The 72089-nt window shown below is 33.3% G+C and overlaps 2 protein-coding genes across 3 annotated transcripts; both read left to right on the top strand.

Moving 5' to 3' along the window:
• The first annotated feature begins 17546 nt into the window (after positions 1 to 17546).
• Taz (tafazzin, phospholipid-lysophospholipid transacylase) lies at positions 17547 to 46031 on the top strand. Of its 2 annotated transcripts, XM_085943448.1 has the most exons (6): positions 17547 to 17727; positions 21834 to 21863; positions 38869 to 38997; positions 40509 to 40657; positions 43448 to 43722; positions 44874 to 46031. In XM_085943448.1, exons 1-6 carry the CDS (start codon positions 17613 to 17615, stop codon positions 45013 to 45015), a joined length of 840 nt encoding a protein of 279 aa, XP_085799574.1. In that variant the 5' UTR covers positions 17547 to 17612; the 3' UTR covers positions 45016 to 46031. The 2 variants fall into 2 exon arrangements, with proteins under 2 accessions (XP_085799574.1, XP_085799575.1); XM_085943449.1 differs by lacking the exon at positions 21834 to 21863.
• A 9322-nt stretch (positions 46032 to 55353) lies between these two features.
• Positions 55354 to 62001, top strand: LOC147074502 (dnaJ homolog subfamily C member 2). Its single transcript, XM_085944099.1, has 2 exons — positions 55354 to 56458; positions 60161 to 62001. Exons 1-2 carry the CDS (start codon positions 55586 to 55588, stop codon positions 61217 to 61219), a joined length of 1932 nt encoding a protein of 643 aa, XP_085800225.1. The 5' UTR covers positions 55354 to 55585; the 3' UTR covers positions 61220 to 62001.
• Positions 62002 to 72089: the final 10088 nt, after the last annotated feature.

Here is a 72089-nt window from a genome sequence, read left to right as displayed (position 1 = left end):
ATCCACTTAAATCTCAATTATGATTCAACCATTTTCATCGATCGTATATTAAATATGTTGTTATCACGTTATTATATTCTTAGTCTTTGATCATATTATCCGCAACTCGGATAGAGAAAAGGGATCCACACGGCGCCTTCGAGAATCCCTGTCACTCGCCAGTCTTCTTGCATCTTCAGGCATCCCGGATCTCCGCTGTATACGTTATATTATGTTGGTGGTATTTAATTAAATAAACCACTTATTTTATTCAACGAATAATTCAGAAGGTTTAAGAATGTAACATTCTATATATTGAATATGCATAGCATTAACGCAATGTGAAAAGCATTTCATGTAAGAACTACTAGTGAAAATCGTCGTAATTAAGTAGGATTCCCGTAGCTTAATTGGAAAAGCACACTGGCGCGAATCCTGAGGCTACAGATTCAAGTTCCGTTTGGGTATCGTATTTTTTTCTAAAATGGATTTTTGGTGCGTACCTATATGCATGAGATGTTTTCAATGTATGTACCTATATTTAACTAAAATCTCAACGCGTTTATGTGTAATTGAAACACAATAATTGATTCAAAACACGTTTATTCTAGATAAAAATATAATCACTTCTCCAGAAATGATTGAAGGTGATTATTAGAAGAATTTATGCTCGTGGAAAAACTTGCTTGTTCCAATCGTTTCTATAAATTTTATAAGCAATTGAGAGAGTTCCATAATATTATGTAAGATGTGTGAGGGGATCTGCAAACCTGTCATAGAGGCATATCTAACTTCAAGTGGCTGTGATCTATTTAACTTTACCATCCCATTGTTATTCTTCAACTTATATTAATTGGTTAAGGATGCTGAAGGAGTATGTATTAAATAATAACACTTTTCTTTCGCCACTACAAATAAGCACTACTCAATTTCCCATCCGTCGTGAAGGTGATAACTTTTGGTGTTCTTTAAGGCACTCATTGCACCCATAGTCAAACTATTATCATATTGCGCAAAGAGCCTACTAAGTGAGTATAATATTAACGACGCCTCATTTTAAAACGCAGAATTTCACATTTCCGCTTTCTCTCATTCCTGTGACCATCAGTGAGTGATGAAATACGGATCAATTGCTACAGCGTGGTCACTCAGGTTTTGTCATTGTTAATTTGAAGACGACTTTATGGTTAATAAAATAAATAATTACAAGATAAAAAGAACTTTTTATATACAATGTTTTTAAATTTTCTGTTGAATCATATAAACTTGACTTGACTAACTTACTAGACTAGCTAAGATCAAAAAAATTGTACTTGATAGAAATACTGAATAATGAAATGTCATTTCATACTGATTTCTATTGTAACGCACGTATATATTATTTAATAATTTAGTTGCTAGGACCCCCTAGCAACCAAAAATGGTATCGAAATAACTTTTCATACAAAACAGAATTAGCTAAAAATGAATTCAATTCTACTTAAAGATGACTAAAAGTATTAAAAAATGCACTGGCATCGTGTTCTGATATTTTCTGAAAGTTTCAAATGTCTAGCTAGTCGGGAAGTCAGTTAAAAATCGATTGCAAGATTTGTACCGGACAAGCAACCACCGGACAAATAAGAATACGACCTAATAAAAACGTTCTAATAAAATAGGAATGGACAATGCTTCCCAAATCACATTATTTAACAACTGAACGACCAATAATTTCTATGGGCCTATGGTGCCATCGACCAAAACGATGTATCTATAGTAAACCAAAACGTATTCCACGATCGACGCGTTGGACATACCTACCTGCTTTACAATTTATTTAAGAAATACAATAATGTAATCATTTCACTGGTTTCATTGTTTTATGTACCTACTGATTTTTAATTAACTATTTCATATAACGAAATTTTAAAATACCTATTGTAGTTTGTAGTGTTTTCATTCAACTGTAGAAAGGAAAAGGGACGTAATCCACATAAATCAAATTTTACAGGAGGCACAGAAACGTGTTTGTTATGGTTTTCGGTCAAAGTTAAAATATAAGTAGGTACATAAAAGATAATTATTTTGATGTTTCATTTTCCTAATCTGATATCCTAATAAAAACGATGGTTAAGACCTTTTCCCACTTCAATTCCATCTTTTAAAAAAAATACGCTAAATTTATATAACAATTCGTCATTTTCAACTAACATCCTTTGGACATAGAGTGTATTTACTCGTATTCAATGTTATTATCAAATAAAACATAATACTCTGAGGGTTACTTCCTTTTGCCTTTCTAAGTATGTAAATAAATAAATAAAAGCAAACCAAAAGCTACAAGAAGTTGAGCTATTTATTATGGTTGTGGGTTTAAAATATATATTTAACCATACTTCTGTTCTTAATAAGAAACTAATGCGTCAGAATATTTGCATAACACAATAATGTTTTTCTGTTTTTATTGTGGGGAAATATTAATGACATTACTGATATGATCTGAATTATTTATTAGTTTTATTTAGGTATCAATTATCAGTATTATCACTAATATAATAAAATGCATTCATCGTTTGTATGAATACCCTACTTGTTCTTTGGTCGTTCAATTTTCCCATTTTTTATTACTATTTTTAGTAAATATCTTATATAAAAAAAACGTTATTATTTATAACGGAGACGTTGTCAACAAAGAGCATTTAATATGATCATTGATTATAAACATCGAATCACAAATAGACCTGACCGGTCTCATAATTACATACAGAGTATTCTGTTTCGCATACAGGAAAAACTGGTAATAAAATATTTTTCTTGTAAATACTTGGCTACAATATGTCAATGAATTAATACAGTGTGGTATGATCAATAATACCAAGTATTAAAGACAATCTTTGAACAGGATGTTTGCGTCTGAAATCAGTGTTGTAATACGTTTGAGGAAATTTGCATTGGCAACGATAATTATTGTTTCCGCCGAAATTAATAGATAAGCCTCTCTGTTAATTGTCTATTCTGAAATGAGAAACAATTTTCCATCTAGAAACAGTACATTATATTGATTTTATTTTGAATTGAAACACTAGGTACATGTTTTTAAATTATTAGATATAATAAAGGTACCTACTATAAAAAGCTACATACTCGTTTACTAATGAGCATTAATTCGTTATATTCGAATAATGTAATAGTGATGACTAGGCTTAGGATTTTTAGGTACTAAAAAATGAATAATAGGTACCTAAAATCTGTAGATATAATTATTAAAATTTCATAATTATGTGCTAAAAAACAAAAATAGGTGCTAAAAATTTAAGTAAATAAGTACCTATTACAATAAATCATATATATTTCAACAGTTTAATTTATTATTTATTCACAAGCAGAAAACGCTTTATTATAAAAAATAATAAAATAATGCTTCAAATTTTCGAAAGTGAATCTTTAACGATTTGATCTTAGCAAGTTTTTATACATGGAAAAACTTTTTTCCACTTCTACAGATATTATTATTGCGTATGTAAATGAAACTATTTCTAAAGTAGAAAAAAGTGAAACATCTGAGGCATCTGTTGGATATTCCAAAACAGCAATAATATTCTGCAGCGTTTGAAGTCCAGTATTTTTATTGAAAACACTAGGTATTTAATTTTGTACTTATTTTTGTTCCAATTAGTCCAGGAACATTTCTTATTTTAGCAGAAGTATTGTTTAAAATATTAATTTGCTCCACTAGTGACTTTGTAGATGATTCTAACATTTCAATTTTGTTTACCAGATGACGACCATAATTTGAAATGATGAATGCCTTGGATTTTATGGAACGGTTTCCCATTATTTCTTTTGCTATTGAAATAGAGTTGGAATCTTCCAAATTTCGCAGTACATATCTATAGTAATGTACTGCACTAAGCCAAGTTCCCCATCTAGTTATCACAGGTTGGTATTGATTGAAATTGAAATTTTGTATTTATGTGAAAATATGTGCTTAAACCTAGAATATGTAAAAATATGTAATTATCCAAAAAAAATTAAAAATAAGTGCTAACAAATAGGGCTTAAATGTTTCAAAATTGTCTGAAACAGATAGATATTTTTGATATTTTGTTGTGGGGCCGCTCAAAAAAAATATTTAAATACCTAAGCCTAGTAATGTACTAGTACTAATAATAAACTGCTTTTCTGAACCAAATGCGATCTTCATTAATGGCAATCAAAGCAAGCGGGTCAACAATTACATCTAGCTCAGACAACCAAATAAATGCCAATTAACCATTGATATACTACTAGATGAGGAGTTCCCATACAAGTGTCATTTTAAAAATGTACCACAAAAGATATTACGAATATCGTCTTATAATATTTCCTTGTAGGTATAATGCGTTAAGACCGTTAACATGGATTCCCGAATTTCACCCGTATTGCCCTGGCTGTAAAACTAAATTTGCGTTCTTGGAATAGTGAACCTAAGGGTGGCTGCAACCCAAAGCAGACAGAGCAAGTCGTCATGCGCTGACTATTAGTTAGAGTAAGATGCAAGCTAGATCAGGCTTACTCAGTAAGTTTTAACATTGGCCGAGTCGCTGAAAATCGGGCGTCATTTTAAGAAGCATATGATTCATCCAGTAGTATATCAATGCAATTAACCTAGTAACTGTAATGGAGCGCATTTGTGCGTCTGAATAGTATCTTCAATCGTGACCTCACATTGCGTCTTAAAAGCGTAAATGTTCACCAATGTGACGTATTCATGCGAAACATGGAACCTTAATGTAAAATAAATTCGAAAATTACGAGTAGCGCTGCATACCATTGAAATGTGCATGTGGGTCATAACGTGGAAAGACTACCAAAAGAAACAAATGGATAAGGAGATAGACAATAGTACGCGATATGGTAGAGGTTGCTAAGCAGACGGTAATGAATTAGACACATGGAACACAGAATTAATGGGAACTGAAATACCTAACGGGTATGGAGTAACAGGCAACCGATCTCGAGTGTGGAAGAATATGGGATAAATTTAAACACGTGTCACGAATACGTCATTCTAAGCTTCCTTCGTTCTGAGAATTGTCTCGGTTTATGCACTGACGCTCATTCAATATTGGTGTAGGTATTTTAAGGTTGCAACACACACGATCGCACGTCTATAATGTGTGGTTCATTTTCGTAGGACACTCACACATTCAAAGCCCCGCATCATAATGTAGTGTATTGGGCTATAGCCTATCGGAATTATATTTATCTGTACTGTGGTTAGACAGTATGTCGCTCGGTGAGTGGTCAACTACAGGGACGCAATAAAATCCTCTGGATAGACGAACTCATAAAGGATGTACGTGGCAGCGAATAACTAGGGAAGAAGTTATGGGAGGCCTTCATCCAACAGTGTATTGACTCCCGGCTGATGATGATATAACTATTGATCATTAAAATATGGATTTTATAATACTTACGGAATATTCTACCTGCAATTAACTAAAAATAATTCAATACTTTACCTATACCTAGGTATGGGATACATGAAAGGTGTTTTGGGTAATTAATCACATTACAATAGATAGGTATTAAGAATGTAGTGTTATATTAAAATGATAAATGATTGATATAATATTTTGCGATGACATTGTTTGACGGCCCTGTATTCATTCATTCATTCATGCAGTCAGTCAGTCGGAAGTTTTTCCTGATAACCAAAAATCCCGCACATAAATTAAGTGAGTAATATGTATATTCCCAGCAGTATTAACTGCTAACTATGTATTTTGAAATGCGTATAACTTCCTGCATAAATAAACCGTTTGACAAATATTATCATTCATTCAATACAAGTCCATTGAACAGTCGACAATACGTGTGAAAGTCAGTGAAAATAAAATTATTTAAAATGAAGCTCTCAATTGTGTTATGTATTGTATTTGTGGCGTCTGTGAAAAGTTTGCCAGTGGAAAAATATGGAAAAGATCCAATATCTGCCAGATTACACGAATTCAAGACGGGAAGTGACAGACATCAAATTTTCAAAAAACAAAATCCGCGCTCGACATTGTTGAAGGATAATGAATCTGAAAAATCTGAGCGATACGTCGACCAACCGGAAATTGTAGTGAACTATGATAATTCAAAAAAAGAATCATTCGATATCTCAGATAAATCTAAATATTCCCCGACAACTTATCGTGTGGATTTATCAGTCAACAATAGACAAAAACGAAACGCTGGTGCTAAGTACCATACCACAGACAAAAACATCCTTTTTGAAGATCGTGAATCAGCGAACAAAAATGATAATGATTCGAATGAGTCGAATGAATCTTTTCCTAGATACACATTAATTTCTAAGCCGGTTCTTTTGAAAAGTGTCGATGGGACAACCGCTCTTTTGAGTCCCCGCGTTACCATTCTTACAGATAAGGACCCGAAATGGAGACACGTTCTGGGACCAATCGAGAACGAAGAAACTGTAATGAAGGGCACCAAGAAGATTGGAGGGCAATATGTTAATTTTGCAAACGTCAACGCGCGTTGAAGTGAAAGTTTTTATATTAGTATTTATTACTGATTAATAAGTGGCCAATGTTTGGCACAAATCTGGGTCGCCATTAAAGGGCGGAATGATAGGGTGTTTTTCTCACACTCGCACAAGAAATCAAAGGATAAACTGTATTTTATTATAATTAATTGTAGTTCTTTAAAGCAATGTGTTAAATAGTGTATATTGTACCTACCTACGTAACCACACATTCCAAATAGTGTGTTTTCCGGATGTACCATTTAACCATAATACCTTCATAAACAATGATAATATTGTTAATAGTATAAGCTTCCTACTTCAATATAATAATATGCTAAAAAAATAATTTTAGGTTAAGTCAGTAGTGTAGTGGTGGGAGTGCGTCGGGTCGGTGACCCGGGACTTTTTTCCTGGACGGGATGTGGTCCATGTATTCTTCAGTTTCTAACAATTCTCAGAATATTAGTTGGATTATACACAATAATTCTGAATGAAGTGACTATATTGTATAGAAAATTTGTTGTTATTTTTAACTTGGAAAAAATCGAAAAGTCGAGTCGTAAGCGATTAATCACTCCAATTCCAAGTTCATATGAGAAAAATTAATGTCTTTTTTACTTGTTGCTGGGAATTCGATCCTTTACACCCTATAACTTCGATTACTTGATATTTTTTGTGTTATACAAAATTTTCGGTACCAAACTATGAAATATTGAAAAATTTGCCGTAGAAAAGTTGAGGAAGGGGGGGGGCTTTTTTTAAACAGCGACCCGGCACTTTTTTAATTAACAGTATACCACTAGAGTCTAGACTAAGTATTTTAATTACTTAATTAGAACTGACTGAAAATAATGTTTCTAAGATTAGCTTTAGTTCATACTTAATTTCATTTGTGCACCTTTTATTTAAATATTACAATGTGTGTATTATTTGTGTCAACTTTTCATATTTTGTAATTAATTTTACACCACATTATTTCATCATCACAATATCATACGTCATCAATTAATTACAAATAAGATAATAAAATATATGCAAGATAACAAATTAAGTATAAAATCAAGTTCATAATGGACATGTAGTGACATCAATTGGCGAAAATAATAAAAATGAAAGATCTTTGTTAATTTGTTTTGAAACAAATGAAAATAATAAAAAGTGAAAGCATGACTCTTTGTTTATTAAAACAAATGAAAATGCAGTTAACTGCATTACCGTTCGAGCTTTCATTTATCATTTTCGCCAATTGATGTCACTACAAACGGATGAGTACAAATTATTACAGCCACAATTATTTATTAAAATAAAAGTAAAATGAGGGATAATTATTATCATAATATACAAAATACATGTTTAGGAAATCATGTTTAACTATGTATTTTGTTTATTTATAAAATGTTGAAGAAGAGTTTAATTTATTATAACAATGTGAACCTAGTCATCAGACTATTTAATAAATCATAAAGAAAACGATATTTAGTCTTATATTTTATACAATAATGTTTTCCCTTTTATCTTTCCAATATATTGGAATTATTATAAAATATATAGGTTCCTGCCTATATACACCATTGATATAATATGCCAAGTTAGTGCTACTCATTAAAAATCTTTGGTTTTTTCAATACTCAAAAGTGTTCAAATATATTATAATAATTGTGTATTAAAGAAACATTTTGATATTTAATACTTTTGTAAAGTCGATCAAAGTAATCTTAGATACATCATAATATTTTAGTAAATAATTGAAAACTTCTCTAGAAAGTTAGACATCTTAGACATACTTACTTAAATTCAAGAAGTTGCAAAAGTTGTTATTCGTTCGCCCAACCCGTTGGGTGCATTGAATTAAACACACATTAAAAATAACATTTTTGTCTTAATATAATACTTACAATAGTAATTGTTTGAATCGTGTGTACGATATTCTCGATTATGTTGACATATTCCACTTGCGTTCCTCAATTCTGCCACAAAAATTCTGTGACCCCTTATTGGGTCTTTGAGATAAATTGGTGACGTTTGTGTTGCCACGCGGTAACAAAATATGGTAACAGCTTAATTTGTATTGTGTTTTCTAAGATAGTAAATAGGTATAATGACTTGAGTCGAGCCTTGTCGTACCGATTTTGTGATGTTGTGAACTTCAGTCAGGCTATTACTTTATACGCCCTTATACAAACTACAGGTGTTAACCTGCATACCTACGTAAATGTGCAATGTTACAATAATAACGTATTAATCCTTGCAACATTGTTTGACATTGACTAACTAATAACAATAACACAATGAATAAAAATGACTTATGAGTCCGATTATTATATAATATGACTCATAGGTCGATTTAAAGATTATCTTGTAGGTATATACTTATGTGCAAAAGTATTGGCTTATTGATTGATTTGATATTGATTTTAGTTGATCTGTCAGTGTGTCATTTGTATGGTGATTAGAATTACTGTTTAATACTTAAAAAGTGTCAAATAGAGGCAGTACACTTCTTCACTTGGTATTAGTTTAGTGAAAGCCTTACTGCATCGCCTCGATATCCTGAATCGGGCTCCCCAACATAATAAAGTTAAGGGCAAACGTAGTGGTCGCGCGGGGGCGCAACTCAAACGTATAACCGTGTGTTAAATGTTCGCAGATAGTGTCTTTTTTTGGGGCATAATACACACGGTTATACGTTTGAGTTTTGCAAGACGTCGCCGCGCCGTTGGCCACTTGTGACTGTGGCCAAGCGCTAAAATGGTCTAGAGTAGTGTTCCCCAAATGATATTCCGCGGAACTCCAGGGTTTTCTTTTCTTTTCTATATTTTTAAAAAAAATCCACTAGAATTATTACGGCACTCGGTATCATATAATAAATTACTGATCGCGACCCCCTTTTGTGACAGTCAAATAACTTTTATTAGTCAGGAAACTTAATTTTTATTAGTCAGGAAACACAATAAAAATGATTGAAAAGGTTATCTGCCAATTAATATTAGAGTAAATTGAAGGTATGTGTTTATCTCACTTAATTGCTGGACATACCACGCCGGACCCAGGCTAGAGCCCTGTCAGCTCCCCCTTGTGGGGGCGATGTCTTGCTTGATTTTGCACAATATATTACTAATAATATAATAATATGCAGTAAATACACCGGCGACTATTTTTGACGCAGATGACGCAATCGATTCGCCAGAAGATTTAAAAGGGGCCTCAAAACAGTCAAACCAATCATACATGTTTTAAAAGATACCTAAATCTTAAAAAGATGTATATTTATTAGTACCTATTCAATATTACCCAAAGCATGACAAAATCCCTGGAACTAATATCAAAGACGCCTATAAAATACGTAGGTACTTAATACCAATGGCAAGGGGTAGAGGTAGGCTGTATATTTGTTTGTTTACTTTGAATTAAAGATACATATTATTAAAGATGGTGTTGGTTAGTTTTTTTTAAATTCATTCAAGCCAAACCATAACCGATAAAAATATTCTTATTATATTCCCATAAAACTATAAGTACTTACATAATTTCAGATATTTTATAGATAAATGAATATTGTTTGACTATTATCTAGTCAGGCTTGGATTAGGCAGGGTTTAATTGAATTTTAAAAACTAACACGCTATCAACACAATGTAGTCTTATTTCAATGAAAACAAATACGTTTGACTGACAAAATTATTTATTATTTATGTCAGATCTCAACAGTCTACCTCCACCCTTCGCCACTATTCAATACGAACACGTATATTAAAAAAAATAACTACTATGATTAAATGTCATCACCGTAATTTTCAATAATAATTATTTTAATCCTCCTAAACCACTGCATTAATACCGCAACTTAAAAATTATTTGAAAAAAAAATCTACCAAGCACCCTCAGACGATAGTATTTAATTTATTTAAAAAAAAAAACATGGTCGCTTATAATCATGAGTTATTGATTAATATTATTATGTATCAAATAAATATTTGCCACAGTGTGGAATAGGTCAAATAATCGGGATTTCCAGTGAACAATGCCAACTTATAGGGAAACATGATATTATAACAATATCAATCTGAAAAAAAAACCGACAACATAAAACAATGATTTTATTGTTAGCGCCGACATAAAATGTATTTTAATAAAAATGTCATTATCATTTACATTATAATATGGTGTGGATCTTGGCCGCCTACTAAAAATACTCAATAGTTTTTTTACGAGGAATAATTATTGTAAACCATTCGCTCCAACTATTGGGACAATGCTCTGGGTACAAGAAAACCGTGTCCGGAACTTGTAAGTATGCAGTTCGTCGTATCACACTTCACCGTGAAATGGTATATGGGAATATAATGGCCATATATCAAAGACCGTCCAACCTCTTTGGGTCGTATAGTACTGACATAAAAGGCATGTCTAAATAAAACACGGTTCTTGTCGGTTTACACTTCATAGGAAGCCTACAGCAAACAATTTTTGAAAATACCTGATATTATACTGGATTATTTTTTAGGTTAGGTTAGGTTTTAATTCTTGATTTCATGAATTTTTCCAAAATGAAAATTGAATTAATGTTCATATTGAATCTAAAAAAATTGGAGACCGCATGGTATACCTACGGATGGTCATCTCTTTCCAATAAGAAAACTCACGGAGTACTGTGCCACGGTGGAATGTTTTACGTACAATTTACATTACAATTGGGGGGTGCCAGGACATGGACTTAATACTTAACTTACACGTTTAATTTAGCGCTACAGACCATTCAGGTTCATGGCCGACTGCACAACCGTCCTCCAGACATCTTTACCACGAGTTATATATCTCTATCAGTCACACTCAGCCTCTCTGCATCCTTCTTGACGTTATCCGTCCATCTCCTCCGGGGGCGTCCCAAATGCCTAGTACCGACAGGGGCTCCTTTATAATGCATAACATAAACCGAAATTTAGCAAAAAAAAATCGTTAAGAAACCTCTCCTTGAAGTAGCCAAGATTCGCGACGGATTGTAGAGGTAATGAGCAAAAATGTTGAGTAATTTGATATATTATTTAGTGTAGGTAATTACTATTATAGTCTTTAGTTTTTTTCAGTAAAATTTATTTTGTACTCATTTTGGGACCACACACTTAGGATCAATCAATCAAACGCCGAAATATGTTCTGCAGTTTTCACATAATAATTGTAAGTAGGTACAATACAATAATATGCTTCTAAAAAGATATTTTATATTATAATGTTTCCAATATTTTACAAAAGCGGCATTTGGTTTAAAAATGGAACGTATGTACTACTGACATAAATATTTTAAATAAATGAACAAATCTGAAATAGTGCTCGTAGAAAATAATGTAGAATATATTTTTTAAACTGAAATAAGTTGCAGTTAAACTGAAATAAGTTAAATAGTGCTCATAGAAAATAATGTAGAATATATTTTTTAAACTGAAATAAGTTGAGAAGATCAGTAATAACGAAATAATTGTATCAACGGGCTGGTTATATCACGACGCATCTCTGGCATGCAAATTGAAGCACGAATTTTTCTATAATACAGAGGAATAACTAGAGATTTTTAAAAAATGCCATTCCAATTTAATTCGTGACTCACCATTTAAAAATATATTACATACGCAAATCAATCAAAAAGATTGAACTACTAGGAAAATTAATATTGTATCACAACACTTAGAGAGATTCCAGAACGTGTTAGTAAGTATGGTTGAATTGGTAGGTGACTAAAGAAGAAATAATATTACTGCATTGAATTTTACCGCCTGCTTATGGCCTGTATGTCTTGCTTAACTTTCATTTATGATATTATTTGATGGTTCGTATATAATAAATAATTTCCCAACGTCCTACCGGACCCCTGAGGGTGGCTGATGGATCTGGAGAACGATTCTGGCAAATATAAAGCAGCTAGTATCTAAACCATTTTCGCACTTATAGGAGGGTATATTATGGATCTCTATAGAGTGGAAGTTATAAGTACACCAAAATAAAATATATAAACTCATTTTTTATAAGAATAAAATATTCTGTGGAAACTTGTTTTTAATTAATGTGACGTAGGTACTTTAGACAGGGGGTAATTGTGACTAACTACTAATTATGACGACGGGGGAATCAAAATTACCGAAAATCGTGTGACGCCATTTATGGATGACCCCTTATTAACATATGATTAAGATGAATACTTATTAGTTATTCAATCAGCCCATTGAGTCATTATATTGAATTAAGCACACATTAAAAAATAATACGCATTTTTGTCTATACAATACTATATTTGCTTGATTGTGTGTTCAAATTGCTTTGTTTTTTTTCTCTACCGTGTTTTTTTCTCTAACTGATTACTTGTGTTGTGAACATTGTGTGCATGTTGTGAACGTCCTGAATTAATAATTTGTTATGTACTCAACGTGTCTTTTTTAAATAAATAAATAAATATACCTACCACTTGCGTTCCTTAATTCGACCGCTATTTAGTGGCGGCGCTACTTATGTACATAATATAATTTTACTTCTCAAAAGTAATGCGTTGTTTTTGTTCTGCGTCATTTAAAATGCTGCACCGCTATTATGGCGTTTGTCTTGCACAGGTATTTGTATATATAAATTATGTAGGTATACATACTACTTTTCAATAAAAAATAACCTTCACCTTGAAAGAACTGCAATAAAGCCGACAATAATTTATATACTTACTTAATTGTATTATTTGATTACGTTTAAAATTAAAATACAATGCAATTTCTGCAAACGGAAAATCGAAGCCTGTGACCATATTATAATGAACTTGATTAGTTTTGCACAACAGATTTTTTATTAATGTAAATTAATTCAGTGATTCTTAACCTATGGGTCAGTTGGCATATAACAGGGTTGCCAAAATATTTTCAGCGGTTACAATATTTATATGATAATAACTTTAGATATCAAGTACTTACGGGATACACCTTTCTATGCAGTATTTGAACACGAAAGTATACTCTCACGTACCGATATGTCAATAAATCAATTCGATTAATTACGCTCTCAATTGGCATCATCAATTGCAGGTTAGTTTTAAACCCAATATACTAAATTTTAATAATAAATATGACCATAAAATATAATGCACTAATAAGATGTGGTCCTGTGACAAATTCACATTTTATAAGTTTGTTTACAATTGTAAGTTTATCTTTGACTTAAAAAAAATATTTTTCTTTTTAATGTTTTCAGAGACATATTTATTAATTAATACAGTTGAAATTGTAAATTATCAAAAAATTGTCTCAAATTGCAAGCTTCGTATTTTTCCGCTAGGTGCCTCTGCTGGTATGCATCTCCCCCTTAAATAAAACACATTAAAATGTATATTATCAAAAAAATATATTAATTTGCATGATTTGTATTTTGTCGCTATTAGACACCACTAGTATCTAATATTACACTCCCCATAATAACGCTAAATATAGATTTCTAGGTGCTTTAGTTTGTATTATTTACTCAATTTGCTGATGCTAAGAGTAAGACGTGGAAAGATTTTGATAGATAATCAATTTTTGCAATTAAAAAAAATAATATTAACCCTACCATGAATAAAAATTAGCTTTTTCCTATGTTCTTCTGCATAGTTTTCAGTTTAAAGGGATAGAGCTCTAAAATACACGTTGCCCCGGGCCTCGTATTTCGTCTGAAATACCCAGTCTGACATAGAGAATTGCGACCTAATTTAATCTCTTATCAAAATAAATTGTCAATTAAGGGAAGTTTGTCATAGAGGCCTTATATAGGTGAAATTTACCTAATTACATAATATGCCATCACCTGGTGTATGTATTTAGTAATAATTGTGTACCTACTAGAATACTAGATAATAATATTATTATCTACTAAATACTTGACTTCGCCGTTGGCGTTAGTGATGGCCATAACTGGTTTCATAATGCATATTTTACTTTTGGTTTTAGACTATATCTCGAGGGGATCATTATAAACTTGTTGTATTACAAAATTTGACAACGATTAACCATTTAATTATGCTTAAATTTTACTATATCTGAAAAAATATTATTCTGTTGGCAGCATTGCTTGTATTTTTTTACAAATGGTGACCTTTTTTACAACTTTGCACTTTTTACCACACTGATACGTTTATTAATTTGCCTGATTACCTTGCGTAAGATTATATAAAATTATATTCACTAGTATTAATATAATATGTACGAAGTAATAAGTAAATAAATAGATAAAATATTTTTAGAATATACCTATTACCTACATAAATTTCATCCTAGAGCCGCAGTACAAAGTTGTGAAGTAGGTATATACTCTAATATTTAATATTTTTCGTAATAAAATCTATATTACGGGGTGCATGTTATTTTATTAAAAAATGTATTTTAGACTTGTAACACATTAAATGCACGATGTTTTATCTCAGGCGGCCATGAAAAATAAATTTCAAAGCATATTTGTGAAGCTTGCTACAAACGAATATGCAATTCGAAATGATGCTACCTGAATATACGTGTTCGTCCACTTTCATATATTTTGGAAACAAATAAATTAAGATTTTCTTCAACATCTGTATATTTTTACTGCAATTATTGTACTACCCGATTCTTTCATACCTATTAACCTTAAGTGCATCTTGTGGGCGGTGCATTTACTTTAAAAGTTGCGGCAGAAATTGGTAAATGTACGTAAAATAATATTTTAATCTAACACTAAAATAATGAATACCACACGTCATACAATTTGGGTAATACATAATAAGTATGTAAGTATATCTTAATAAGTAAGTACTTACTTATTTAAAACGTATCTTTTATTTTTTTTCGTAAAATTTCAATTTAAAAAAGGGGTAGTTCAGTTAGAACTTTTAAAACTAACCACTGATATAATATAATATTATTTATTACAATATAATATAGGTACTCACAATAATAAATTAGGTAGGTACGTTGTAAAGTACAAGCGTAGCTGCTGCTAATATGTAATATTATTACGCAGTCGTTATAAAATTGACAGAAGATAATAATTGAGCCGTTGCCCGGAATAACGTTGTATCCAACAATATTCTTGTTTTGAGAAAAATGGAAAAAACTAAATCAGTTATGTTTTTTTACATTTTATATTTGAAATACAATAAACAAACAATTATTAAGAGTTTTAAAATATAAAGTGTGAAGAAAGACAATTAAATTTGAATTTATTACAAAAAAATATAGTGAATTAATGGAATAATGTTGTATATGAAAATTTCACATACAACATTATTCCACAAAATGCTTTTTATTTATTCTACTTCACTCAATAGTGCCTTATAGAAAGCAGCGTGCTCATCTAGCATGAATTCACACATATCATTGAGGTCTTTGAGCTTAGCAGCCTTGATTGGCAGCGGATTGGAGTACATTGGAGTGAGTTCCAAGCTCCCTAACTGCATGAAATTTCTCCGTACGTTAGCCAATCTTCCCCGTCCTCCACGAAGAGGTGGTAGAAGACTGTATGATGTCCATGATTCCAGTTCATTGTGGGAGGTTCGAGCTCTGATTGTCGTGGGATCATCAGCAGAGAGCTGAAGCCAAATGGCACCAGTGATCTTCATTTTTGTTGGTCTCTGCATTGCATTTTCAACATCTGTGAAATTTTTAAAGTCAATGCGATCCATATTCTGTATATGAAATGGGTTGTTTGGACGGCTTTCTTTAATAACCTGATTCCACTGATCCGGCACCATTACCTTCGAAACCCGTTTCCTTTGCTCTATTAAAGCAAATTCACGGTCACAAAGCATAAGTCAATCGGTGAGTGATTATCATAATTAGCACTATCTTCGTCTGCTCTCTGAATACGGCGTCCGACATTCAATTTCTCGATACATGAGACGAGATAATGACTCTGTCCATTATGATTTAGCAACCTGAATGCTGATTGTATTTCTGTCTTAATGTTAAAATCGAGAACACATCCGCGATTCAAACATTTTTCGGCACAAACGCGACCCTGCGAAAAATAGAAAGAAACGATTAAAAAATTTGAAAAGGTATTATATTAAGTAACAATATAAAGAGTAATATAATGCAAGCATTATTATCAAATAACAATATGGATAAATCATTTGAATACAATCGATTAACGTTCGACGAGGAATAATATGTCGAACATTGTAATTTTATTCGTGACATCAATAGAACTGTCAAATCGTATACAACATTATTCCACAAACCTGTTTCGGTGGCTCAATTGCAGGTTTAATAATATTTTTTCTGGATAAATATTCTTTTCCTGCATCCTTCAACTTCTTGGCTTTATTATCTCTCCAGTTTAAAACATTGGATGTCCGTTTTCTTCCTTTATTTACATGAATTAAGCCACGCTCCGTGATATTGACGGACGGCGACGCCATTTTGACAACTGCATAGACAACGTTCTTCCATAAACCAATAACTTTAAAATGCTGCCACAAGCTTAAATATTGTTTCCCGACCATAATACTTACCTTAAAAGATGCATAATAACATACCCAACATTATTCCATCAATAACTCAACATTGACAGTTTTGTTGGATACAACATTATTCCGGGCAACGGCTCAATTATTGTGCGCAATTAATTCTTGGCCATGGAAATGCTTCCGTTTGTACTGCAAAGCAAAGAGTAGGTGGGTACATAATGCAATAGAAAGTTTACCGCATTTCGCGTAAATCTTTCGTAATACCTACCTTGGTGGAAAACGTGTTATAAATTATAGGTAGGTAGGTATGTACCTACCGACATTGCAGTGTTTAACTCGATTTTATCTCTAAATTAACGTTAGTTGTATTCAATTGATTTCGTGGAGTGACGTGCCGTTTGAAAATTCATCGGTGATTATAATAATTATATTCGTTATACGAGAATTAAATAGTCAAACATACATAAGAACATAAATGAATAAAAATCCATTTGAAACTTGTGTAAAAAAATGTTTTGAAAATGTGCAACAACATGACAATATAAAAAGTAGGTCGCAAAAGCAAGTAGAACACAACGTACCAACATAACCTACTGTATTTACGATTTTCAATATGTCTCCGCCTTCAGTGTCGATTGGAAGTGTCATGTTGAAGAAATGGTAGCTGTTTTATAACATAAATTACACGTGAAAATGGCCTATGACATAGAATGGGTCATTCCAAAACTTCGGAAGTCGGGAAAATTGTGGAATTGTGCAAGTTCTTTCACAATCGCCTTCGTTGGAATGGTTACAAAAGTCATTGCAGGTTAGAGTTTACCAGTCTTGTTTTCCTTATTTTTACGTAACTCGATCGTACGTTATTGCTTAATTGCGTATTGAATATGCTTTGAACAACGAGCTGAAACGAATGATTACACAGACAGCTTTAATTTTATGCACCCAATTGTAACTGTCACTGGACTAATTGTTCATAAAACTTGAAGTTCTGTCATGTAAAACTTACGAAATCTTAGAATAATTTCGGGCTCGATCGCACGTGATTCTAAATTTGGAAATCTCTGCCATTGACCCCGTTCTTATATTACAGAAAAATTGAAAGCAGATATAGGTACTCATAATTCATATACTTTTATTACCAATCTGAAGTTTTAATTAAATTATTCATTACTTATGTCAAACAAAAGTGACATTCACTAAACATTATGACATACATACATTGTATACAATGGAAAATGAAATTTCACATAACACGTCTAAACGAATATTGTACAAATAATTTGTCTAAGTATGTATTAGCAAGCTACGAGTATAAAATCCCCCGAATCTACAGTGAATTATAAAAAAAAAACTAGGTACTATCCTTTATTCATGTTATTCTTATCAATATCACAGAGATAGCATTTTTGTATATTATCATGGATTCAGATATTCATCTTCATTTTACAACACCAGTTCTGTGGGCAGACTCCATCGCACGGAATGATGAAGCAACATCTTTCAAATTGGTGTAAAATCAAGTGCATCACTGCAATGCTCCAAAGTTCAATTTCAAGTGACATCTCTACATTTGGAATAATTGAAAGTCACCACCATTGTCGAAAAATTCAAAGTCAATTTGGAATGCAAAATAATCCAAGCAATCCTAGATAATTGCAAATACCTATCGCCCTTTTTACACAAAAGAAATAATACATATGTCTATTGTAATGTTCAAATAAAGTCTTTACATCATAGCACTGCATATCCTGACATTGTTATGTGACGTGGTTTTTACGCGCTGATCATGCTGATCACGCTCTTTGCGTGTTGACTTGTCATAGCAGAAACTCTATCTTTGACATTATTGAGAGAAATTAAAAGCTTTTTTCTGTTGATCCTCCTCACAATACATATACTTCTGCAAAGGTTGTTAATAAAACTCCACACAACATCGAACACACATTTAATTACAAAGGCAGTGAATGTAGTCGTAGTTAAAGGAAATGCGTGGGGAGGGTTTTAGTTCCAGAAACGACCGTGTGATATAGAAGAATCAATACACGATAAGAAAGAAACATTAAATTACTGCAATTAGGTATTCAACAAATTTGTTTGTCATTCTAATTTGTGTGCTAAAATCGGTAATACATATTTATTATTCATCATGAGTTTTTTTTAGCAGACCACAATTTATTAGCGTATAATTCTTAAGTATTATTTTGATTTGTTTTTAATAAAATAAAACGATTGGGTGTATTTTTACTAAATCTAATCTAACCTTAATAATACTTGTTAATGCATTTCGTGAGTAATAAGTTATTCTTGCATTTGATTAGTTTCCATGCCTTGTTGAATGATTTTATTGTTACATTAAAAGTTATTTGTTTAACACACAAAGTTTGGATACACCTCAGATACTTGTTACCGAGGCGGCCCTCATAGTCAAGTGCGTAAGGTGCTGGCTTTTCATTCGGGTAGGGGCTCGGGGTTCGATTCCCGGTGAGGTCACATTATACTTGTGATTTTCTTAAAGCCTTGGTGTTTGTGATTATTTCACTTCTATTTCTGAGTACTGTCATTGAAGAATAAATAAAAATATATAACGCCAGACAGGACTCAAACCTTTGTCCCATCGGATTCCTGCCAATGTAATTTACAAATTCGGCCACCTACTTTAACTAGTAGTCATGCAGCTGAAGCGCTTAACAAATTTCATTAATATTGGCGACTGGCTTTTGTGGTTTAAATCAAGATACTCATGAATTATTCATCGAAAAAAAATTGTTTATTAAGTAATTTCTTTGTTTAAAATAAGTAAATAGATTTATGAAAATTTATTAGTTTACAATGTCCCCCAGAGTGTACGAAACTATTCTTAATCATTTTCTAATTATGTGGATTGAGTAGGTACTAAATATATTATATTTTGTTTTATTTTAATTAATATAATGTCTTTCTACCAACAATTAGAGTAGTAGTGTTTGGTTTTCATTTTTGGTTCCTAGATATAAGTAAAACATTCTTTTACAATGTAATAATTGTAATATCGCCATATTTTCATTAATCGTTACAGGAAATGGACATATTTGAAGCATTGATAAACTATTATGGATTTCCGACTTTATAGCCACAAAAATAATGATGAAAAAAGTCAATTTCTATCGAAATACACATAAAATTTAATGGACAAATTATCAGCTCCAAAAAGATGACAAATTTAATAAAAAAAAAATGATTTGAAGTAACAATCTATAGTTTTTATCACCTAGTAACTCAACATGCATTTTGATTTCAGCTGAGAAATGTAAATATATCAGACAATGAACCTGATACCTTGAACTTTGAACATGCATTATTAATATTACAGTATTGTCCGTCCATTCATAAATGACAAAAGCGTTATTTATAATCTGTTATTTTATTATGTCTTATCGCACTAAAAAAATTTCCTTTTTTTTTGATCATATGACTTTCCAAATACTTTTTGTATGCACAAATATATTGTAATACTTTCAAGGCTATAGTATTATGAATAGAGCAGAAAAATGTTTTAGTATTCTAGATCGTACATATTACCAACCTAAAGAACTTGCATTACATAAATAAATTAATAAACCTTGCTAATATCCTGTTTAAAAGATTTTAACATGACAATAGAACACTTCAAAATTAAGATTTGAATGTTCGACATAAATGGAGGTAATATGTTCAATAATTAGAATTAATACAGATTTTATAATCAACAAATCAATCACAGATAAGTATTAAGTAATAAATTACATATTCTCAGATATGATAACATTATTTTATTTACTTAATTATGTTTTTATTTTAAATCTGTGAACAAATAATTCTGTTTTAATCCTTTAAAGTAAAAAAATTTTTGTTATCAATATTTTTTTAAATATATATACTTAAGTACTTAATACTATATTTTGATAGATGTCTTAGATTTTATTAGAAATAATCCTCCATCAGAAATTATTTGGAAATATTTATGACTGATCTTATATTTTTTATTGGTTTGTTTACCTATAACTATGTATTTTAATTTGTACACCATAATACTAGAGATGAATTTGAATTCAAGAATTTGGATAAAGTAGCTTGTAATCAAAATTCATATTGGTTGTTTCAATGAAGAAGACTGCGTATTGAATAAACATAAACAATTTGTAAACAAAAAGAATAATATGTAGGTAATAATTTGTGCACCAGTCAATACGTCATACTGTGCACCAGTAGGGAAGGGTGGAGGTAGGCTGTTAAGATTTAACATAAACATTGCACATTAAACTTTGTTAGTCATATGTATTTGTTTTTATTGAACCAACACTACAATTATTTACAGATAGAGTTGGTTAGGTTTTAAAAATCATTTAAACCCTGCCTAAAACAAACCATAATAGTTTTGGTACTGCCTAAACCAAACTATAATAGTTAAAAAATATTATTCTATTAATTAAATATCCAACTAACAAAGTTTAATGTGCACTATTTATGGTGGAATTTAACAGATTACCTCCACCCTTCGCTACTACTTTTATATCCATCTATAAACTCACTATAGTGGGTCAATATTTAGTACATAAATTTATGGTGTTCACAATATAAAATGTCTATGACCTGTTATAGTACTTAACAAAGATCAGCTATGTACTAACTTTATTGTTTACCACTTGAAGCTTGTCAGCAAATACTACACTGACATCTGACTCTTTTCAGTATGCATGTTGCTGGATCTATATTAAAGTATAGCGCTGCGTAGAAGTCACGTTTCTACGCAATGCTGTAGGCTTAATTTTCAAATTTAGAAAACAAATAATCTTGCATGCTGGCAAAAAAAAAAGAAAACAAAAATTTTAATTAATATATCTATGATCTAATCTAATGTATGTGTTTTGTTTTACATTTTTCCCATATCAAACTAAGGATCTGCAACTTCAAAACTATTGCAAGCCGGTATGGAAACCTTTGACCTATCAATACTAATAATTCAACTCTGTATACGTCATATTGTGTGTAGCCACTTTTTTATAATTAACCTAGATGCATAAAGCAATATTAGAATGCATGCTTTTCGTGTTTATCTTTTTTTATTTATTTATAGCTATTAAATTAATAATCCTTCTTTTTAATATTTATAAATTGTAGAATTATTTAGCAATATTATTATAAAAATATTAAGAATAAAAATGGATACTTCAACAACATATTTTTTAATAATTGCATAGCTACTATTTTTTTTATCAGAATAGCAATTCTCTATGGTCTGAATATTATTACAATTTTTGAATTGAAGCAGAACTATCAGTAACATAGCTCGGTTTACGCATGCGTGGATTTACTGCTGTCACGACCATAACAATAAAATGTGAATGTGAACACTTATCGTACAAGTCACAACATTACATGCATGGATGATAAAAGTTCAGCGGCTTCTGAATTTTCACGCGATAGTTGTAAATTTGCGTGACTTGAGCGGTAGAAGGATCGCTATACGAACAATGCGTCTCACTGATATTTGTCAGCATTTTTGTGAAGAAACAGTTATTGTCGCGATATTTTAATTTACACGGCATTTGCTGGCGGTAAATCTATGCACATGTACAGGCGCTATAAGTCTATGTACTCCACCCTTCGTTACTGATGTACCCTTCATTTAATATTAATGATTTTGCTCATTATTTTCTCAAATTATATCCATTCATTCCTCAATTTGTATGTTTTTTCTTAGTCGGTATGTCAAATTTTCGATTAATTTATAGTAACACCATATCGTCGTGGTAAATGCAATAGGTCGTATGTCAAAGATACCAAACTTTTCAGGAGAGACAAAAAACTATCCCATCTTAACCCCAATGCACCGATTTTTTTCACAAATTTATTTACTTGGTAGAATTTGTTCCCTGTTAAGACTGTTATCATTATTTTGATGTAAGATGAATAATAAGAAAGTTAGGTTGACATACAACTATTTGATCGTCAATGTTGGCCACTTTTGTTGACATAAGTCCAATTTTTATGCAAACATACCTAAATTGAAAACACTGAAATTAGGTATTTATAATGAAACAAAATATAATATTATATTAATATAGACATATTATTATACACTTGTACATAAACGTTTAAAAAGTAAGCTTAAACTAATGAAAAAGTTTTTTTTTTATTATAAATCTCTGTTTAATTAGGCACTTGTATAAAAACGATTTCAATGTTTAAAAGAAAAGATTAAACGTTAATATTCAAAATAACACACAATAATTTTTAAAAAGATTTATTTAAAAATAGCATAGTTTAATTATGTATTTGCATAAAACAGAGCAGGTAAATACCTACTTAAAAGAAAAAAGAACAGTTTTAAAAGAATACTTTTTTTTAGAAAAGTAATTTTTTTATTTAAACAGTAGGTAGTATTATTTTGTTTTCTTCCAAAAATTTGTGAATAGCAAGCTGCGTTGTTCATCACTGATTGTATCGCACTTAAAGGCTATTTTTGGCCCACCCTTTTGAGCATGTCACTATGCACACCACAACGTGGACCTATGGTCATAGAATCTTTTTTAGACGTCTGTCTATACTTGCCGCCCTTGCCGGACTCTTCATGCTTCTCAAAACCCGCATAAGACTTGCCTAGCAATCGCAGTTGAGCTGATTGAGTTGAGTTGAGCAGTTGAGATGTATCTATAGTCTAAGCAGTTGAGAGTTTTTTTTGCCTCTTCCACTCTTTACAATTATTGCTTTGCCCTTTTCGTTTTCTTTGATTGACTTGCTCAGTAGGTTCGTCACCATGGGTGTCAGACTGCATAGCAAACTCCTCTAAGTCTTCTGATGAGCTTGATTGATTTGATTCAGGTTGATACAGAGCTTCAGAGTCACTACTGATATCAGATAGTAAATGTTCCACTTAGATGTTCAGTCATCGTCATATCACAATCTATATTTTATTTCAGGGCTGATTGTGTTGATACAATGTTCTCTGCTATCATTATGTCCGAAGGTTGCCTCAGCAATGATTCTGCTTGTTCTAAAATTGGAGTTTTGATAGTCAAAGTATTATTAACCTCAGCTAAATCGAGTTCTATTTCTGAACTGAAGTAATGTTGCTGACTGCTAAAGATACCAAGTACCGCCCACAACTTCCATTAATCATTTTAATAGCTTTTTACTAAATAATTTTTAACTAAATAAACAGTGTCTTATTAAAACTGTCAATCGTGATTGGTGAACAAATAATTACTTTGGCAATAAATAAATGAGACAAAAAGTCATCATCATCATCAGGGGCACGACAACCCGGTGTGGGTCTTGGCCTCCTCCAACAGCTCCCTCCACCTGTCCCTATCCAGTGTGGCCGCTTTCCAATTTGGTACCCTTAGAACACGGCAGTCATTGGCAGCTCCATCCAACCAGCGAATCTTTGGCCTGCCTCTTCTTCTACGCCCGATTGGATTGCCGGACATCATACGTACGTACATTCATACGGTGCACATGACCTAGCCATCGCAGTCCCCCAATCTTAATTGATTGAACTGCGCTGCAATCTTCGTATAGCCCGTAGAGCTCAGCAATATATCTTCTTCTCCAATTGGTGCCGTCCCTGATCGGTCCATATATACGGCGGAGAATTTTTCTTTAGTTTGAGACAAAAAGTAATGTTAGATTATTTGTAGAAAGAATCTTGAAAATTTTACTAAATCGGACAACAATAATGTAATTATAAAGTAGATTTTAAAAAACAGTGATTGGTAAATTACTTACATCGTATTATTTGACGAATTCTTTAGTATAAAGTCAAGAACAAGGAATAAAAACAAACAAAAACATTATTATCATTATGATGAGCTCTGACATACGACTGTTTGGCGTGACCAATATCAATGACGTGTCGGTTCGTCTTTTTGCAAGTGTTGGGATAGTCGACTTCTTATTGGTCTAACGACATAAGACCTATTGGAGATGGTGTAGATGACTGGGCTGGTCACTATGGTGCAATAAAACAAAATTGAAATTTTTTTGACATACGACCTATTGCATTTACCACGACGATATTGAGTATAAGGTGTGTAGATACCTTTTTTCCTCTACGCAAGAAGTAGATGGAGCCTAATTTGTTTATTATTTTTAATAAGACCGCTTATGTAATAATGTTATTTGTCAGTGAACCTAAACAATATTTTATTTATATTAATAATTAAAACCAATCGATTGAATAATAAAGCAATTCATGCTTCATGATTCATAAAATAATCTCTGCGTAGTCCTGTGATTTTACTATTTCTTCAGACGTCAGACAGGTTTGTTTTGACATGGTCTATTCTTCCTGTTATTTAAAATTTAAATTGAATTTAAACATCCAAAGTAAAGACACATGAAAATATGTGACAAGTATAGGGAGTACACAACCGAAGACTTGAAGGACAACAGACGAAGTTATTCCGGAAATAGCTACATCGAGAGACTCGCTTGCCGGGTTGCTTGGTGCTGCAATATTATAGTTTGGTCGACGTTGAAATTAAATCATCCTGACTCACCACAGAACCATGCCTTGCTTGTTTAATTCTAACAATTACTTCGCCTTAAAATTTCTTTATGTTGCATAAACTTATTGATATATTTATTTTAAAATTTGCTTTGTAATTGTTTTTAATTTTCACTGCATAGAAATGTATTATGTCATTCAACAATATAATATCGTTTATGTAGTTTTATATTGTAATGTTTGAATATTTTTACATGTCTTTGGTTTCATTAACACACATGTGCTGTTAGTTTTTTTTAATTACCGAAAATAAATGAATCAATGGTATCTCCTTTCTTAATATTGTGAATTGTCAGCAATTATTCAATTTCTATTAGCAAAATTGATTAGCACCTAAGTGTTTTAACTGCACCTCTTTCGCATGAATATTTTTAATAACTAATGCCAGTAAACTCTGTTGAAACACACTTGAGTGTGTGGTGACTTCAGTCTTTGGTCCAGAGATAATACTAGGCCTAAATAACTGCAGATGTCCAACGTGACATATTTGCGTCATAATATAAAAATGCCCTATTAAGACTGATTGGCATATTTACGTCACAATAGCTGAGCGGCTTAAGCGTCGGATTATAATGTCGTGGGTCCCAGGTTCGAATCCTGAGTCTGGCAAATATACCTATTGATTTTCTAAACTTTACTGTAGCTAAAAGCTATATGACTTCGATTTTGCTTTGCAAAAAATATAGATATGTAAAATGTAAACGTACACCCTGTTTACATGTGCATGGATTTACTGCTGACAGTATGTATTGTCGCGGCCATAACAATATATTATAATGTATTTTCGTGCAAATTGCAAGATTGCATGCATGGATCAAAAAAATTCAAAAGCTTCTGAATTTTCACGCGACATTTGGACTGTGCGATATCTGCGCCTGCGCAGTAGAATAATATTGGCAAACTTGCCGATATAAACACGAACTACACCGCTCATACTCATTTTGGGGTTAACTGATTTTCACGACCTGTCAAATAGTACCATACAATGATAACATCGCGTCTCGCTTACTCTTAAAGACAGTCAACACTTTTACGTGTAAACAGTTATTATCGCGATAGTTTAAAATACATACTATTGGTGCAAGTAAATCCATGCACATGTACAGGCGCTAATAGTCAAAGCTTATAATATCTTGTAACCTGAGAACAATAATTATTAGTAGTATTGCATTTTATTTAGTTCAACGTACTTGCTGATCTGCTAACTGTGTTGAATTATTTATTTCATGCTTCATCAGTCATCAGTCACTTGTCTGTTATTATTTTTTTCAAATGATACATCATTAATTCCTGCTGACCTTGTAAAGCTATAAATTACAGAAACTACTCATTTATTAACACAGTTTTCTTAACATCATTATAATGATTTTATAATTGCTATTATAAAACCTAAATAATTCATTATTGTTGTTGTTATAAAACCTGTTTGATACCTGTTTATTAGAAAAACATTAGTTGCGTTTCAATATGGGAGCTCACTTAGGTCAAGATGCTTAGAATGTCAACGTTATGTTAAATCAAAGTAACAATAAAAGTCATACATCTATCAAAAAAGACATATTGGCTAACTCCATTTGGGAAAATTGTTCAGCAAGGAGAATTATTTAACTATCGAGCGGAATTTAACAATTCCAAAAATGCACTTAGAATTTTTTTTACAAATAAGCTGCACTATGAATGACACTATTTTAGCTTCCCTTTTATGTATTATAAAGAAAAATTATGTAAAGAACGGAGTTGTTCCATTTACGACATTGGACAGTTGGCACCTGCAGTTTGCTATTTTGTGTGAAGAACGATAACGCATTTATTTATAGGTTTAGGAATTTGAATTAGGAGTGTGAGCATAGATATGCTTATATATATTATATATATGCTTTATAACAAAATTCCATCGAAATCTCATTTTTGGTTGAAAAGTGCAGTTAGTTGGTTTTCAGATTAAGCAGTCGCTATGCGAAAATCTTAATTAGCAAGGGAACGCTGCTTTTTATTACAAAAATTGTTGATATTTTAAAAATTACGATTGTCTGATTGTTATTAACCTTTTCTACGCCTCACAATATTACTATGGCAGTAGGTATCAGACATGGCGCAGATTTTTAACGACACATTGAATGTAGAGCGAAGTTTTACTAAAATCGCTGTAATACTGATAATTTGTGGCTTAGTATTTCATAACTATTCAAACAGATGTCACTGTGTTTAATTTTTTAGAATTTGCAAATCAATCGACAGTGGCTAGTAATTTGAGTTTAAAGTCAGACGAGATAACTAAAGATGTTCACGATCACGGCCTCATAGAGCGAGATAACTCGCTGATGGCATAGAACCCAGTTAAAACATTTTTTAATTGATAGAATGGTAAATGGTATGAAAAAATCACAATATAAATTATTAATGATTAATATAAACTTAAAATGTGTAATTTCGTATGCAGAGAGGAAAACGATAAGTCTTTAAAATTTTAAAATGGAGTGAGTATACCTATATGCATAAATGAGAAAAACGTTGAGTCGAATTAATACCTCTAAATTAGTAAATTCCTCACAGAAACATCGAAGTTCCCATAAAAAGTGGTTAAAAAATGAAACTTCTTTGGCTCATGAAAAATAATGATTTTAGACCTCACACAGATTTAATGATGGCTTTTTTTTTGAACATGTCCGTCCTACGAAAATCATAATCTGGGCATTGAGTGCCAAGTTGCCAAGAGTGAAGAAGAGGTATTTACGTCACCATGTTCAATCCTAATGGGATCAGATGGTTGTATTGGACGGATTTTTCTTATTTTTCCAAGAAATGGCCACTTGTTCAACCTATATGTCCATACTTTGGGTCCAAACACACATTGAATAATAGCGTGACTCGAAACTGGGACCCACGACATTATCAGCCGACACATTACCACCCGGCTATCGTAAGGGACTGTAGGTACAACCACTAATAAACCCATCATTCGCCCGCGTTGGCTTATAATATCGTGGGTCCCAGGTTCGAATCCTGTGTCTTCCGAATACACATATTGTTTTTCAATGTGAACCTAATAGGTTGAGCAAGTGGGTGACATTCATTTTTTGTAAAAACAAAAATTTGTTAATACAAACCTCCACTAAGAAGATCATAAATGGGCCTCCACAGCCCATATGATCTTCTAACAACTGTTGTTTTATACTATGCATCTTGGCCTTAAAGAGTTTCTACTTAACAATAAGTACAAAAGGAGAGATATCAAAGACATCCATCCATACCCCATATCCAAAAACATGATTATTTTTAATTAAAATTTTACATTGTCAGTTTCCAGGAATTTATAAAATGATCTATTTTATTTTAAATGTTAGATAAGTAAATAAATTCTGCCTAATATACCTACAATCTGAACTAAATATTTAGCTTCGGTAAGTCATATTATTCACTGTAGGTACCGGATATGAACCGTCGCAAATTGCTGTATTGTGCTGCAGTCAATTTAAAAACACTCAATTCGAGTGATTCTATTAAGCAATTTACAGTCATATCTTACAAGGTCTCTCTACCTCTCTCTCCGCTGGCCTGTCAGTTAAAACATACTAGGTATCTTACTATGAACTGTTTCTCTATTTGACTTTTGTACTTGTAATAGAAACTTGGAGAATTCACTTCAATTACATATTTAAAGAAAATGACAATGATATTGCTAATTCAATATATTATTATTATATTAATCTTTCCCCTCTTGTGAACTATACAACCAGTTAATTACAATGTATTGTAAAACAATATATTAACTCAATTATCATCAGTTTCCTTTTTTAATACAGTAATTATTCTCTATTACAAAGTTCATTTAGTACTGAATGTGTTTTTATTTGGCATAAATAAATTCAGTAATTAATATTGTAGCATTACAATTACCTAATGAATAAAGAAATACAAGCAAACAATGGATTGAAATGGTGGGCAATTTAAGAACAGTGATATGATGTGTTAATTACAAAAACTGATTAGTTCACATTTTTTTTTCATATAAGAACAATATGTCCATTTCTATTGGCTGATAAACTACTGTTTGCTATAAATAGGTATAATATGACAAATATAATAAATTGGACATAACAAAAAAAATAGTTTTATCACTTTAAAATTTAATTAATCAGTTTCTGTAAGTCGTTTTTTTTTTTCATTTTATTTTTGCACATTTTGGGAGTTATAGAATATTTTATATGTTACGCCGAATGTGTGAAATTGAGTATTACATGAAATCGGCAAAATTTTGCCTATTTCATGAAAAATGCAAGCTGCCTTATTCATGAATTAGGCAAAATATCTGCCGAGTGCGTGAATTCGGCAGTATTTTTTTTTGCCTAGTTCATGCATTGGGCAAATTAGATAGTGGCGCTCCGGTGGTGTTTTTTGCAACTACACCAAATGTGTAAAATGTCATTGATTATATAAAAATATACCAATCAATAACTACAATGACATTCATATCCATTTACTATGCCCAAAAAAAATCTAGAACTATAATATGATAACGGAAGAATTTTATTAAAAGGTATTTTCACGATTTGATTCGTGCTTGGGTATCAGGCAATGGTCGATTGTTTGTTTGTGATAGTATGATTTGATAGTTTGTTGACAGTTGTTAGCTAACCTCAAAATGGACATTCAGTTGAATTCAGAATTACAAAACCTAACCTAATAATGTTATATGATGTCCAATTATAACTAATAAAACCATCCGTATTAAATTTACTTTTTCTACTGTCATGTTGATAGTTTAAGAATTCCATACCCTGCCTAATTCACGCACTCGGGAGATAATTTGCCTAATTCATGAATAAGGCAACGGGCTTGCATTTTTCATGAATTAGACAAAATTTTGCCGATTTCATGTAATACGCAATTTCACACATTCGGCGTAACATATACATATATTGTGCTAGTGAGTAGACAACCTTTGGACAATTGCTGTCATACGGTGCCAGCGTTGCCAGACCTCTCAATTTTTCAACGAACGAAATAAGTTTAGAAAGTATAGTCTATATTAAATTTGACCGGAGAAGTAGGCATGGACCTGATGTAAGTATGAAGAATTTAACTCGCTGAAACCTTCTATCGTAAAAAATTCAAAAGACTCAACTGCGCAGAAATGGCATCAGTTATTCACAGAAAAGGAGACTAAAAATATTTTCAAGCTAATTTCATTTATTTTAAGCATACCAACATCTAATTATTTCTTTACCGAACGGCTATTTTCTCAGATGAATTTAAAATGGTCATATGCAAGAAACAGCTGATATTCTATTGAGGTAATAAATTCTGAATTACCTGTTTCAATTCAATGTGATATATTCAAGTGCTGAATTACACCAATATATTAAGCAGCAGAAAGAAACTCGTCAGCCAAGTACAAATTGGCGAGTCTCAAGAAAATCATTGTTTAATATTATTATTTTGATAGTTAGAGTTTTGTAGTTTGTTTTATGTCATTTATGATTGATATTATAGAAATAATCATTAGAAATATTGAACTATTCGTTTTTTAGGTTGTCCCGCTTTTTGCTCCTAAATCCTGACTTTTTTTATTTCACATGGTAAAAATCCCAATTTGGTAAAATAATTATCTGGCAACGCTGCAAACGCCCAAAGGGATGCCCTAAAACCCACTGGATAGACGAAATTATAAAATTTGATGGATGTACATGGCAGCAAAGAACTAGGGAACGAGAAGAGTGGAGAGAGGTAGGGGAGGCCTTCATCCAGCAGTGGATCAACTTCGGCCGATGATGATTTTGTTAGATTTTTACCATGTGTGTAATTTATTGGTTTTTATTATTAGTATATGTAAAAATTAATAATTTATACAAAATACATCTAACTTTTGTTAGTTTGTTAGTTAGTTAGTCAACCACACAATAGACTGCATCATGCAACATGACGTCTGTCCTATGATGAGGTATCTCAAAGTACACAGACTAAAGGCCGGTTCGGACTGGTCAAGTGATTTAGTGATTTAGTAACTGAAAAGTGTCCGAACACAGTACATTAGTAAGTGACAAAATGAACAGAGCACAACGTAACAAAGCAAAAATGAACTATTTTTTTTATTCAACGGATAATTCACAAGATTTCAGAATATAACATTCTTTTTATTGAAATTTTTATAAAAAAAAAAAAGTTAATAACTTCATATAAGGTGAGTCGGGGTAAGTGTGACATATGATTCAATGAGATGAATTTCAACCTGGTTCATGATGAATAGGTGTGTTTTAAACAGTTGAAAACTTTATGGTAGGATCTACAAAAGCATTACAATTAATATGTACAGAAGGAACCCACTTTATATCTTACTATAATACGACATTTTAATATCACTAGTCAGTTTTTTTTTTTTTTTTAGAATTATTAATAACCATGTCCTTGCTTTTTTGTACAAGGTGGTCGTTAGTAATTTTGAACAGTCACAAACACCCAGGCTTTGAGAAAAACACATAAATGTTTTTGTCATGACCGGGAATCGAACCCAGGAACTCTCGGGTGGAAGGCGAGCGCCTTACCAACTGCACCACGAGAGCCGCCGAGTTCTACACTTGGCTTGCTTGTTTAACTTTCAGTTGTTTTTATAATAACTAATAAATAAAAATATTCATCTTCTGACCCAGTCTTTCATTGAAGCAATGAAATATTGAAAAAGGTTGAGTAGTTTCTGCATAATTTCATGTTCATGATGAATAGGTGTGTTTTAAACAGTTGAAAACTTTATGGTAGGATCTACAAAAGCATTACAATTAATATGTACAGAAGGAACCCACTTTATATCTTACTATAATACGACATTTTAATATCACTAGTCAGTTTGTTACACTTACCCCAATATTGGGGTAAGTGTAACTAAATTCATCCTTATTCCAAAAGTACTTCAAAACCATAATGTATTACAGGCTTAGGGTCGTATCTATGTGATTCCCAAATTCTTTATAAGTTATTTAACCGATTTTCCATCATATAGCATACAGCACTGTTTGTGACGTAAGCAATCTGACGTCACACATCATTCAAAATGGCTGCTCCATCTGTCTCTTTCAAATATCATTTTAATAATGCATTCATTACAACAAACGTTTGGTTGAGGCCCTCGTTCATTTTGTAGACTTTGTAAAACATTTGCAAACTTTAAAAATAGTTCCTAGTCGTGCTGTTTACAAAATACGTATAATTTTGATCCATAGTCCATAATCTAGATAGTAGGTAGGTAGCTGATATAATACTCTCGTATTTCGCTTACATCAAAAAATGCAGTATTTCTCATGGAGAGATAAAATGGATTATAATGGTCAATTGGTATAAATGATAATATTATACAGAGATCATTACATATTATTATCTAAATCCATTTTCATTTCTGTTATTTATTCTTATTCCGTTTTGACATCGCATTATAGAAGTGATTGAAGTGAAGTTAGTCATAATATAACTGTATGTATTGCAGTGGCGAAGGCTCCATACTAAGCGATTATTTAAAGCTTACCTTCTATTTTCAAGTATTTAATTTATATAAATAAATATCTATATTGTAGGACATTGTAGGTTATAATAAAAATATTGATTGCCATCTATCGTCGTTATTTATAAGTAGAGCTTTTAATTTAGTCATGTTTCGAATCAAAAATAAATGACGGAACGTCCAACGTGAGTGCTATTTTTAGAATTATTTCAACGATAATCCAAGCCGAATTTTCTACCGCAATTCGGTTGCCAACTTCATGCATGTCTGCGTTTTTGTTCTGGACTCGGAAGCGTTAACAGACAAGCTTATTCGAAATGTTTGTTTATTGTCTTTGCTTATCTTTAAAAGCAAATAATAAATAATAAGGATGATTAAAAAAAATAATAACTATTGTGTTCGATCACATATAATTTATAAATTGTTATTAAAAATAAATATTGTATTAATTCACGATTATTATTTAGGTTACTTCAGTCATAGACAAACATAACATGCTATTCACAGTTTATGTCATTTTGACATTTCAAAGCGGTGGTAAAGGTTTATTTTATAATACAAAATTCATTGTGTTACTGTGAATGTGGATAAATTATCTCATATTGTACCGAAATCATTCGCCAGTGCTTTAAATATATAAGTATTTATTAAATTGTGTAGTGTGCCGGTAGAAAATGTGCGAACGATTGCATTTAAAAATTATCAAAGCTTGACCTTCCAAGGGTTCATTTAGATTTGAATACAGCAAAAAAACTTATATTAGACATTTTCACAACAATTTATAAATGATAAATATTTGTTTTTAACTGGCAGTTATACATTAAACAAACTTTTTTGTTGGCGATGCGTATTGTTTGGTAAAGAAAGTATGCGTGGAATTCTACTGCCATAAGTGATTTAAATAATTTGACAAATTCAGCGGTGAAACCTATGACCAGTGTGTCGTTGTCATTAGTGTGCACCTATTCATCAGTAGTAATATCGTAAGTATTATCTTCTTATTTCCCGTAAGTTACCTGACAAGTGTGCTCTTTTTCTCTGATCTCCACAGCTTACCTCTTTCCAAAAGTCACCCTTCGCCACTGATGTATTGCCACCAAATGGAAATGTTTACTGGGAATACTATATCCTTTCGTACAGTAGAATTATAAAATAAATGTCATAAAATAACTGATAAATTATTTAAAGTTCATAATAATTATTCATTTATCATTATTAAATTTATATGGTACCGTTTGCACACTTTCAGACACATTTACAATTTCAAAATTTAAAATTAATGATCGGGGAATGAAATTTTATAAGTTTGCCATTATATGGACGCCATGGCACATTATGACGTCGCTAAACAACGAATTACATTTGCACTCATGCATACAACCCATATAAAGGTAACATTTCATTTAATGAATATTGAATCTTGAGTTAAAACTACATTATAGAATTTCAACAAAAATGGACTAAAACATTTTTCTGGGGGTAAGTGTGTCTGTGTATGAAGCGCTAGTGATGTCCTGAAAGAAAAACTACGTATTTTTTATTAATTAACGTAGGTAGTTGACGGAAATCCGATGACACTAAAAAGTTTACTTTTTGAAGGATCATGGGAAAAACTTGTTATAGTGACAAAACAAGTTTTTCCCATGGTCCACAAAGGATATATAATGTTGACTGTTAACTTGAGTTGACAGTCAACATTATATATCCTTTGTGGACATCTTTTAAATTCAGGTTGATGATTGTACTGTTTAATAAGACAAGTTATAGTACCAATTGATTACAAAAGGATCGCAAACTTTTTTGCGAACATATTCTACGGCTTGAGGTTTTTAGCATGGAACATGCTTTTGTCTTGACCACCCGGCCGGATTCATTACGAAAACATCGCACAGGCAGCGGTAACGAAAACAAAAATAAAGTCACGAAAGTAGTGCGGCGCGGGCTGGAGTGGCTTCAGTCAGCTGCGAACGGCGCTTCGGGAATGACGTGTGACCCGCGCCCTGCAATTTATGTTATTTTCCTTTGAATTTGGACAACCAGCATTCAGTAAATCAGTGGGCAAAGCATGTTCCATATTTAATAATTTTAGCCGTCAGGGTTTAAGTAACCATCATATTTAAATAATAACTTATTTCTTTTAATAAAACCAATTGTGTCCGGGTACTTCGTTTTTAAATGGTGCGTTAATATTATTTTCTTTAATATACTGTCCAATTAATTCGAGGATTACTTTGTTTGTGAGACATGCTTTTCCAACGTATGTAAATTTTCTGCCTTCTTAAAAAAAATTTATGATGTTTCAATCTCTTTGGGTAATATTGTACTTCCGCTAAAACTGTCTTCTCTTCTTTCGTAAACATGATTATACATATCCATATGACATATCCTGTCATTAGATTGTTTTTTTTACACATTCAACGGTTTTTTGTAATTTTCCTTGGTCGTAAGCTCCTTTATCTGTCTTTCGTTTATATTTACATGTGGAAAAAATGCACATTAATTATTAATTATTAATCACATGTTAGATGACCTCTTATTTTAAAAACTTATGTATTAAATTGAAACACATGCACTCTTCCGAGTACCTACTTAGCTAACATAAAACTATAATAATAAAATTATAAACATTTTATTTCAATTACGAACATTTTTTCGATCGATATAAATAATGCGTCGTGTCCCATCACTAGTTAAAATAATGACTATGCGAATTCATAGAAAATATATGGGGGAAGTGCGACACAGAACAAAGGTGCACTTACCCCATGCGTTTACTTTCGTGGGAAAAGTGTGTCTACTCAATTAAAGCTTTAAAATGCTTATCAATAAGTAAAACGATAACAACACGTGAAGCAAGGTATCAAAACACATATACAAATTTTACAACCATAATGTGCAGATTTCCATGTTTTAAAAAATAGTTTAGTAACAGCTACCATCTCACTCGTCGACTTCAAAATGTCGTCTGGAGAATAATCCATGTAGTCACCTCAAAAAACATGGTATCGACACCATTTCTGATTATTTTTATAAATCAGTGACTTTGCTATCACCTTTCCATAGATGGCATCATCCAATTTGTAGTAGATACTGAGATATCTTAGTAGCTACACTTACCCCAACGTTACACTTACCCTGATTCACCTTATTAGAAGAATTGGAAGAAGAAATTCTACAACAACTAATGAATTTGACTAAACATAACGTGTTCAGACTTGTCTCGTGGCTTGTTTAGTATTTAGTGAGAAGTGGTGGGGATCGCTGCTCGACTGAAAAAATAGAATAAAATGGATCGACTCGATTAAATGATTTTACTAAATTACTCGACTAAATTTGACTGTTCATACACGTTAAGTTACTAAATTACTCAACCAGTCCTAACCAGCCTTAAATGACTTTAGTGGGAACAAATTAATACTTGCTAATATAGATGGATTGTAAATAATGTACCCACGAAGTAGAAAAAAATGTTCTAAAAGAAAAATCGGTCTTCGACTAGAAAAGAGTACTATTAATAATTGTATTGTACGAGGGTGGGTCAATAATTCCTTAGAAAAAAGCATTAAAACAGTTTTTATTTTTGTATTTTTTTTTTATTTCTCAACATAATCTCCTTGGAGCTCAATACACTTGGTTAGACGTTTCTCAATTTTTTTTAAACCGTCAGAAAAATAAGTTTTCGGAAGGTCCTCAAAGTAAGCATTTGTCCGATCGATGACTTCTTCATTTGAAAAAAAACGTTGTCCACTAAGCCATTTTTTTAAGTTTGGGAAAAGGAAAAAGTCACTGGGGGCTAAATCTGGCGAATACGGTGGGTGGTCGACCAATTCAAACTTCAATTCTTCAATTTTAGCCATTGATCGTAAACATGTGTGAACACGGGCATTGTCCTGATGAAAGAGGATTTTTTTCCTGCTTAAATGAGGCCGTTTTTCTTCAATTTTGTTTTTTAGCTAGTCCAATAAAGATGCATAATAATCCCCTGTTATTGTTTTTCCTTTTTCCAAATAGTCAACGAAAATAATTCCACGTGCATCCCAAAATACAGTAGCCATAACCTTACCAGCTGATTTTACGGTTTTCGCCTTCTTTGGACATGGTTCGCCTTTCGCAATCCACTGCTTTGACTGTTCTTTCGTCTCGGGAGTATAGTGGTGTATCCATGTTTCATCTACAGTCACAAAGCGACGAAAAAATTCATCCGGATTGCGTTGCATGAGCGACAACAGGGCTTTATAGGCCACCACCCTATTGCGTTTATTGTCGACTGTGAGCAAACGCAGCACCCATCTTGCAGAAATTTTTTTCATGCCCAATTTGTCATGTAAAATAGAAATGACGCTACCTTTTGAGATCCCTGTAACCTCAATTATCTCACTCAACTTTAATCTTCGGTCACTTAACACCATATCGTGGATTTTATTGATCATTTCTGGTGTAGTCACCTCTACAGGACGTCCTGAGCGTGGTTCATCCTTTGTTGATGTACGACCACGTTTAAATTCATTTAACCAGTTATAAATAGTTGCAAGTGAAGGAGCAGATATGCCGTGAACTAAATCAAACTTATTTTTTATTTCCTTTGCTGTTAACCCTTTTATATTAAAATGTTTAATAACAGCTCTAAACTCAATTTTCTCCATTTTCCATTTTTCCATTTTCCACAAGCAAATTTTTTTTTTAAATGTACGAGAAATACACAACAACCCGACCAATCTGATTGAAACTTCGCAGCATACTGAATCGGTAGTGCCGCTGCATGAAAACAAACCGCTTACAGTACTAGTCGCGCCACCTGTCGGCTTTTCTAAGGACTTATTGACCCACCCTCGTATCGTATGGTACAAATTTTGATTTCCCTACAAAATAGACTGGTCTGCTTGAATCACCGTATATATATCAACATTTTATAGTACACCATTTCACTGAGGATTAAAAAATCATATGTTAACATGTATTTGGATCCAGTACATGGATGTCAGTGATATAATTCCCATTTCTGTTCCAGTCTTAAAATAGATTCATAAGGAATATTTTCTAGACACTGTATACAAGTCTGATCTTGTATAGTCTTTTAAATCAATAAAAACTCTGGCAGAAAAGAAATAGGCGTTTAATTCGACTATTTAATATCTATGTTAAATGACTTTTTGTGTTTCAAATCGAAATAGTTTATTTTTTCCATCATAAATTGTATTTTCAAATATATGCAAAAAGAAATTGAACCTATCGGCATTTGTTTTCAAGTCAAGATTTTTATATGCTTTTGATAGGTTTTAGAAGTAATAGATCATTATAATTATTGAAGTACAGGTGAAGAACATGTTATGTCACATTTTTATTATTTTTTTAAACTGGCAATGCAGTCTCGTAGATCGAACCGAGAACTACAAGATGGTATTTTAATTTCGGCATTAACAGTAATAGTCAAAGCATTATAGAGCATTGAAAATTATCATTCACGATAAAAACAAGAAATGTCCATTTCGTTCAGGGTAAAAACATGCATTGTCTATGCTCTACATTCACGTCAGACTTGACACTCTTGATAGTGCATAGGAATCATAAACCAAAAGTCTCCCCCTGTAAAATGCCAGACGAACGGATGAGCGCTATAAGCAACGCCAAACAAAAACCGATGCCCTTTAGTGACTTTAAAGTTTTTATTCAACAATATCTCACTTTGACATTTGTGTGACATAATATTATGTTCCTCTCCTATATATACCCTTCAATTATATTGAATGAAATTATATACCTAATACAGAATATTGTGTACACATTTTGATCATATGTGGACTTATCGGTTTTTGTAAATAGATACAACATTTAACACGTTTCTTTAATATTTTTCATCATTCAATGCCATAATTATGACATAACTATATTTAAAACGCATTACAATCGCTAATAATGATGATTTGGGTTTTCAGAATGGCTGAACAAGACCACGGTTTACAACCGCCACATTATGACAACGGCCCTGGATGAGCGGCCGCCCGACGTTCCCCTCATCACCGTCTCCAACCACCACTCCTGCTTCGACGACCCTGGAATCTGGGGTGAGCCTCACAACACATCATCATTCTCTTTCGACACTCCGTAATGCTGCCGTATTGCATGGATCTCAAACAGTAGGATTGTTTCGTTTTCTACTTTCTGCAGAGCAATTTTTTGTATCCCCTGTAAAATTTTAATTTTGTCAAATTGGAGATTTCAACAGCCCAACGACGATACATATTTTACAATAAACTTGTTGCAGTACAGCTGTAAACATGTCAGCAAAATAGGATAATAATGATGTACTTACAGAAATGATGATGAATGATGAATGGGTTCCATTTTTTTTTTAAATGGAACCCTTTTTACAAAAAACTGACCCAGTCTTTATGAGCATAGTCATTTATAAGGACCCTTCTTCTTCCATTTAATGTCAGTTTGTAGACCATTATTATATAAATAATACGAAATCCAATATCTATTTATGAAATGAAGAACAAATCGTCTTTGTTCTGGCAGAACACACTAACTGGAGAATACTAGTTTTGAGTAATTTGACTTTGAAGTTGTTAAAATGTTTGAAATGGTCTATCATGTGAGTTTATTAAGTAATTGTAAAAAAGATGACTTTAAAATAAAGACTGTTTATTTATTAAGAAGGTTTCCAGACGGTAAAGTTTGAAATAAGGAACATTTTGGTATAACTAACTCAATATGTCATTTTTTCGAATTAGTGTCTTCTGCCAGAACAGTGACGAAATAGTAATATGTGACTGAAGGAAACCTCCTTTATGTAGACAGAGTATAAATACATATATGAAATTGATGTCAAAAACTAAAAAATTTCAACAAATTTTCAAGTTCTATAAATTATTAAAGTACCTATACAAATTTAATATTGCCGAGATAAACCCTGAAACTTGAATTTTTTATGAATTATTCTGTAGATGAACAATCAATTAAATAGACCGAGCCATAATAGTAGTGGTATGCTGTGGAGATCCGACAAAAATAATGCACACTTTGTCAGTCATACTTATTTGTGTCCATGCCATTATTTCAGATATTTTATAGATAGAAGAACATTTTTGGTTTATTTTAGGCCGCGTTTAAATGAATTTTTAAAACTAACCAATACCATCTGCAATTCGGTGTTTTAGGATCACAGGGGCCTAATTACGAAAATTCATTATTCCCATAATCATATTTATTGGTGACACAAAGCTCTATGTCGTATCGTACATAATATATCCATTTGAATAAAGTGTGCGTTATTTAATGAATTTAATACTAGCAAAATCTATATTATCTCAAAACTGTGTTATTGTAGATAGGCCACTGTGACCACCCCACCAACCCCGAATTTATATTCTTAATTCAATGAAAAACACATAAATATTAGCAACAAGGTTTTGTGTGCATTTATATCGGATCCCCACAGCCTACCTCCACCATTCGCCACTGCTACATACAGTGCGATAAGACCTTATAGTTTCAAAAATTGCCACAATGCCCGACGTGTATTGATAACTGATTTGAAGCGTTGTATTAAAAAATTATTGATTCTTTCCAGGTTCCCTACCTCTTCGGCACCTTTGTTCTCGAAGATACATGCGCTGGTCGCTGGCGGCCAACGACATCTGCTTCACGAACGTTGCTCACTCCATGTTTTTCATGCTTGGAAAGTGCGTGCCGGTAGTCAGAGGAAATGGAGTAAACCAGGTGGGGCAATTCATCATTATTATTACTAAAATGAAAAAATGCTCATTGTTTTTTTCAATTATTTGATACAATGCAAGTGTAATGTCGTTTTTCTTGGTGTTTGAAATGTTATCAGACTGATGCTCCCATCCTGTAACATATTTTGAACATTTAAACGAACATTGTCAGTTAGCAAAATCTGCTGAAATCACCAGAACAACAATGAGGTCACCTCACGCATACTGCACTGCATCAACACCCGCATGACTCAATGAACGTTTTTTATCATTTTCTACATGCCTACACATTTTCGACTCATGTCAAAATCGCGTGTTTTTTTGACTTTAGCGGATGGCACTATCTTCTATAAGAATGTTGTCTATTATCTATAGTCTGCAGTTTGGGTTCTCTTGAAAATATTATTTATGGATGCAATATCGCAAGTAATTTTAACGTGAAACAATGAGGAACATTTAGTTATACCTTTAAATTTGCGATAAAATCAATAATCTAATATCATTGAACATCCAAGAAACTTAATGCAAACATTAATTTAACATGTTTTCCCAAAAAAAATGGCTATTTTTTTATTCCACTTTGATATTAAATGAGGTTATTGTAAAGTTGATTCCGGTAAACCACATTAAAAAACAATGATTTGCCATTATTTTTAATGTGGGTGGCCCGAAATCTGATAATAATTCATTTACAGAATAATTTCCCCAGTTTCTAGTCTAGGATAATGTGGTCAAATAATAGAAATTTAAAATTATTGTTTTGCATTATATTATCTCCAATAAGTAATTTTTTTTCCCAAACTTAAGGAATTCTATATTAAAATACTTTATTTACAAACGCTATATGCATAGCATTATGTTAAACCTCAGACACATCCTAATTGCAAAAAAACTACTCTTTCTTTTTCAAATTTTCTATTACATGGTAATTTTACCCGAGGGATTTTCCAGGAACATTCTTTCAGTTATATTAATTTCTGTGAGAAGTTATTGAAGAAATACTTTCAGATAGCTAGTTAAAGCTCTTAAACAGTCCTCTTAACTTGATAGAGTTTACTGTGTAGGTGAAACACGTGTCGTAACATAATACAGCAGAAAACACATTTTGAAAATACCCGATATACTGGATTATTTGTTAGTTTGGGTTAGTTTAGGTTAGGTTGGGTAAGGTTAGGTTTGGTTAGGTTAACCCAGTGGTCGGCAAACCGCGGCTCCCGAGCCACATGCGGCTCTTTGGCCCCTTGAGTGTGGCTCTGCCACAAATGCCCTCTGCCCTATTTGACATGGCTACAAAGAAAAACGGAAGACGAAAACCATGAATTTAAAAGTTGAATGAACCGAGACTTTCGCGTTTATTCAAAACTTAAATGGCCTACCGACCTGTATTATATGTCAGGAAAAATTGGCGCATAACAAGAAGTCAAATTTGAAGAGACACTTTACAACTAAGTAAACACTCCCTGTCACGTCATATAGCACTAAATATCCTGTCGGTGACGCAAGAAGAAAGCAGTTTAGGAATTTTAGAAGAGTCAAGAAAAATAAAGTTCTGTATTTAATTACTGAATACAATCTTCCAACAATGTTTAATATTGCAAGTTTCGTGGTTAGTAATGAGATTTCTAAGAGAGGATATCAAGAGTAAATTGAGAAGTCCTCTTATTGATGAGAACTGGAATCGTACTTAAAATTAAAAACAACGACATACAAACCTGACTTACTCAAACTTTCCAAGGAGATGCAAGGCCATTATTCACATCGAGTGTTTGTCAGTCACTGTCATGATTTAATTTTATGGAAACCATACTTACGATTTAATTTTTATCAATAAATAAGATCATTATTAAGTATGATTTCAAGTTTTATTCAGTATACCAATAGCTTAATTAAGACTTAAATCATTAACTGAAGTTTATTAAGTTAATAAACAGTGTACCTACATAGGTATATAATTTAAGTTTAAGAAATTTGACTCTCAAAAGAAATCTCAATCGTTGAATTGTTGATATTTGGCTCTGTTGACTAATGAGTTTGCCGACCACTGGGTTAACCTAACAAATAATCCAGTATATCGGCTATTTTCAAAATGTGTTTGCCGCTGTATTCCTCATAACTGTACTGTACCCATAATTCTTATATTATGGTGAATACCAAATAGATACATTTTATAAATTAACATGATATTAACCTAATAAACAATGAATATCTTTAGAATAATATTATTTCGGTACTCTTCAAGTTTTTCTAATCTTTCTCAGCATGCTTTTAGGCAATATATTGGTAAAAATAATCATTATTCCTTTTTATTATGTTAATATTTAATATATTATCTGAAATTCTTGTAGACAATATAGAATACAATGTTTTGACACAGCATAATTTCCACTACCATCAACATCAATACGAACATATCCCAAAAATGTAAAAAATACACTAATGCCCTTTTACTGTTGAGCCAATGCTATTTATGATGCATACAAACGTTTTGTTAACCAAGTTTATTAAAAACACTGTATTCTGTTGAACATGACTTGTAATAAGACGTGTTGGTTGGTTTATTAAAATTTCAAAAACAAACAATAGTTTTCGTACTATCGACTTAAATCATTATCGCGCATAAACTATTCAAACACCTTGATGCAAACATAATATAAACCATTATTCGAATTATTCCAAAGCAAACCCACGTAGTATCCTAAACATTACCAAAAATAGTTCATTCACAGTATTCTACTTATACCAACAACATGCTTTATACAATAATATTGCATTGATTCCTTTATCCATCCCGCAGCCCGCGATAGACTTCTGCTTAGAGCAACTGCAGAAAGGCTCGTGGGTGCACATCTTTCCTGAGGGAAGGGTCAACATGAACAAAGAGGAGCTACGCTTCAAGTGGGGCGTCGGGCGCCTCATCTACGACTGCACCGTCCCGCCCATCATCATCCCCATCTGGCACGAGAACATGGACCACATCCTGCCCAATGTGGAGCCCTACGTGCCCAAGTTCGGCAATAAGATCACACTCAACTACGGGAAACCTATCAAGCTCGAAGATACCGTTGATAAGTGAGTGCTTTATTTTCTAAATGGCCAACACGTTAAAGAAACATTTTGGTTTTGGTACAATTCCATCACTTTACGAGGATGCTGACTACAACAGACATACTCTCTCCTTCTACCTCCAATAATCAATAAGTTGCTGTTAATAGTATAGTATCCTTCACATAACTTTGCCATTGTACACACTGACAAGATTTGTGTGTACACGCACTCCGTATTAGTGTATTAGTAAATGCCTGGCGCCTGATTGGCTGATTTCAACAAACAATTCAAAAAAATCTATTCCAAATTGCAAGGTTACGTGAAGGGTAGTTTATTACATGTTCTTCCAATGTCTCCAAGCGGCGTGGTCGCATTGGTAGTGAAATCCTATTATCTATCAGGACAAAAAAGGAAGAATATCTCCCTGTTGGCGAAAGGCATAGATATAATATCAAGTATAATTAGTTTTTGTTTTACCCAATTTGGCATTTTTCCTGTCTGATCTAGTATTTTTCTAGTTAGTTAGCTAGTTTCTAGACTTATTTGCTAAATATAATGCTATAAGAGATGAAACAGTAACGTCCATTATGTTTATTTATACAAGTAACTGCTTCAATTAATCAAAAAACACCTTTAAACTTGAATTATATGAGGAGCGGTCACAACACAATTGCCATGCAAATTGTACCGGACACTATTAACCACGTGACCCTAAAGCTGAGATCCCATTGGCTATTGTGAAACGATCCGTCTTTGAAACTAAATGATTGTGGAATAAGCCACTTTTCATAGTTTCACGTTATTTTGTATGTAATGAAGCCGGGTTTGAGGTTGCTAACTAAAAATTCTTTTAAAATGTATTTTTCTTTACAAAATGACATTCTAGGTTCATTTTTTGATAATATTTGAGCCTTGCTTGCCTCCCGAGCAACCTTCCAAATTTACTATTTAGATCCAAAACCACATCTAGTATTATGGAAACCTCATATAAACTGAATCATATTTTTATTACATAATCTGTATTTTAGTTTTTATTAGTCTTATAAAACAATTCTTATATAAAGTACTATGTCAATCCTGCTTTTAAATGCGTGTGATACCGGCTATACATGGATGATTTCATGTAAATCCTAAGATGCAATCTTATTTATGTTGCTTTTTTGTATAATTTGTAGACTCAGAAAGCAGAATGCAACGCCCGAAGAAGCAAGAAAGGCCATCACAGACAGGGTGCAAGAGGAATTATTCAGATTGCGCGACGAGACGCTGAGTTTGATGGCAGACCAAGAGACCCGCTCGCACAAGAAAGAATTATAACCGTACCAGTCGTCGGTAGCTAGTACAAAAGCTTTACATTTTTGTAGTTTCTTCGCACCCACGCTTCGAGCCTAGACTGATAAGCCAAATTAGGAGAATTGAAAGAAATGTAAATAATTAATAATTATTTTATATCAAACTGATCGTTAAATTTTATTTTAAGTCGTCAGGTTTTTTTATAACTATTTGTAGATAGATTTAGATCTAAGGAGAAATGTTATCAAACCAAAAATGGACTGCTCTAAAATGGTTTTAGTCAAATGAAAAAATAAAATTAGAAATCATATCTTTTAGGTAATTCTTTTTATTATGATTTATGTTTACATATTCATGTTCATCGTGAACTATGGAACCTAACATTAATTTAATCATTTTTAAGTTCTTTATTTATACCCCTACTGTTTTATCAATGTTTCTTTTTAAATAATTTTTAGCCAATTAAATCACTACATATTTGGACAGTTCTTGTTCACGTGAGATTCTTGGATATTTAATAAATTAATTAAAATCACATAATTTAACGCCAAAAACTCAGTATAATTAAAATTATTTCTTCAATATGTTAGGTTAGCATTATTACGATTTTATTATTTTTCATTTAAATAATTCAACATAATCAACGGATATTTTTATCTGAGTAAACATTCATCATTCTAAATTACATAATACAAAAATACCATAGTTTTCTACGGTGCAACCAGGGTAATGAATAGATTCTAAAGTTATGACTATGGCCCACTTTAACTGTTAGATACAGTAGTATCTTCTCGATTATGATCATATTTGCCTATGAACATCAAAAAAAGACAAAGATAAAAATTCTAAATGATTAATGTAGTAATCAGACTTCAATATAGATTTATCAACAGCAGAAGTATATTTCTGTCATCCACAATTAGGGCAAATAATTGAGGTTCTACTGTATTATCATACCTTCTCTTTGTTGAAACCCACACTGACACTTAATTAATTAATATATTAGGTATATTTCATTGACCGAATCCACATTTTAAACCAAAAAAAAGTAATATTAAGGATAATTTTTTGATATTAGATTAATAAATTATTGCGCATGCCATAATATTATAGTTAATAAATTAATGATTGTATCATTACGATAAACTTAGCGTGTCAGTAAGGCAAACATGTGAGTTGTTGGCTTAAAAAGTCATTCGTATAATAAACAATCTCGGTCACTCGCAAATTCACAGCGACCGTCGTGAGCATTTGCAATGATGTGACAATTCAGATACCAATTGGATCATCTCAACATAACAGATCCCACACCAATCTGTAGTATCAATTTTACGTGCAATCGTGATTTCAATTCGGGTTTGGGCATGAATAGAAACTGTCATGTTTCACTTAAACTGTTAAACTGTAAAACAGATTCGAAGGGTTCCACTAATGTAAGCGATATGATACGTTCAACGATATTAGGGTAAACAATGTTTAAACTAAACTCCCCTTAATAATGTACACAAAAGGAGTGTTAAATAGTACAGCTAATCAAGTGAAGTTTTTAAACTATTGTCTTATTTTCCCAGTTTCGCATTTTCATATTACTTCCTTTTAGATTATTACATAATACCTTCAGCAGATCTATTCCAATGTAAACATTAACGCGGAAACCATTGAAAATTGGTATAAACATGTCATGATGTCACGTTTCTCAGAATAGTATTATCAAAGTTGAATGGCAATGTACCTTGCCATGGACGTAATTATGTAGAATTACATATTATAGGTATTTATGTTGTGCATATATTCCAATTCAACTCAAATGGATTTATCAAAATGGCAGCATTACAACAGCCGATTGCTTAAATAGACTTTTCTGTTTCTTGATTATAATCACCAATTGCTGCCAAAAGTTGGTATCTGGATAATTTAGGCATTTAGACTTAACAACGAATTGTGTCTATATATAAATATGTATGGTATAAAAAAAAAACAAGGTTGTCCAATATATAGAACATGCACATAAAGCACAAAGAAATTAGCATTATACCTGATTTTATAGGGCATGTCAATCTTTCATATTGAAATCACTCCATGACATGATTTTGAGACTTACCAATTTTTGGCAGTACTAACCCCACAATGTCAAATCACATCCTGTGCATAAAGACTTGTTGTACTCGCTAGTCGTACTAGCCACTAAGCTACTTAAAACGCTGAGTAAAGTTTATACAATCTGACAAGTAAAAGTGTATTTGTGGCACCATAGCAAATCCAATGTCACATGTGACATGTGACAAATTGCGAGTGCAAGTGGAGCTATGATGGGGGTACGTACTAATGATTAATAAATAGGATGGGTTTCTATTCACTCGTATTTTTACTAATATATTATTAGTAAGTAGTCAGCCTGTTAACATAAATGTCAGTATTAATGCGAGTAGCGAGTACTAATGATTAGTACTAAGCCCGTGTAATTAAGACTAAACTTAACACGTGCACCATCATTTTTAAGATTAATCAAACATCACTTTGACAGCCAATTAACAAAAGTCAGTGACATCGCACAAATCTAGCACCATTCTGGCCAAGTTGATTAGCAATGCAATAATTGATTAAAAAAAACTGCTTTAAGTTTCATATAAAATAAACGCTTTGTACAATTTTGTTGGCTCTCCTGTAAAGTTAGTTATTTTGTATATAGGACATATTGCCAGAGTGCTCGCGATATGCAGACATTTATATTATATTTTCCTTTTTTTTATAAATAAAGTAGTTGTATCCACTTTTTAGTATTATAATGTAAAGTACCATCGACAACAATTAATCTATATTGATGTAATGTAATATTATGTAATTTTTCAATATTACAAAACAAATCATGTCGACTTGGTGTTTAAACCAGCAAGCTAAGATGTCGCTAGAAACACATTACCATCATGTCACGTGAGCTCACAAAAAGTGTCGTAGCTCACAAAAAGTGTCATTTTACTTGGTATTTGTATATATTAGAACCATAGTGAAGTCATCTTAGGTGTATCATGCCACACCACCGATCTCACGCACGATTGAAATTTGTTTATAGTAATTTGGAAGGGAGCGACAGATGACAGGTATTTGACACAATTGGTTATCAATTTTTAATATTGTATGTTTTGATGGTTCGTTCTATGATGAATATAAGTTCATGTGACGTGTTGATGATATGTTTCTGCCTTAAATTAATTTAAAAATAGAAAAATATGTATGTAATACACCCGATACTCTTTTTGCACGAGGGATACGTTCCAAAGACTACAGTGCAAAACAAAACCGTGTAAAAAGAGATAAGGTGCCCATACAAAAATGGTAGATAGTTTCCATTACTTATAATCAACTCAAAATAAGAAATTCTTTAACTCAAAAATAAATCGAATTTATTTATTATTTCTACAAGTACATAAAAATACATAGTTTTCGATTTAAATTAAATTTAGCATAGATAAGTATATTCATTCAGTGTCGCTACTTGACAATAAACGTGCCCGTTTACTGCTGTTTTTCGCTGGCGAAAAATCAATCTCATCGCTGGAAATATTTAATGATGCTGACGCCGTAGTGATTGACTAGTGGCGCCATGTATGTACATATGTATGTCTGGGCGGCATATAGTGACAACATTTATGTCTGCACCAGTGGCGTACGGTCTATTGGAACGCAATTTTTTGATAAATATATACATACATACATATTTTTATTCTTTTTTTAAACCGTGTTAAAGCAAAAAAATAAGTGTAAATAAAAAATAATCAGTCCTTTCTTTAAACCGTGTTATTTCAAAACCGTGCAAAAAGAGGATCGAGTGTATATATAATAGTGATTATTCTTGAAAAAAAATGTGTACATATCCATATAATCAATGTTTCAAATCTTTAATTGGCAGCAAATATTATATCAACTTCCGACTGAGATTTTTAAAGTTGGTATTAATGATATATAATTGTTTTTTTTTATTATTGTGTCATGGCTTTTTCTTTGTTACGCCGTGTGCCAATATGTATTGTTTGTATCGTTTGAGATTTATGTAATCTACGTTTGTTATTTTTATTTCAGAGTTTAATATCAATTCAGGGTAAATCCAACGAAGCTTCCTTTGAAACAATGTTACTCAATTCACTATACATACATAATCATAGAAATAAGTTCCATAATACATATTTTTTAATGATATTACGACATGCAAAATAAACTAAAATAAATACTACGTTCTCTCTGAATGTATGCAGCATAATATTTTATTATTTTCTGAATCAGTTATGGTCGGTATATCATTTTTAATTTTAAGTATCTTTGTAATTATTTTAACAAAGTGATTTATAACACCGTGTATCTCATTTTAGGCAACTCTTCAGAAAAAAGTATTTTTATTATTAGTTGTTCTGTTCCTTTATGTGGAGGTTCATTCAACAGCTTCCTTTGTTATAACCATCCAACGTACTCCGCATTCTGCCATCAATATGGATGAAGGGGTATCGAGAGGTCTCTTGTGTGGTCGGACCATTGAGTAAGGTATCTCCTACTTCCACATCCACTTTTGTATGTTTCTGCTGACGATTAGTCGCTCGAGATTGTTATTTCTTCTGGCTATGTAGTCGAAAACTGCAGTACTACTGTCCATCAACAAGCGCTAGAGGCGTGTTTAAATAATGTATCAGCTCTCCTTTTAAATGCGATTTTTTTTCTACCCATTGAATCAAAATTTTACTAATGATAATTCTAACATCTCTCCTGATCGTTTTAGACATATTTTTATTATAAAAAGCTGCCTATCACGTAAATTAATAGATCCATACGCCATGGGAGCGTAAAATGAAATGATACATTGGGGGCGTTTCTCATTTGAAAACGGAAGTGCGATTAGTTCTACTGAAGGGAATTGTTAGTTCACAGTTTTGTCACGTCACACACGTGGACAAGAAGTTCTAGTTCGACAATATCTGGTAACATACTTTGGAGAATCAGTGCATATTACGTTATTTAGTTACCTAACTAATATTAATAACATTCTATTATGTATAGCGACATGTGCTATATTTCAAATATATTATTATAGTTTAAATTTAATTATCTTGAACAAAATAAATACACCGTGTTATACTGCAAGTAACAATACAGAGATGGTTCGAGTGGAATATTTAATATTTTGGATGGCCGTAGTATGGACTATTTCGAGTAACAAACTTTATATAAATATGTGTACAATTTTCAATGTGTGGAGATTATGCACAACTGTTTAAATGTTAACAATAAAAAGCCTTGCAGACAAGTGACCAAACTTATTACACACATAATTTGCAATGGTTTAATGTAATCTTTCAAAAATTTGACCACTGACTTCAATGCACTTTTCAACTGTTAATACCAGGTGTAGCCATGGACGCCACCGGGATTTTATGTAAGGTGGTACATGTAAGACAACTCATATTTTTATTCCTCCAAATATTGGATATTTTGCATAGGCGTCACAATTTATAATATTTTGTTGAAGTTTATGTTTTGATTTTATATGTATAGAACTTTTCCAATAAATAATATTGTTATAAGTATTTATATAATATACAATAATTATTATCTAAAAATTTTATGAACCAAAGGTGGTGCACTTACACCACCTTGCACCACGCTGCCGGCGCCCATGGGTGTAGCTTTTCTCAGGTCATCTTGGGAATCATTTTACATGTCCATACTATGTACCACCTAAATTGTTCCTAATTCTCCCGATACACCTGTAGATAGGTATATTATATATTTTCAAATATGCCATATTTATTAACATTACCTACTTAGTAGATAACATTAAGTTAATTGTAGAAACTAGTTATAGTTAGTATGAAATTAGGTTTATTTATATATAATATCACAATTTTATAAGTGTAGTTTACTACATATGTATTTTTTAAGAAAACATAATTCCCATCTCACTTTTGGTATTTATAGCATTACGGGCCAATGCCAAGACAATATATTTCATGAGAAATAATTAAAGGAATGAAAATGTTACCTGATGGTCAATGGACCAGAACAATTAAATTTTTACAGTAACAATTGAATGAGCTTGAAAAGGGACATACATGCTAAAGTATAGTTTTAAGGAAACCGCTATTTAAACATTTCGATTCTAAGTAGTATCAATGTGTTTATATTTTGAAATGATTTTTGAGGACTTAGTAAATAAAGAATCGAGGATTCTAAGAACACTGTAACAGAAGAACGCATCCCAATCGGGGAAAACAAAAATAAGGGAAATAGGTTACCTTCAGGATGTGACCGTAAAAAGGTATAATCCTCGAGTGTGTTAAACATATATAAACAACGAATATGTTTTTGTCGATAGTTATGTCTATCATAATAATATACATTAAAGTTTGTCACATAAACGAAACGCGCATTCAATATTGGTAATATTTGAGAACATTCAGGCGGGCTTTGTATTTCTTGCGTTTTACAGCCGGACCGTCATTAATTCATAAACCAAAACTGGCTTCAATGACTTGGTCTATTGGGACTGTTTTTCGCATTTCCATCTTATTAATCTGTTTTGTGGCTCACTTAATTCAAAGTTTTTTAAAGTCGGAGCTCACTTGGGTGTGTGGTGACCTCAGTCTTGGATAACAACTCCTGAGACATTCCCAAAAAAAATGACTGATGCTTCATATCCAAACATAAGGTCCCATGATACGCCCAATTAAGCTATCACTTAACTCCTAAATCAATAAAAGAAATTGATTGATAATTGCATGGTTCAGATAGTTAATTATTCTGGGACATGAACTGTTAGGCGTGATGTTGCAACATAGCCGCTCATGACCGTTTCAACTGTTTTAGAGAAAGATAGAGTACGACAATTACATATTAAGATGCAGTGATTTTTAAAATTAATACTAACATTGCGACACTAACGCCACGGCCCAGCCGTCGCCTCAGCTTATGGTTACTGCGAACTGTCGAGTGTCGTTGAGTAGTACCGCAACAACTTTTAACTGCAGTGCAGTGTGTCTTAGTCCGCTTATCACTGTGTTACCAATTATTATAGATATCTGCCTTGTACACAGAATTGTACGAGGGTGGGTCAATAAGTCCTTAGAAAAGCCGACAGGTGGCGCGACTAGTACTGCAAGCGGTTTGTTTTCATGCAGCGGCACTACCGATTCAGTATGCTGCGAACTTTCAATCAGATTGGTCGGGTTGTTGTGTGTTTCTCGTACATTTAAAAAAAAAATTTGCTTGTGGAAAATGGAAAAATGGAAAATGGAGAAAATTGAGTTTAGAGTTGTTATTAAACATTTTAATATAAAAGGGTTAACAGCAAAGGAAATAAAAAATGAGTTGGATTTAGTTCACGGCATATCTGCTCCTTCACTTGCAACTATTTATAACTGGTTAAATGAATTTAAACGTGGTCGTACATCAACAAAGGATAAACCACGCTCAGGACGTCCTGTAGAGGTGACTACACCAGAAATGATCAATAAAATCCACGATATGGTGTTAAGTGACCGAAGATTAAAGTTGAGTGAGATAATTGAGGTTACAGGGATCTCAAAAGGTAGCGTCATTTCTATTTTACATGACAAATTGGGCATGAAAAATATTTCTGCAAGATGGGTGCCGCGTTTGCTCACAGTCGACAATAAACGCAGTAGGGTGGTGGCCTCTAAAGCTCTGTTGTCGCTCACGCAACGCAATCCGGATGAATTTTTTCGTCGCTTTGTGACTGTAGATGAAACATGGATAAACCACTATACTCCCGAGACGAAAGAACAGTCAAAGCAGTGGATTGCGAAGGCAAACCATGTCCAAAGAAGGCGAAAACCGTAAAATCAGCTGGTAAGGTTATGGCTACTGTATTTTGGGATGCGCGTGAAATTATTTTCGTTGACTATTTGGAAAAAGGAAAAACAATAACAGGGGATTATTATGCATCTTTATTGGACCAGCTAAAAAACAAAATTGAAGAAAAACGGCCTCATTTAAACAGGAAAAAAATCCTCTTTCATCAGGACAATGCCCGTGTTCACACATGTTTACGATCAATGGCTAAAATTGAAGAATTGAAGTTCGAATTGGTCGACCACCCACCGTATTCGCCAGATTTAGCCCCCAGTGACTTTTTCCTTTTCCCAAACTTAAAAAAATGGCTAAGTGGACAACGTTTTTTTTTCAAATGAAGAAGTCATCGATCGGACAAATGCTTATTTTGAGGACCTTCCGAAAACTTATTTTTCTGACGGTTTAAAAAAAATTGAGAAACGTCTAACCAAGTCTATTGAGCTCCAAGGAAATTATGTTGAGAAATAAAAAAAAAATACAAAAATAAAACCTGTTTTAATGCTTTTTTCTAAGGAATTATTGACCCACCCTCGTACCGTAATTATATCCGTGTTATTTTGGATCAAGAAAAATAACAGAAACGTGTTACCTTGTTAACTAGTTAGAATAGCCCTGTAGGTGTGTTTTGGTGTTCTGTAACCCCAAATTTGGTGTATGCCCTTCATCCATCCAGCTCCTCAATTTATTGTAAAGTATTAAATCATGGTCAAATGCAAGACCATACAATTACCTGCATAGTTCTTAGGTCCTAGTCTTAAATTTCTTGTTTTGGAACTTGAAATCTTCATTAAATGATTATTTTAACCAAGATTTACTAACTATTTATATATTTGTGTATTGGTTATTGATATTATTATTATTATTATTATTTTTATTATTATTATTGCATTTTGAAAGACAATTTGGACCCTCTTTGTATTTACATAAAATCTAATATGTAACATACATATAGTTTTTTTTTATATGCCAATCATTTTTATTTAATAATAAACCAAATTCTAATTTTATTTAAGTGTTTTTATTTATTTACTGTAAAATTCGAGAGATGGCACAATTATTCAATCATTGCAAAAAAATCTTGGTTGATTTTTTGATGTCAGGTTTGACCGGCCAAGTTCATGACTTCTCTCGTGGAATTGTTGATCGGCCACCCACGCACAAGATGGATGGACAGTGAGTGCGAGACGAGTGATTAAGACTAATGTGTCATGAGACATATAATAGATAATTGTGCAGCTAGCCATGAACCTGGATAGTCTGGTATCAGTTATATAAGAAGTATATTATGTATAAGACATAATCCACCAAAGCTATCTGCGGTGTACTAAAAAGTGTATGGATATACTATCTATATTCAAAGAAATTCGCACTTTTCACATCACTGTCTAGCAGTGACGTCCCTAGACAAAATGCCGCCCCATTTTTATACAGTATTTTTTATCATCCTTACATGACCCCAATATTTAAAAAATGTGTTGTATGGATACATTACTAACAAAATATATACCACTAAATCGAATTTAAATGCCATCTCTACTTCAATAAATAATATTGCTTTCATATATATTGGTTTCAGATACATTTAAAAATACACCTGACAACTTTCAAAACACACGAGCTAGATAAGTACCTATGTAGGTATCTACCTATAATTTTCAAATCTGCACGTGTCATTGCTGGTCATCAAGGACAACAGAAGTAAACTAGACATCACGAAACCGACAAAAACAATACAGTCCTGTTAAACCTTTTATGTTAATTCTTAATACATTTTGTTTCCAACCAGTGAGCTGATTTTTTTAATCAAAGGATATTTTCGTTATTAGGTACTAAGTTTAGGTAGGTACCTATTTCGGCTCTATTTTACGAGAGCTTACCCCGGATTTCTATATAATATACCTAATGATTCTCCTCAATTTTCCGCCCCCAAACAATGCTCAATCTGCCTACCCCCACGGGACGTCACTGCTATCCAGTGGATTTGAATTATACGGCTAAATTAAATTCACGTATTGTTTTTACAATGTGTGTTTGGTTCCAGAGCACGGACTGTGGGTTGAACAAATTAATGATTGATAATCATTCCTCATAAAAAAAAGTCTGCGGTAGGCAAACTTGGTCCGCACCAAATTTTAGAGAAAGGAAAAAGTCTATGCAATAGCTATTTATTGGAAACAACTAAATTAAAATTTGCCGAAATTTCAAAAGTATGTACCTATAGGTATTTTATTTGTAGGTAGGTAGATAAAGTTCGTGACAAAGAATATTACCAGTTCATTTTGTCTATGGCACGGAAATGAAAAATGTAATATTATGTTATTATAGCCTATTTTCATAACGTCGATTAATTTTACAATAAATTGGGTACCTCCGATTTTACTATTTCGATTGACTCCAAAGGTATAATAAGACATAATAAGAAGTCATGAAGCAAAATAAGGAAAAAATATCTGGAAGTGAGCCAATCTCCAAACCAAGGACGACCGCGTTTATTTTTAGCTAATGGCCACACTGTTCTAGTGCAAATAAATTTTGCCTAGACGGATTAGTAATGTGGTCATAACTTTATTTTAATTTATTGTGAATAGAATGTTAGTTTTGGTGTAGTTTACTTAAAACAAAAGCATTAATGCCATATAAATAGTTTCTCAAATTATATGTTACCCCTCAGATAAAATATCAACTCGTCTTCACCACGTGAATAGGTTATGTCAAATTGTGTTAGCAGTGCGAATTCAACATGAGCGAATTGATATCTGACGTTAACGCCAGCTGTAAAGTGATAGCGATCCGCTCTCCCGTAATAACGAAGAGCGCAGAATGCGTCGGTCCGGGATTCTTCACGTATTATACTTTAAAGCACCACGGTTCGGATGGTCTGACACAGGACGAAAAGGAAGACGAGAAAGTGGTCACCACAGTGTTTGACGACGACGTCGAATATCTACGGAGTCTAGACCCTAAAGAATGGAAGGAACAAGACCACTACGCTGTTTTAGGCATGAAGAAATTGCGCTTCAAAGCCACCGAAGAAGATATTAAACGGGCTTATAGACAAAAGGTTTTACGGCACCATCCCGATAAGAGAAAGGCGCAGGGCGAAGAGATCCGAAGCGATGATGATTATTTTACTTGCATCACCAAAGCTTATGAAATCCTCGGGGTGCCTTTTAAACGGCGATCGTACGACTCCGTCGATCCAGAATTCGACGACAGTCTTCCCACCGCTGCCGAGATGAAAAAGGATTTCTACAAAGTCTTCGATAAATATTTCGACATTAATGCGCGCTGGACGGACAAGAAACACGTTCCTAAGCTCGGCGACGAAAGCACTCCGCGCCTTCAAGTGGAGAAGTTTTATTCATTCTGGTACGATTTCGACTCTTGGAGAGAATACTCATATAATGATGAGGAAGAGAAGGAAAAGGGTCAGGACCGAGAGGAGAGGCGGTGGATCGAGAAACAGAATAAAGCCGTCAGAGCCAAGAGAAAGAAGGAAGAGATGACAAGGATAAGGTCATTGGTCGATCTCTCTTACAATAATGATCCAAGAATAGTTAGATTCAAGCAAGAGGACAAAGATAAGAAATTCGCAGCTAAAAAGGCCAGACAGGTATGAACACAAGTCATTATAAAAAAAGGGTAATAAATTGTGCCGCAGATGACCTCATGACCTTTTATAACTTTCTTTTTAAACCTAACCTAACCTAATCTACCCCAACCTAATCAATGCATCGAAATGTATAAACATATCAAACTTTAAATTAACAATTACTGGACAGAAAAGGCTATTTAATAATAACTGTCTACATCGAATAAATTGTTTCCGCCAAAAAAAAAATGATAAATGGTCATGCGGTCATCTGTGGCACTATAACCAAAAAAAGAAGTGTCTGTTCATAAAAATATTGGTAAATGTGTGGCAGAGGTGGCCATGAGATTTTAGAACTGTCTTTTTAGACCTAACCTAATATAATCTTACTTTGTGATAATGATGCATCAAAATGTATGAAAATTTCTAATTTTCCGACAGAAAAAAGTATTTATTATAATTCTCTACTTGGAATAAACTCTTTTCGTAAAAAAAATTATGAAAGCTCATGGCCACCTCTGCGGCACAATTACCAAAATATTGTTAAAGCGATACACTATTGAGTTGAACAATTAGAAAAATAATAACCAATAAATTATCCAAGGGATTTTCATTGTTCAATCAAATTTTTATAATGTAAAATTTACAATGGTTTTCAAACTTTTTCGTTTCACAGTGCTTTTTGTATCCAAGATTTTTTCACGGTGTCTTAAAGAATACCAATTAGTGGGATGGGTGAGCTGTGCTGTTCTCCATGTACTTTCTGATATCTTGGAATCGAAGTCGACATAATTACCTGGTGACATACCCAGGCAAACTGTCGCCATTGTCACCGTTTTTAACAGATACACGCAAAAACTTATAAAATTCAAATACATGGATTGTTAGTGCCAGTACCACAGGTGAAAATTTTGTTGACTTCATGAAGTCTTTCTCAAAAATTGTATTTTATGCATTTTTTTCCATTTGCTGCCCCGAAACAGCGCATGACATACAACATACGGAAGTACTCTTCGCGGTTAACGTCAGACCTATTTATCTCAAATCTTTAATACATGTGAGCTTCTCCAAAATTATCTTCCTGAAAGTAAAGTATTTTTGAAACCAATTACTAAGGTATAGGTGCTGTTCAAAACAATGTTATATTTTAAAAGGAAGTGTCAGTCATGCATCAGCATATTATTAATTAAGGCTATACCTCAGTTGAGGCACGGTCTTAAAAGATCGTGGCTAGGCGATACGCGGGTCGCGGGTGCAAATGGCGCATGCCGACCGAAATATAATTTGTCATATAAATCCAACATGTGTCCATTTAATGTTCTATTAGTAACAATAATAATATATTCATTGACATGTTTTCTTTTTAAAGTGAATGGGTATCGTTTTTAGTCATTTTTACACGATACCAATACCCCCGTCGCCATCACGAAACAAATTGACGTATTCACACCTCGACGTTCGCTCTCAGACTACCAGCGAGTCCAAAATTTCGTCGCGCCTATAGTTGAAAATTATTTGCCGTTTCACTGAAGAATGTATGGAATTATTACATTTTTCAAACATCTTGTGGCACCCCAGGAAGTCGCAGCACACAGTTTGAATACCACTGATGTAAATGATAACCAATCCAGATAATTTCTTTTCTTGATAATCCACGATGGCAGAACGGTCGTGTGTCAGCTTATAATATCTTGGGGTCCTAGGTTTGAATCCTGGGTCTGGCAAATTTACATGTTGTTTTTCAATGTATGTTTTGATCCAGAGTAGAGCAAGTTGTTAGCATCCATTTCTCGTAAAAAGGAAAATCTGTTAATACAACCTCCACCCTGTGGAGGCTCATGTGATTCTCTTGGGATCAACATGGTGTAATGTAATATTATTACATAATACCTATACATAGGTATGTTGGAAGTACTGAAATCAATATATCGATACTTGATAAAGCCATGTAAAATTATGTGAAGGTCCATCTGATAAAGGTTATCATTAAATAATGTTATTATTGCTTTCATAAACACCATCTATAAGTTGTTTGCCGGGTGAAAGTGCCACAAGCAAACATTCAGTATTTTCTGTACTTTGATGAGTTTAGTTCCAAATTTGAACACAGGATGAGTTGTGTGGGTAAATCTAACAGATAGAGGTAAATTCTATCTCTAAATCCGAAGGGTCTATATTTGAATACCGTTGATTGCGTTACAATCAGAAATTTGGAGTACACCAGTTTTATGAATTATTCTGCTCCAATATTAAATTACCTGCTATTTGTTTATTTCAAATAAAAATTATCAAATATAATTTACTTCTTCAAACAGAATTGCAGACAGCAAATCATCTTTCATTGCTTGTCTTAATTAATATTAATTTTTGTGTAAAAAATAGGGGAAAATCTGGACTTTTTTCGGAGAATAAATTATTCCGTGTATTGTACTGAAATTTATAATTTTTTTATAAATTAGGGAGGGAGGAAAAATGTGTCGGATTGTTGAGCCGTGAAAGAGACAAGAAATATTAAAAATTGTGTTAGAGACCGATATCTGTAAGCTGGCGTACACGTCATCATGGTTCTTTTATTAACTAGTGGAACTAAATTCCCCAGCTTCAGCATCTTAACACTGCATTACGTCCGCCCCTCGTCAATGTGATGGGATGACGTGTACGCCAGCTTATAGAAATCGGAGTCTACATCATTTACAGACGACCCCTAATCGAGTCACGATATTTTTAAATAAAACCAATAAGCGTGAATCCTAGTTCTCATTTGATCTAAATAATCGTATGAATGTAGAGAAATATAATTGTAGAGAAATAAAGAGACAACCAATGAGTTACGATCAATAAAGAAGTTCATAATACTTTTTACATTACGCTACACTTGATAGCAACTCTGAAACGTTTTTAGTATATTGGTAACTGTAGAAAAGTTAATGTTTCGATCTTGGCGCGCTGAATACATCTGTTGAGAATAAAATTCAAATGGCAATCTGTTTTTGACACAACCTTTTATCAATTGCAAGTAAACCTGTGGTGTAAAATAATTTGCAGCTAATTTAACAGTTAGTCTTGGAAACCTTATTTTCAGCTTCACTTTCATATGAGGCGTCTAATTACAAAAAGCGACAAGTCCACAATTTAATATTATCGGGAAACAACGTTTTTATGTTTATAGCTTCAATTATTTGTTTTAACGTGAGATTTTTTTTCCCGTTGTATTGTCGAAATTAGAACCAAATGGCAATTTGTTTCAGCCGATAAACTCTTAAATGTAATAAATATAGGCAAAATAAAATTGGACTTAGCGCTACTTGTACTTCACTTTTTAATTTATCCCGCATAAGGCTCATATTTCCGTGGCACTGTCATAAGTTTACCAGACGCTACATTATGGGAGACGCCCTTTTCAATATTGAACGTTCCCTTATTGGTTGACTTAAACACGCGCGAAATCAACCAAGCTTTAAATAATATGAAACACCGACTTGGCGCTTTTTGTAATAAATCGAGACTTAAAATATTTTTTTCGTAGGGTTATGTCGCGTTTTGGAATTTATAGATCAATACATATTGTGTAAAATTATACAAAGAATAAGTACGTGCGTATTTTTTTCTCCATTTTGACCAAATGCTTTTTGGAATTAGACACCTCATATATCAAAAATGACTTCTCTGTAATGGAATGTTTTTCGTCGATGTCTTCGACTAATTAACTGTTACTTTTCTCAGGATGCCGCTCAAGCTCGCAAGGCGGAAGAAGAGAGGCAGATGAAAGAGGCTCAGCAGGCCAAAGAGTTGGCAGATCAAGAGGAGAAAGCCAAGCTGGACAGTCTCCGCGCCGAGAGAGAGGCTATCAAGAAACACATGAAAAAAGAGCGCAAAGTATTCAGAGACATCTGTAAATCTAATAACTATTATATTTCAAACGACTCCGAGACCGTGGATCACATGTCGGCCGTTGAAAAAATTTGTGAGATGCTCAAACTGACCGAGCTTCAAGATCTCAGTAAAGAACTTCAATCCGGCGGCCGGGACACATTCGTCAAGGCCAAAAATGACACTGAAGAGAAACTCGAAGCCGAAAGAAAAGCTCTCTTCGACAACCAGCGAGGTGACGCATCTAAGAATGCCACCAAATCTTCCAACAACGCCGGCCCTCCTCAGTGGACTCAGGACTTAATCCATTTGCTGATCAAAAGTGTCAATTTCTTTCCGGCCGGAACCAATCAACGGTGGGAGGTCATAGCTAATTTTGTCAATCAACATGGAACTTTTGACGATCAGCGTCGATTCTCTGCCAAAGACGTTCTCAGCAAAGCCAAGGATCTGCAGAGCTCTGACTTCTCCAAAAGTTCGCTGAAAGTGGCCGCCAACCAGGAAGCTTTCGACAAGTTTGAAAAGGAAAAGAAGAAGCCCACCAATCAAGGCGTCGACGACTCCGGCATATCCATGTCATTCGACGCTAAGAAGCCTTTAGTCAATGGAAATTATACTGCGGAAAAGCCTTCGGTTAAACCTAACAAATTGCCAAACGGAAACGTAGAACCCGTCAAGAGCAAAAGCGTAGAGAAGGATGACAAAAAAGATAAGGAAGAAGTGCCTTGGAGCAAAGTAGAACAGGAACTGTTGGAGCAGGCCATCAAGACTTATCCGGTGAGCACTCCAGAGAGGTGGGACCGTATAGCGGAGTGCATACCTAACCGCAGCAAAAAGGATTGCATGAAACGCTTTAAGGAATTAGTTGATCTTGTTAAGGCTAAAAAGCAAGCCGCCCAAATAAACAAATAACAGAATATCACTCTTTAGCAACAAATTATGTATGTAGGTATTAATTTTAAAAAATAATACGACAAAATGTATTTGCCCACATCTGTGACCATGGAATGTTCGATAAATATATTAATATTGTTTTCGGGTGTTTGTCAGTTGACGTGTTTATGCCGATTCTCTCCAAATATTGTGAAAGTCCTCTCCTGGATTGCCATATTATCGATTGCTTTAATACAAACCTTTTATATATTTCTGTTAGATTCAATCAATCACCCTGACTAATTGTATTTATTTTTGAGGATATATTTATTGAGATATTTCAAATTTGTGATGAAAAAGTAGGTATTTTTAATATTTATAATCCAGTTCCACAATTCTTACAAGCCACTTCAATCGATAGATTGTACATACATAGTTTCTGTTTCAACTTGATATGTGTTGTATAAATAATGGAATAACTAATAAGTAAGAACATAACTACATAATATTCTATTCTAACAAAAATGTGTTCTCAACATATATTAATAGACTACTCTCTGTGTAATACTGTAATGTAATATTATGCATAGTAATTTTATCTGTTTCTTGATAATTGTGATTTTAATGTGTTGGATCATCTCGAAATAGTTTTGGAATATTACATTCACATTACCATACACCTGTAATAAACAAATTCTCATCCACTTCACATGAATGAAATTGTCTGTTTGAAATATATTTTTTTTATATTCTACTTGAAAAATGTAATTTAATAAATGACCACATGACGCAGTTGTCTTGTCAAACGGGTCGAAAATATTTTACTGCATTTTACTTAATTCTATCCATGTCTAATCCTGCAATAGGTAAATTATCAGATAGTGTGTTTACGTGAATATTGATTATTTTTACATATATTATTATTTGTCCGAACTTCAGTATAACGTAAACTACTAAACTTTTGCATCAAAATATAAACAAAATGAAAGTGATAATTGTCAGGGTTTTTATACCTGTAGCGTCCCGCCTGAGTTCAGTCTGTGGCAGGCACTCAAGTATAAATTAAAATCTTTAATCAAATCTAATATCACAGGTGCCCTTACCTGTTTCACCGGGTCACCCACCTACGACCAAATTCCACAATGGAATTATTGTAATAATATTTAACTATTGATATAGATATGGCCGAGCGGTTTAAGTGTCAGCCTATTCGTGGGTCTGGCAAAACACATATTGTCATTAATTAATATTAAATATATAAAGTCATGTGGCATAACTGTTTAAGAAAATTTGAGGCTTACAGCATTAAATTTGGTACAAAAAGTTTTGAAAATAGCATTCGTCTAATCTCACCCCATTTCACGTACATAATTATTCTGTTACGCATAAAAAATAGTTGATGTTACTGATCACACTGTGAGGGTTGGATGTTTTTGACACATCACCACAAAACAACTGTCAAATAATAAACTTAAAAACATTGTACAATTCATTTATTGATATATTATTTATGATATAGTGTATATTGGCAAACATCGAACAAGGAATATTACAAAAAATACTTACTATTTAACGTGTATATGTAAAATATCTGAAAAACTGGACTGAAAATAATTGCTTTCAGGGGATGATGAGGTGAGGAGAGAAGGTTGTAGTTGCTTGGATGTTTCGAGGAGAGAGTTTATTTATCGTTACAAGAATAAATAAATACAATGATAAAGATGACAGAGTAATGTTAATTATGATTGCGGGCGGGTATGGATAGACTGATGAGATTAACTATATTAATGAACTCACTGGCGATGTACCGAGATGTTAATATAACGTAGAGACAACTCAAGATGAGTAGTGAGCCAAGTGATGGACTCGAGGTGAGTGACGAGTTATGGATTGTCCTTGCTATCAATATATTACAAGAGAAATTGTCGCAATTAAACCAATCATAATAGACACTTAATCTAGGTTATGATTGAGGAAATGCTGACAATCGCTTCCGTCACTTTGTTTTGTTTTGACAACAAATCATACATATTAAAATAGTGATATGATTGCTACAGTAATACTGAAGTAAATAAAATACTGAATATTCCAACTTGGGAAAAAGTATAGAATCTTTCATTACTGGTATTGTACCGTACTTTTTTGATAATTGCAGAGCATAAGGACCTCACCTCCACTCCGTAGAGTGAGGGTTAAATTAACATACTGTTTTATGAAGAACGGTTGTCAGCCAATTCACTAAACCCAATAGGTCCTGAGTCCTGAGACGGAGAAAGAAAAACAGACCAACCAGATTTGGGTCACGGGGTTGCCAATGACTAATATAAGTTACCCATATTGTATGCAGTCCTCATTCACCTGGCCACTGAATGTGCTCTGTTGAAAATCCAGTGTGACCATCGTAGACTTCCATTATCTCAAGTTCCAGCCTATACCATCCAATCAATCCTTCTGATATGGCCTGCCTAATATAATAATTTATTTATTTAAGAGAACAAAATAATTTGGACATAAAAAATCTAAATTCAAGACGTTCACAACATGAGATTTACAATATAACAATTAATTAATATTACCCTCACAAGAGAGAAGAAAATATATATAATAAAAAAAAGTACAATTTTATACAGAAAAATAAATTTTCTAAAACAAAATACATAGCATCATCATCAGGGGCGCGAAAACCCGGTGTGGGTCCTGGCCTCCTCAAACAGCTCCTCCCACCTGTCCCTATCCAGTGTGGCCGCTTTCCAATTCGGTACCCCCAAAATACGGCAGTCACTGGCAGCTCCATCTAACCAGCGAATCTTTGGCCTCCCTCTTCTTCTGCGTTCTATTGGATTGCTGGACATCACTCTCTTTGCCGGTTCATTGTCATTCATACGGTGCACATGACCTAGCCATCGCAGTCTCCCAATCTCAATTGATTGAACTTGATTGCTGCAATCTTCGTACAGCCCGTAGAGCTCAGCATTATATCTTCTCCTCCAATTGGTGCCATCCCTAATCAGTCCATATATACGGCGGAGAATTGTTCAGATGTTCAGGGCTCGTTCATTTTGCAGAGTTAATGTCCAAATTTCCGAATGCGTCGGTGAGCACTGGCTTTACAAGTGTCTTGTAAAGAGTGCTTTTAGTTCGGTGAGATAGTATGCGGGACTTAAAATGTCTTAACGGACCAAAGTAGCATTTATTCGCAGACATGATTCTCTTGTTGATTTCTTCTGTAAAATCATTATGTCAAGTTACAAGAGATCCAAGGTATATGAAACTGTCGACCGTATCAAACTTGTATGCACCAATATCTAACTTTGGTGCGCGTTCTCGTGGTGTGACATAGACAGGCATGTATTTGGTTTTTGCCTCGTTTATTTATTCGCCCATTCTTTTGGCAGAGGCTTCTAGTGCTGTGAATGCCTTTTTCAGTGCCAATTCTGATATGGCAATATCATCGGCATACGCCAGCAGCTGCACAGGCTTAGTAAATATCGTGCCGCTGCCACGGGCATCAATCTTTGTATCCCGTATCGCCTTTTCTACCGTAATATTGAAAAGAAGGCATGCCAGAGCGTCACCTTGCCTGAGGCCATTTAGTGATATAAATGGCTCGGATATATACACTTGAAGCTTCACCCGGCAGGTGTCACTGTCATCTCTACAAGTTTAATTATTTTCGTCGGAATTTCAAATTCTCGCATTGCTTCGTATAACCGGTATCGATTAATGCTATCATAAGCTGCCTTAAAATCGATGAACAGGTGATACGTGTTAATATTGAATTCAGTGGTCTTTTCTAGAATCTGCCTTAGAGTGAATATTTGAGTAACACATTCTCCCTCGTCGAAAGCCTCCTTGGTAGTGCCCGAGTATTCCTTCTACAATGGCTTCCAACCGCTGGAATATCAGAATCGACAACAGTTTATATGCAGTGGTAAGGAGTGTCACCCCTCTGTAGTTACTACATTCTAGTTGGTCGCCTTTCTTGTGCAGGGGACAAATCAGCCCATCCTTCCACTCCTCTGGTATCTTTTCTGAAGTTCATACTTGGTGGATTTATGCAAATGTTTGAGCAGGCTTTCCCCCCCACATTTTATTAATTCACTCTGTAGGTTATCTATTCCAGGCGATTTGTTTGTTTTAAACCTTGACATGGCACCTTTTACCTCATTTAATGTCGGTGGTTCTTCGTTATCATCAATGCCACTTTGTATTGATTCCTGGTCATGAGTATTAATTTTAGTGATGCCGGCATTATTATGGGGGGTATTTAAATGTTGATCAAAGAAACCCACCCACCCGGCAAGAATGCGGTGCTTTTCTGTGAGTATCATGCCATCGTCATCCTTGCACATTGTGATACGAGGCTTGAAACCCTTCCTAACATTAATTATCTTTCTATAGAACAGCCGACTTTCTTGGGCTTTATAGTGTTCTTGGAGTAGGATCATTTCCTTTTTTATAATCATGTTTCTTTTTCTTGTGTAGTTTCTTTTCGTCACGCCGGCGCTTTTTATACTCATCGTCCGATGCCCGTGTTTTCTTCTGCAGCATCATTAAGTAAGCCTCATTCTTTCTCGTAGTGACTTCGCGGCAATCTTCGTCAAACCATTCTGATCGTTCAACTATTTTTCGGCATCCTAAGGTACGAGGGTGGGTCAATAAGTCCTTAGAAAAGCCGACAGGTGGCGCGACTAGTACTGTAAGCGGTTTGTTTTCATGCAGCGGCACTACCGATTCAGTATGCTGCGAAGTTTCAATCAGATTGGTCGGGTTGTTGTGTGTTTCTCGTACATTTAAAAAAAAAATTTGCTTGTGGAAAATGGAAAAATGGAAAATGGAGAAAATTGAGTTTAGAGCTGTTATTAAACATTTTAATATAAAAGGGTTAACAGCAAAGGAAATAAAAAATGAGTTGGATTTAGTTCACGGCATATCTGCTCCTTCACTTGCAACTATTTATAACTGGTTAAATGAATTTAAACGTGGTCGTACATCAACAAAGGATGAACCACGCTCAGGACGTCCTGTAGAGGTGACTACACCAGAAATGATCAATAAAATCCACGATATGGTGTTAAGTGACCGAAGATTAAAGTTGAGTGAGATAATTGAGGTTACAGGGATCTCAAAAGGTAGCGTCATTTCTATTTTACATGACAAATTGGGCATGAAAAATATTTCTGCAAGATGGGTGCCGCGTTTGCTCACAGTCGACAATAAACGCAATAGGTTGGTGGCCTCTAAAGCCCTGTTGTCGCTCATGCAACGCAATCCGGATAAATTTTTTCGTCGCTTTGTGACTGTAGATGAAACATGGATACACCACTATACTCCCGAGACGAAAGAACAGTCAAAGCAGTGGATTGCGAAGGCAAACCATGACCAAAGAAGGCGAAAACCGTAAAATCAGCTGGTAAGGTTATGGCTACTGTATTTTGGGATGCACGTGAAATTATTTTCATTAACTATTTGGAAAAAGGAAAAACAATAACAGGGGATTATTATGCATCTTTATTGGACCAGCTAAAAAACAAAATTGAAGAAAAACGGCCTCATTTAAACAGGAAAAAAATCCTCTTTCATCAGGACAATGCCCGTGTTCACACATGTTTACGATCAATAGCTAAAATTGAAGAATTGAAGTTCGAATTGGTCGACCACCCACCGTATTCGCCAGATTTAGCCCCCAGTGACTTTTTCCTTTTCCCAAACTTAAAAAAATGGCTAAGTGGACAACGTTTTTTTTCAAATGAAGAAGTCATCGATCGGACAAATGCTTATTTTGAGGACCTTCCGAAAACTTATTTTTCTGACGGTTTAAAAAAAATTGAGAAACGTCTAACCAAGTGTATTGAGCTCCAAGAAGATTATGTTGAGAAATAAAAAAAAAATACGAAAATAAAAACTGTTTTAATGCTTTTTTCTAAGGAATTATTGACCCACCCTCGTATCATTAGCTGAGGATACTATGGTAGTCTTGCACTCTTCCCAGTGTTGATTCACCTCTTCATGGTCTCCAACCTCAACATTGTCGCTCAGGTGAGTGTTCAAGCTCTCCTGGTACCAAGCCAGTTCCTGCGGAATCTTCAGTTTCTCTGTGTCAAAGGGTTTTGCTCTTGCTCCCATTTCCTTTTTGGTGTTTGAGATCTTTGTTCTAAGTTTTCCACACACTAGGAAATGGTCTGAGTCTACATTAGCCCTTCTGTATGTCCGGACGTTCATTAGATTTGATCTGTGCCTGTTGTCTATCAAAATATGGTCTATTGTGCACCCATCCGGGGATCTCCAAGTTCCCTTGTATATATCCTTACGGGGAAACATTGTGCTACCAATAACCATATTTAGTGACGCTGCACAGTTAATTAGTCAGATACCATTGTCATTACTTTCATTGTGAAGACTATGTTTTCCGACAATGGCAGTGTAGATCACCTCCCGTCCTATTTTGGCATTTAGATTACCGAGTATTTTTTTCACATCGTGATTTGGGCAACTGTTGTACGTGCTTTCTAATGCATCGTAGAAGTCCTCTTTTTCCTCATCCGACTTATCCTCTGTAGGGGCATGTACACCATAGATAAAAGACGTATATATATATATACATCCCGCTATCATTACTGCGTCATCTAATAGGACACTTTCATTCAATCTTGCATCCAACTGTAATTCGGCGTCCGGTATACGGACGCAGAATTGAATTCATGTAATTTTACGTTTTCTCGTCTCCCAACCGCTCATAGAGTCTAAAAACGGAAATAGCCCAGACGCAGTTTTGTTACCTCATAGGAACAAAATATGTATTTGTAGTTTGCAGTTTTGTCGCTGATGGCGCTACTAGCCATGAGTGTATATTTGTGCATGTATCTTTTGTTTACAATGTGTCGCGTGTCGTACGTCCTACGGTTGGCAACGCTGTATTCCAGATTTTGAATGCCAGCACGGGTGATGCAAAAATAATAATTATTTATTCATTACTCACTCCTATGATGTGACCTCCGGGATAGTCGCGATGTATGGTAAATTAGGTAGGTAGGTAGGTATTATTATTTTATCGTATTACCGTTATTGTTTCGGATACTGCTTTGTAGTTTTAGTAACCTACTTAGTATAAAATTTTTGTACAGTATTATAAATATCTTTATTTTTATTGTTGGTAGGGAAAGATACTTTATTGAGTTTAGCAATTTTTTGCAAGAGTTTATTACCAGCTATTTTATTGATACTCATATGTTTTTATCAACCATCTTAACTTTATTTTGGTACTTATAGGTAATTATTGTTTTTTGTTAAACTATTTTCCGTTATATATTGGGTTACTTTTTTCTTATCCAATGTCATAATTGTGTTTTTACCAAAAACCTAACTTTATTTTGGCATTGTTGTTTTTTTTTTAATTATTATTTATTATTTTTCTATTATTAATTTGTAAGATTATTTTTAAGTACAGATCGGGTAGGTACTTTTTTTTATTATCCACTATTGTATAATTTTATCAACTATCTGATTGGTCATTGAAATGTCCTTGTGTCATGTGACTTCGTGTGTGACCGTGCTGCCATCTATTCTGATAACTGAGTATTTCTGATGTATTAGGTGGTCACCAGGGGGGTGAAAGTTCCATACAGCGAACGTGACCACCTAATACTCAGTTTTCAGAATAGATGGTAGCACAGTCACACACGAAGTCGCATGATACAAGGCCATTTCAATGACCAATCAGAGCTCACCCATAGTCCAGCCAATCAACATTCGAGCTTTTGATCAGTCTTTTAAAATTTCATGTCAATTCTACATGATATTTTCAAAACAAAGGCAGTCATGTCAGAATAATATTGCTGTTCGGCGTTTTTAAACCATATTGATAAAAAGGTTTTGCAATCCGATAGCTGATAAAATAAGTTAATGGGTAAGTCTACTTTTATTATACTATGTTTATATGTATATACCACTTGTATGCCCTTTGAACTTTCTTTGCAGTCGTGGCATCGAAATAATGATAGTACCTACCTATTGTAATTTTCACGTTTGCAAATTTATCAAGGCAAACATAAAAAATAGGTAGGTATATAAAGAAGATTATCTTTGAGTAAATGACGTACCTACCTATATAAAATGTCTATATTATATTTGCGCATTCTTACAAAAGTGTAAATGGTGACCATTGTCATTTTATATTTTGAGATTAAGTAGATTTTTAAATTATTGTTTCAGAATCTACATCAATATGTTGTGGATCTTTTGGTTTTTGACTGCGCAGAATAACAGGAAGCGATGAAAATTTATAAAGAAATCTTCAAGCTACACAATATATGAAATAATTAATGAAATCATCAATCTGACAGGAAGTGCTGACAAATAATTTCAATGGTGGGAGTGCGTTATTATTATTATTATTACATAATTATGTCCTCATAAATTTATGTTGTTATTCATTGCAATAAAGTGTACCTATCTGAATTGAAATATCGACTTTTATTCATTTTTGTCACAATTTCGTTTTTATAATTATAAATACTTTTTTGGGTTCGGATCTATGGTTCTGTCATAGCCAAAACTTCTAGTCACGCCAATAGATGGTGCCAATTATAGGGGGCATCTTCTTGTATGGAACGTACGAATCAGTGGTGCACCCCCCAAAAATGAAAATTATCAGAATAACTTTAAACACTGAAATTGAAAGCCAATAAACTATACCTTTGGGCTTAAACAAATAAAAACACGGCAAAAAAATGATGTGTAATAATTCTCCAGCACCTTTTTTAGAAAAATTTCTTAGATTTTAATATCTAACACAAAAATTTCGAAACACTAATGTCAGGTTTTTTTAGAAACCCAATCCCTAATGGAATTGACAAAAAAAATCTCAGTGTCCACCCGAATTTCGGAGTGGTGTAGGTCATGGCTGGGGAGGGCTGACAGGGCTCTAGCCTGGCGGCCCGGGCTGCGGGCAGATAAGTGAAATAAACACACATCATAAATTAGCTTTAATAGTAAAAAAGTCGCCTGCGGCGCTATTATACTTCATGGCTATGAACATTTTCAATTACTTGTGCAATATATCTTTTGATTATTATGTGTCGATACTCGACAGCTCCATTATTAAAGTAGATGTATTAAAAATCGCCAATAATTCACTGTATTGCTATCACTGTTGAACTAAAACATAATTTGAAAAACGTTAATGTAGTGTTTCACACTGCCTTTAATCTTAGCGGTAGGTAGGGGGGCCCCTAAATATCCTAGCCCGAGGGCCCGTTTCAGGATGTGGGGACCATGGTGTAGGTACACCGAGTGCAATAGACAAAAGACCGATAAACGAGAAATTAGGATGTGAAGAAGAAAAAGAGCCTATAGGACTACTTTACATTTTCCTCCTTGTGCCCCCCCAATATTAAATCCTGGGTGCGCCACTGGTACGAATCTATATATCTGTACCCGGGAGGCATAGGACATCATGTCTATTTTTGCCAAAAATGACTTTTCAACACAGGAATACTTAAGTTTTTTTCCTCTATCTAGGGGTATATAACAGTATCTCCAATTCACTATATTAACAGAAATAGTAGTGTATAAAACAACACTATATACATTTTCATTCCGGAGCATATAACACTATGTGGACATCTAGTTATATCGTCGGGGTTTTGTAAAAAGGGCGAATCAAACAAAATGCTACTTTACAGGAGGAGGGTTTTTAACTTTTGACATTTATTTGTTTTTTACCTGTAGGTAGATGATTATAAATATCTAACAAGTTTATAATAAAGCTTAGAAAGAATACTGTCATTATAATAGGTATTTTTATATAATATTTTAAATGGCCTAATATGTCACATTTGCTTTTTATTTCGTAATTTTAATTAATTTAATTTTAGTCGATTATCGTTTTTAAGTACTTTCCTGTGGAGATGAACAAAGCTAGTGGGGTACATATTGTATTTTCATTAAAAACTCGATTTCGCCAAAATGGTTGATTCGCCCTTTTTACAAAACACCGACGAATGCCTCTAATTATTTATTTTTCCAATGACATTATATCCACATATCGTTGTATGCATCTAAGAACTTTTTCACTTTTAATCTATGGTAACTGATATTGGATGATTATTGAGTGTCAATTTCACGAAATATAGCAGCTACTTTCACATAAAAGACCCATATTTTTGTAATTTAGTATTATTGGTGTGGGAACTATATTTTTATAGTTTTTCATTTATAAGTTTATAAGAAAATAATAAGTTCGCGTGCAAAATGGATAATGTTGTTGGCTTCAACATCAGCTCAAAATCCTAGAGAATGTCTACCACCAGGTAAATATTCACACCTACATTAATAATGAACCTATCTACAGTAGATATGCTCTGTGAAATGATATATTTTTAAGTAAGTACTGAAGTGTTAGAATGAGTTGTTTGGTTTAAATTTATAGTCATATAATTTCACACAAGTTTATTCTCCATACATAATTTACATGTTATTATTACCACCAATTATTATTTTATTACAGTAACGATTAGGGAATATTTGAATGATACCCGAAATATTGCAATAGAGGGAAATACATTGTTACATGCAGAGAGCTTTGATTAATCTTCAATCAACAGCTTGTCGAAGAAGAGATGTCACGGAGAGTTGTAGCTTTCGAGATGTGGCTGAATAGACGCAATCTCAAAATTCCTTAGATCGACCGGATGACATATGTTGAAGTTGTCAATCGAATAGAAAAGGTCCAAGAAGTTCTGCGTAGTATCAAAACCAGGAAACTACAGTACCTCGGCCACTTTATGAGAGGACAAAAGTACAGCATTCCCAGATTGTCATTCAAGGAAGAACAATGGTAAGCGTAGCAGAGGATGACACCGCATTTCATGGCTTAAGAACCTCCGTGATTGGTACGAGTGCAGCTCCA

This window comes from Rhyacophila brunnea, unplaced genomic scaffold (assembly GCF_057557595.1).
Source record: "Rhyacophila brunnea isolate RB1 unplaced genomic scaffold, BYU_Rbru_1.0 scaffold_16, whole genome shotgun sequence".
NCBI classification, from domain to species: Eukaryota; Metazoa; Arthropoda; class Insecta; order Trichoptera; family Rhyacophilidae; genus Rhyacophila; species Rhyacophila brunnea.
Note: the sequence above shows the minus strand (reverse complement) of the source record. Positions and strands in the feature narration are given on the sequence as shown.

What these genes read in the sequence shown, in the direction of transcription:
- LOC147074502 (XM_085944099.1), top strand. Translation starts at nt 55,586, where the DNA reads ATGAGCGAATTGATATCTGACGTTAACGCCAGCTGTAAAGTGATAGCG. An exon ending in CAGCTAAAAAGGCCAGACAG is followed by an intron (nt 56,459 to 60,160) that starts GTATGAACACAA and finishes TACTTTTCTCAG; the next exon opens with GATGCCGCTCAAGCTCGCAA.
- Taz (XM_085943448.1), top strand. Translation starts at nt 17,613, where the DNA reads ATGGCCTATGACATAGAATGGGTCATTCCAAAACTTCGGAAGTCGGGA. An exon ending in GGTTACAAAAGTCATTGCAG is followed by an intron (nt 17,728 to 21,833) that starts GTTAGAGTTTAC and finishes TATCAAACTAAG; the next exon opens with GATCTGCAACTTCAAAACTA. An exon ending in CTCGAAGATACCGTTGATAA is followed by an intron (nt 43,723 to 44,873) that starts GTGAGTGCTTTA and finishes TATAATTTGTAG; the next exon opens with ACTCAGAAAGCAGAATGCAA.